The following is a 72089-nucleotide window of genomic DNA, read 5'->3' as shown; positions in this document are numbered from 1 at the left end:
TGAGAGTCTGCGCATCACTATACCTTGAGCAGCTACTCGGGATGCAACATCAAAAGTGTCGTAAGACCCCCTGGCCAGGAATTTGCGACACGCCTTCTGCTGCTTGACCACCTGGTGAAAAGGATCAGCAAGCTTGGGAGGAAGTGCTTCAACTAAACTAGACAGTTGCCTCACCGAGTTCCACAAGTGGATGCTCGTGTAGAGCTGGTAAGTTTGGATTTTGGCGGCGAGCATAGCGGCCTGATACGTTCTCCTCCCAAAAGAATCCAAGGTCCTAGACTCTCTGCCTGGGTGCACCGAGGCATAGTCTCTAGTACTCTTGGCTCTACTGAGAGCAGAGTCCACCACCATGGAATCGTGAGGAAGTTGGGCCTTCACCATTACAGGCTCTCCATGGACTCTGTACTGGGTCTCGAATTTTTGGGGGACAACTGGATTAGAAAGAGGGCACGACCAATTTCGCATAAGCACTTCCCTCAGTGTATTATGCAAGGGGGCCGCAGCAACCTCAGCAGGCAGAGAAGGATAATCCAAGACCTCGAGCATCTCGGCCTGTGGAAATTAAAAAGAGTAAGACCTTTCTTCCCAAGGACCGTCTTCCGTATCCTGGTACAATCAATGGTGCTCAGCCATCTAGACTATTGCAACGCACTCTATGCTGGCTGCAAAGAGCAAATAATCAAGAAACTTCAGACAGCCCAAAACACTGAAGCTAGACTCATATTCGGTAAATCAAAATATGAAAGTGCTAAACCCCTACAAGAAAAGCTGTACTGGCTCCTACTGAAAGAACGCATCACGTTCAAAACATGTACCCTAGTTCACAAAATCATTCACAGAGATGCCCCAGCCTACATGTCAGACCTGATTTTTATTTATTTATTTATTTATTTATTTATTGCATTTGTATCCCACATTTTCCCACCTCTTTGCGGGTTCAGTGTGGCTTACAATAAGATATGAATAATGGAAATACATTTGTTACAACTTGGTTATAGGTTACATTGTGCAAGTTTTGTGAAACCATCGAAGTATCATTAAGAATATGACAATGGGAGATCAACATTGAAACGTTGGAAAGAGACAATGGGAAGCTTAAAGGGCAGTGTTAAGACACAGAGATATATGGTGTACATATTCCTGTGAGCAGATGTATGAGTGATGTGGAATTACGGGGGATGAAGGTTAGAAGTGGATGTATGGAGCATTGATGATCAGTGAGTGTGGACTCTATGTGTTTTGGCTCTTGCCATAAATTGTTTCAAACAGATGAGTCTTCAGTAATTTGCGGAAGGAGGCTTGTTCGTGAGTCATTCTTAGGTTGCGCAGCAGTGTATTCCAAAGTTGCGTGCTCGTGTGAGAAAAGGTTGACGCGTGTAGCGTCTTGTGTTTCACGCCCTTGCAATTAGGGAAGTGGAGGTTGAGGTATGTTCTGGATGATCTTTTAGCATTTCTGGTTGGAAGGTCTATCAACTCGGACATATAGGCAGGGGCTTCACCATGAATGATCTTGTGGACTAGTGTACATACCTTGAAAGTGACGCGTTCCTTAAATGGAAGCCAGTGTAGTTGTTTTAGTAGTGGTGTTGCCCTTTCATATTTTGGTTTTCCGAAGATGAGTCTGGCTGCTGTGTTCTGGGCTGTTTGCAGTTTCCTCATCACTTGCTCTTTACAGCCTGTGTATATTGAGTTACAGTAATCCAGATGGCTTAGGACGAGGGATTGCACTAGGTTGCGGAAGACGAATCTTGGGAAGAATGGTTTAATCCTTTTCAATTTCCACATGCAGTGGAACATCTTCTTAGTTGTGTTATTTGCGTGAGTTTCGAGAGTTAGGTGGCGGTCAATAGTGACTCCAAGAATTTTTTTTTTTTTTTAGTTCCAATATTTTTATTGTGTTTTATAAATGATAACAAATGGCTAAAATAAAGCAATTAGCCAGCTTAACAACTTAACAGTAACAAGCATCAGCATACATGTTCAAGTTAGGGCAAGTCCGGGATTATTTCGATAACAGATCATAATCATAAGTCACAGGAGTAATACATAATTTCAATTCTGACAAAGGTTATTACGTAGTGAGTTTAGTAAAGGAGACCATATTTTGTTGTACTTAACAAGTGAGTTATGTTTTTCAGCTGCAGCATATTCATATTTAGCTAAAATACACACAGAATTCCACCATGATAAATAAGTTACTTTGTCAAGATCTTTCCAACAAAAGAAAAGTGTTCTAAGGGCTTGATGTAACATTAAATCCAGTAATTGTGCTTGATATTTGTCTATTGATGATTGTAACATTAGTGATCCACATATAACTATATTATATGATAAAACATCTTGAATATTCAAGGTGGAAGATATTGTGTCCCATACAGAATTCCAATATTCTTGAATATATGGGCAAGAATAGATGATATGTTTAAGATTTCCAACATCTTTTTCACAGGTCCAGCATTTATTCGCACTGTTTTTTGGTTTTATTGTGTTCAATTTGGCGAGTTTAGCAGGAGTCCATAGGGCTCTGTGTGCTAAGTAGAACATAGATTGTGAAATGGACGCTGATTTGGTGGTATGAGTAATTTTAAACCAAAATTTTTCCCAAGTTTTTTCATCTAGTTGGGCATTTAGATCGCATTCCCATGATTGCATGGTATTAGTAGGTTCTTTGAATTTAGCTAACTGTAGTATTTTGTACCATTTAGATGCGACTTTTTTGGAAGTCATAAAAGACTTGCAAAGTTGCCAACAAGAAGGGTAATCAGTAGTTAATTTTTTTATATTTACGGAGTTAGTTACACAGTGTTTGAGTTGAACCCATTTGTAGTATTGAGAACTTTTAAGACCATATTTTATACTTATTTGGGCAAAAGGTAGCCAAGAATTATCTTTTATAACATCATTGAGAGTCCATATACCAGCTTTTTTCCAAGTATTCCAATTTATGTAACAATTGTTAATTTTGAATTTTGGATTGTTCCAAATTGGGATGTACATAGTATGTGTTATGGGATGTGTGACAACTGAATCAAGTTCATTAAAAACAGTTCTAAGAGTTTTAAACAAAACATTAGAAGAAACATTAGTCTTTTGAGACCAAGGGAAGAAATGTGTGGGTGTGTCTGGTTGCTTTAGCATTTCAATCTGGAACCATGATGAGGTGTTGAGTTGTTCTTTATCATACATAAATGCTGAGTTTTGCTTTAGGAGAAAAGATATGTGATAATCATAGAAACTAGGAAAATTGACACCACCTTTTAGTGGACATGCCTTCAATTTTTTAACTGAAATTCTAGGTGTTTTATTATTCCATAAAAATTGTACCAATTTAGCTTCAACCTTCTTATATGTTGTTGGATTTAGTAACATAGGTAGCATGCTAAGAATGTAGTTAATTTTTGGCACTATCATCATTTTTATGGTTTCTAGTCTACCCCACCAATTAAGCCTTAATGGTGACCATTTTTGAGTTAGTAATTCAGTAATTTTAATTATATTTTCAGAGTTATATTTAATAGTGTCCTCAATAGTGGGGCCAAATAAAACTCCCAAATACTTAATTTGATTATCATTCCATTGAAAATTATATTGTTGAATAATATGTTTCAGATGAATACAATTTATGGGCAAAAGTTCCATTTTTGTGGTATTTAATTTATAACCGGATATTTTGGCATATTTAGATATTAAACACAGTATGTGAGGAATTGATGTAGGAGAGGTGAATAGTAGGACATCATCTGCATACGCGGCTAATTTAATGTTTTGTTGACCGATTTTAACGCCACTGATAAGGGGGTGTTGACGAATCGCTGTTAATAATGGTTCAAGGGCTAGATTAAATAATAATGGAGATAAGGGACAACCCTGTCTAGTGCCCCTTGTTGGTGTAAAAGGCTTAGAAATTACATCATTAATTTGAATAAATGTAGTTGGGGAGGTATACAGGACTTTAATTATATTGATTGATTGTGCAGATAAACCATACCATTGTAGTACTTTGAACAAATATGGCCATTCTACATGATCAAATGCTTTTTCAGCATCTAATCCTATTGCAACCAAAGGATCTGATGTTTCTTGACCATGCATTAGTATGTTAGAGAAGGTTCTTGTGTTATCTGAGGAGGATCTCCCATTCATAAAACCTGTTTGATCCGGATGTATGATTTTAGGTAGGAAAAGTTGTAATCTCTCGGCAACAATTTTGGCAAATATCTTGGCATCCAAGTTTATTAAAGATAATGGTCTATAGTTTTGCACAGAACTGGGATCTTTATTAGGTTTCAATAGCACAATAATATTGGCTTCAGTAAAAGTGCCTTTTATATTACCAGTTTCTATCATGTAATTGTAATAATTGTAATTGTTAGGTGGCGGTCAATAGTGACTCCAAGAATTTTTAGCGTTTCTGAGATTGGAAGGTTTTGGTTTGGTGTGCTTATCTCGTTGAATTCATTTGTATTGTATTGGGAGGTGAGTATCAGGCATTTGTTTTTTTCTGCATTTAGTTTCAGACGGAATGCATCTGCCCAGGTGTTCATGATGTATAGACTTTGATTGATTTCATTGAAGATTTCTTTGATGTCTTGTTTGAAGGGGATGTATATCGTCACATCATCGGTGTATATGTATGGGTTAAGGTTATGGTTTGATAGAAGTTTTGCTAGAGGGATCATCATAAGGTTGAAGATAGTTGGTGAGAGAGGTGATCCTTGTGGAACTCCACATTCAGGTGTCCATGCCTTGGACGTGGTTGAATTTGATGTGACTTGATACGAGCGCAATGTTAGGAACCCCTTGAACCAGTTCAGGACGTTTCCTCCAATGCCAAAGTATTCCAGTATGTGTAGTAAGATTCCGTGGTCGACCATGTCAAATGCGCTTGACATGTCAAATTGTAGGAGGAGTATATTGTTACCAGTTGCTATTATTTGTTTAAATTTAGTCATAAGGGTGACTAATACTGTTTCAGTGCTATGGTTCGACCGGAATCCTGATTGGGCATCGTGCAGTATTGAATGTTTGTTTAGATAGTTTGTGAGTTGTTTGGTTACCATTCCTTCGGTTATCTTGGTTATTAGTGGTATGGATGCTACTGGCCTGTAGTTGGTTATTTCGCTTGTGTTTTTCTTTGTATCTTTAGGAATTGGGGTGAGTAAGATTTTTCCTTTTTCTTTTGGGAAGAGTCCATTTTGTAGCATGTAGTTTATATGGATCGTTAGGTCTATTATGAATTGTTGAGGAGAAGATTTCATGAGGCTATTTGGGCATGTGTCTAGTTTGCAATTGGATTTGGCATATCTTTTGAGAGTCTTAGAGATGAGGTCTTCTGATATTGGTTCGAATTCAGTCCAGGTTCTGTCTGCTGGGTATGTTCCTTCTTCTGGATCTAGACAGTCCAGAAGAGTGGCGTATTCTATAGGAGTAGTGGGTATTTTGTGTCGTAGTAGTATAATTTTTTCCTTGAAGTACTTCGCGAGGTTGTCGACGTCTGGCATATCTTTGCCGTTGTTTGTAACTGGTGTGGTATCTAGCAATTTGTTCACAAGGTTAAAGAGTTTGTGTGTGTCTTTGTAGTTGGGTCCTATTATTGTTTTGTAATGTAGTCTTTTTGTCTGTTTTATGGTGTATTTGTATTTTCTCCGAAGTAGTTTCCAATCGTTTAGTGTTTGTTCGTCTTTCTTTTTGTTCCAAGCTCGTTCTAGTTTTCTGACTTGCGTTTTAAGTTTTTTCAGCTCTTCGGTGAACCATGGGTTTGCTTTTTTCCTGTGTGATGTTCTAGTTTGGATTGGGGCGATTTTGTCTAATGTTATTGTACATAGGTCGTCCCATTCTTGGAGGAATTGGATGGTGTCAGCGTTTGTTGTCCATTCGTTCTGGTAGATCTGTTGCCAGAATGTTGTGGGGTCTATTTTTCCTCTCGTTGTGTATGTTGTTCGCTCACGTTTATTGGTCGTGTTTAAATGTGTTTTTCGCCAGCAAAGAGTGACATTTGCTTTATGGTGGTCTGACCATAGTGTGGGTGTCCATCTTGTGTCAGTGAGTATGATAGTAGAGTCCGACTCGAATTTGTTCGTTATGATATCTAGTGTGTGTTCTTTTTTGTGGGTTGGTAGCATGTTAGGTGCTTGCAGTTCCCAGAGTTTTAGGAATTCTTTGAATTCTCGTGTGTTTGGTAAGGTGTCGTCTTCCATGTGTAGGTTGATGTCTCCTAGTATAAGGATGTTTGAGGCAGATACGCAGGAGTTCGAGATGAAATCCATGAGTTGTGTATGGGAGTCTTGCCATTTTCCTGGAGGCCTGTAGAATAGGATTGTGTTAAGGTGTCCTGTTAAGTTTGGATGGTTAATTCTTGTCGATGCAATTTCGAGTTGTGGGGAGGTAGATTCGCCCGTGACTGTGATGGTGAATTCGGGTTTATAAATTATAGCTATTCCACCTCCTCTTTTTTTTCCATTTCTTGTCCAGTGGGTGATTTTGTAATTTGGTGGGCACGTTTCTAAGATGGCGGGATCTGTGGGACTATGGAACCAGGTTTCTGTGATAAATAGGAGGTCTGGTTTGTCTGTGATGATCCAGTCTAGAATGTCTACTGAATTGCTTACTGCTGACCTAGCATTGATGTATCCTAGTTGGATTGAGTGATATGGTTCCATGGGATGGTTTGATGTATTTATTTTTATTAATTGTCTGTTTCTTCGGTGGTGGAGTTTGTTGCTGTTGTTGTTGTTTTCCTCGTTTTGTCGGTGGTGTTCATATCCGGAGATTATTCCTATTGGTTGGTTATTGTATCTTTGAGTTGGTGGATTGTTTAGGGTGTGCATTATGTGTATATGAGTGCAGTGTAATTTGTGGGTAATGGAGTTGTTGTTGTCTAGGTTGTAGGTTGAGTTTGTGCGTGAGAGTAAGGTGATACAGTGGATGATTAGGAGTGTCTTGCTGGTGTTCATATCTATGTGTAAGGCGCTTTGGTGGGTATTCAACTGGTGTGCATTCAAGCGGATTAAAGTTTACATTTGCATTTAAGCTTGGCAATTCAGCACGGACAAGGTCTGCATTTTCATTTGAACTTAGCTACAATTCAGGCAAGGTAATGCTTACATTTGCAATTAAGCTAGGCGATAATGTAATTTAAAGCTTGGCAACAATTCTATGCTAGGTAAGCGAGATAATAGTTACATTTGCTTTTTAGGTTGGTAACAATTTACTTAAAAGCTTGGCACCAATTCAGTGCTAGGCAAGTCTACATTTAATGCTTGGCAACAATTCAATGCTAGGCAAGCGAGTTGATGTGTACATTTACATTTGAGCTTGGCAACAATTTAAATTTAGATTTAAATTTAATTAAGTTCAAAGCTTGGCAATAGTTCAATGCTGGGCATGCCTACATTTGCATGTACATTTAAAGTAAGCAGAGCAAAGTAAGCAAAGTGAATAGTTAATTCAGCTGAAAGCAGTGCATGCATGCAATTAAGTTGAGCAAGCTTTTATTTATTTATTTATTTATATTGTTTAGTTACGGTAGTGTTCTTGTTGCTCTGTCTGTTCCCATCCAACGTTCGGCTCTGGTGGCTTGCTGGTCCCTGATCTTCGGTCTCTGTGGGCTGCCTGATGTTCCTCGGGTCCAGCGTTGCGTTTTCGCTAACCGCAAGGCTGCTCGATCATTGCGGCTCACCTCGGGTCCTTGGGAGGTCGCGTGGCTCCTCTCTCAGTCGGCCACAACCACAATCCTTCAGCCGGTTAGTGTGTTGGCTGCGGCTCGGTGCCTGGTCGGAAGGAGAGCTCGACTCGCTCTCAGCGATCTTCTGATCACGCTTCGTCCTGCTTCCCTGCTGGTCGTCAGCGCCGCGTGGCCCCAAGGCTGCTGGCTGATCAGCCCCTGCGCCCGTGTTGGACTTAGTAGGTCTGGTCCTGCGGTCCTGCGCCCGGCCTCATTTTCTCTCAGGAAGTCGTTCGGAGCCGCCAGACCAGCCACGGCCTATTTTGCTCTCTCCGACGTCGGTCGCTCTCTGGGTCGCGGTCCGGAAAACTGGGCCCGGCGTCTGCCTTCGGGTCGGGTCCCCCAAGTCAGTAAGTCTGGGCAATCCGGAGTGTGGACCTCGAACCAAGTGTTGTCCGGACTATTCCAGTCCGGTCTGGGGTATCTGCTGATGCCTGGACGACCTGGCGAGTTCGTTCGCTCTGGGTCTCGGTCATCAGCGGGCAGATGGGCCGCGTGGTGGTCAGCTTGTCCGAGATGGGGTCGCGGTCGGCTCCCAGCTCCAGATCGTTCACATTGGGCACCCGTGGGGTGTACGAGATGGCCCACTGCGGTCGGTATCGCTATGTGCGGGATTGGCAGCCGAACGGCCTTCGGTCACGGCTGCAGTGCTGCTGGGGTCTCTGGGGTCTTTGGAGCTTCAACTCCGTGACCCTCTAGTCAGCGGCCATCTTGTAGCGGTGCAATAGCGCCTCACCTCGACCTCGCTCTGTGTGAAAGTCTTACCTCCCAGGAACGCTAAAAAATCATCCTGCACATTCCTTAATCTTCACTTCCCCAACTGTAAAGGTCTAAAATACAAACTTATGCATGCATCAACCTTTTCCTACTTGAGCACACAATTCTGGAACGCACTGCCGCGCAACTTAAAAACGACCTATGAACTAACTAACTTCCGCAAACTACTGAAGACCCATCTCTTTAACAAGGCATACCACAAAGATCAACAAATATGAACTCTTACACATATATCCAAAATTGCCTTACGATATTTGCTTGTTATATACTACTATCATGCTTTATCATTATCATGTTACCCAAGATCCTTATGCAATAATAAATGTCTATTTTCTTATTTCCACTAATCATGATGTAATGTAAGCCACATTGAGCCTGCAAAGAGGTGGGAAAATGTGGGATACAAACACAATAAATAAATAAAATAAACCTCCATAGGGAATGGAATGTCCTTAGACATTTCCCTAACAAAAGATGAGAAAGAGAGACTCTCAGGAGGAGACATTCTACTCTCAATTGGCGGAGTAGGATCAGAGGGAACCCCACACGACTCTTCCTCCGAAAAGTATCTGAGGTCTTCCTCATCTTCCCACAAGCGCTCCTCATCGGTATCGGACTAGAGCTCCATAAGAGCAGCCCGAACCAAGCCTGTCTTGACGTCGAGGATCGACGACCTCGTGGGGGGTGTTGAGAAGTCGACCCCTGCCTGGACTCTGGCGAAGCTTCCTCCACCGATGTCGAGGGGGGAAAAAACCCGGGTGGCAGCCTACGCCAGTACCGCTTGACGGGGACCTCCTCACAGGCGATGGCCCAGATGCCACCTCAGCAGTCAGTACAGAAGGCGCAAGCACCCACGACACCGAGACCGACTGGCGAAGCAACCCTTCCAGAAGCTCCGGAAGAAGGGCCCTGATACGCTTGTTGAGAGCTTCCATCGGTAAAAGCTGGGGGGCCGGTGCAGGAGTCAGTTGCAGAGTCTGAAGGGGCTTGAGAGCCGGTACCAGGCTGCCAGATGACCGACACATTGGCACCTCCTGAATGGAGGGTAAGCGGTCCTCCCGGCGCTGACGCTTCTCAGGTGCCGACTGCCTCGGGTCCCCGGAGCTCTCGGTAACGTGCATAGAAGGAGAACGATGACGGTGCTTCTTAGCTTTCACTCAACGCCCGTCACCGAGACTCCTCGGTACCGAAGAGGAGGACGTGGAACCCTCACGCCTCCTCGGGGCCGGGTCCAACTCAGGTCGGTCCCGGGGGGCCTGCATAGCAGTAGGCCTCGAGATAGGTGGAGACCCACTCGATGCTTTGCTGCTCCCAGCTCGATGCAGTCTTTCGGCAGCCAATACCTGGACTCCCGATGTCGATGCTTCCCTTGACTTCGACGCCGATGCCGCCGACCTCGGTACTGATGTCGATGCCGACGTCGAAGGACTGGACCAATCTGAACAAAGTTTCTCACACTGAGCCTCTCAAGCCACTTGGGTCCGTTTTTTCATCAATTTACACAGCTTGCAAGCAGCTGGGAGATGGTCAGGCCCAAGACACTGGAGAGACCACGCGTGGGGGTCGGTACTGGAGATGGTCCGTTGGCACCGAGTACAACGCTTGAAGCCGCTGGGTGTCCTCGATGACATGGAGGGGAAAACAGCAGTCGCGAAATCAAAAGGCTCGATGGTGTCAACAAAAAATGGCACAAAAAAGGAAAAAACAGCCCAACCGAGCAGCCTAAAGGGCGGCCGCATCGAAAAAGAAGGAAACTTAAAAAGAGGGAGAAAAACTACGAAGTAGAGGAAAAACTACTTTATTTTTTTTTTTAATTTTGATGAAGCAAACAATTGAAAAAAGAAAAATATATAGAAGCAATAAACGCTAACTCTTGGGGTCTCCTGAGCCGAAAAAGAGAGCGGTGAAAAGACGTGTTTCTTCAGAGCGCGGATCAAGAAAAACTAAAGGAGACACATTCGCGTCGTGGGCGGGAACCTGCTCTCACATGCCTGGTGCGTCTTCACCCGCGTGATGTCGTGTTCTGGAAAGTTCTTATTTTTAATAAGTTCTGGGCTCCTGGGCCGTCGCGGATGACGACCCTCGGAAAAACTACAACTACAAGTTCACTCCTGTTTACTAAGCTGTGCTAGTGGCTGATGGTGCAGTAATGCCAACATAGCCCATTCACTTTGAATGGGCTGTGTCAGCATTGCCGTGTACTACTACTACTACTACTACTATTTAGCATTTATATAGCGCTACAAAGCGTACGCAGCGCTGCACAAACATAGAAGAAAGACAGACCCTGCTCAAAGAGCTTACAATCTAATAGACAAAAATAATAATAAAGCAAGCAAATCAATTAATGTGTAGAGGAAAGAGGTGAGGAGGGTAGGTAGAAGCGAGAGGTTACAAGTGGTTACAAGTCAAAAGCAATGTTAGAGGTGGGCTTTCAATCTGGATTTAAAGATGGTTAAGGATGGGGCAAGACGTAGGGGCTCAGGAAGTTTATTCCAGGCGTAGGGTGCAGCGAGACAGAAGGAGCGAAGTCTGGAGTTGGCAGTAGTGGAGAAGGGAACAGATAAGAAGGATTTATCCATGGATCGGAGTGCACGGGAAGGGGAGTAGGGAAGGACGAGTGTGGAGAGATACTGGGGAGCAGCAGTGAATACATTTATAGGTTAGTAGAAGAAGTTTAAACAGGATGCGAAAACGGATAGGGAGCCAGTGAAGCGACCTGAGGAGAAGGGTAGTATGAGTAAAGCAACCCTGGCGGAAGACGAGATGGGCAGCAGAGTTTTGAACCGACTGGAGAGGGGAGAGGTGACTAAGTGGAAGGCCAGCAAGAAGCAGATTGCAGTAGTCTAAACGAGAGGTGACAAAGGTGTGGATGAGGGTTCTGGTAGAGTGTTCAGAAAGAAAGGGGCGGATTTTACGGATGTTGTAAAGAAAGAAACGACAGGTCTTGGCAATCTGCTGGATATGAGTAGAGGAGAGAGAGGAGTCAAAGATGACCCCAAGGTTACAAGCTGAAGAGACAGGGAGAATGAGAGAGCCATCAACAGAAATAGAAAACGAGGTGGGGAGGTGGGTTTGGGGGGAAAAATGAGAAGCTCAGTTTTGGTCATGTTTAATTTCAGGTGGCGTTGAGACATCCAGACAGCAATGCCAGACAAGCACGCTGATACTTTGGTGTAGCAGCTGCTAGTCCGGCTTAGTAAAGGGGGGGGGGAGTTCTTATGTGTCTATCCAACTTATTTTCAAAAGTGATCGCCGGCCATTTCCCGACACAAATTGGGAGATGGCCGGCGATTTCGGAAAAGCGGCGAAATCGGTATAATGGAAAGCGGCATTTTTGACAGCATCGCCGCTTTCCCGTCGCTTCGCCGGCGAAAGTTCAAGGGGGCATGTCGGTAGATTAGCGAAGGCGGGACATGGGCGGGCATGGGCGTGGCTACCAGATGGCCGGCTTTCGCCGATAATGGGGAAAAAAAAGCGGCGTTAAGCAGTATTTCACCAACTTTACTTGGTCCTTTTATTTTCACGACCAAGCCTCAAAAAGGTGCCCCAACTGACCAAATGACCACTGGAGGGAATCAGGGATGACCTCCCCATACTCCCCCAGTGGTCACCAACCCCCTTCCAAACTAAAAAAATAAAACTAAAAACCTTTTTTGCCAGCCTGTATGGCAGCCTCAAATGCTGTACCCACCTCCATGACAGCAGAATGTGTTGTATCCTCCGACAGCCTTTCCCTGGTTGCGATGTGGCTCTCGGGTGAGTGTGACACCTTTTCTGTTAGGTGCCCTGCAGAGTCACATTACCAATGCATTGTGTTGGGTGTAGGGTACTGGGCTGTACTCCCATGGTGCTTTTCCCCCCTGCCAACCAGGTCAGAGTGTGCCCTGTTTTGTTTCCTGTTGTAGTCCATGCGGTAGTGGCCATTTTCGTAAGCCAGTTTTAGTTCCCTTTCCTGTGTTACCCACGTTAGAGTACGTAGTTCTTACCTTGCATGGTGCTGAAAGAGGGCATTGTACACCATTGTGCCAGCTCTGACCTACTGCTAATCTTAGTACCAGGGGACTCTTTGCCAGTGGGGCACAACCTCTGATCTGCAGTTAACTGTGAGTAAACGTGCTTATTTCAAGAAATGACTTTTTCAGAGAGATTAGACTTCAGGTGTGAACTGGTGTGCCAAAGTTATACAGCAGCAATAAGTCCTAGAGACTGTATGCAGGTCCCTGGAGCAAATTTAGTGGGTGCAGTACATTTGTGAGTACTGGGTTTGGGGGGGGGGGTTGGGGGGCTCAGCTCCAAAAGTAAGGGAGCTATGCACGCGGGAGCTTTTCTGAAGTCCACCGCAGTGACCCCTAGGGTGGCTGGTTGGTGTCCTGGCATGTCAGGGGGGCCAGTGCACTAAAAATTCTGGCTCCTCCCACGGCCAAATGCCTTGAATTTGGCCGGGGTTTGAGATGGCCGACATAACTTTCCATTATCGCTAAAAAATGAAGCCGGCCATCTCAAACCCCAGCCAAATCCAAGGCATTTGGCTGGCCGGAACCGTACTGTTGAAACAAAAGATGGCCGGCCATCTTTTTTGAAAATACGGGTCTGGCCAGCTGTTTGCGGCGCCGCCAAAATACATCGCCGGTCATGTATTTCGCCGGCACCGTTCGATTATGCCCCTCATATGTGTCTATATAGCATCTCCTTTGTTTTTATTATTATTATTGACTGATGTTTTTGAATATAGTGTTTTGATGTATGTTTATGTATTTCTCTGATGAAAGATAATTTTATATACATGTTTTATTACTTTAAAAACAATTAATAAAAAATGATAAGAATTTTTAAAAAAAAGCACAGTCATAATGAACCTGAAAAGAACAGAAAGAAAAAATCAGATAAAACGTTCTATTTAAGTCTGTTTCCTGAGTACCTTTGCTTTTTTTTACCAGCCAAATTTCTCTCTTCGCTTCTTTGAGTTTTATCTGGTATTCTTTATTGTGCTTCTTTTTTTACATTCTTCCATATTTCATGAATACCAGCTCTTTTGACTTTATTTTTTTCAGCCATTTGTTTGGAGAACCCTCAGTTTCCTTTTCTTCTTCCTTTTATAGGCCTGATAATCAGCCAGTGAGGTGACCAGGTTACAATAAGTTAAATGACAGTAAAGGCAATTAACTTAACTCTTATATCCAGCACTATTAATTGTATAGGTAGTGGCACTGAAGATACGTATTGGGTGGTACCACAGTGGCACTGTCCATTTAGTTTAGTCCTGTTATCCATCAGACCTGATTACCTGAGAGCTTGCCCCTTCTGTAGGGCAGCAGGAATGTCAGACTAAGAGTCTCCACAGGATCATCTTCAGGCACCTCTCCTGGGTTGATCATTAAGCTCCGCCTTCTATGATATCACATTCATTCGTTAAGGATAAGGAGAGAGTGTCTACATCATTGGGACCATGCACTGGAAAAGGAGTGGACAAAGAAAGGTTCTGTTCTGTGGACTTTGTGAGGATTTCAGGAGGGTCTGGATGGAATTCAGGATGACTCTCTTTTGAGGGATACATTATTGAGGTAAATCTATACCTTATATCATAGAGAGTGGTCAGAATCCTGTTGTGTTGGGTCAAGGCAGATATGGAGGGGCATAATCGAACGAAAACGTCTATCTCCGTGGGCGTTTATCTCCGAGAACGGGTCCGTGAAGGGGCGGACCGAACCGTATTTTCTCAAAAAAATAGACGTCCATGTTTTATTCGACAATGTGTGAGCTGGGCGTTTTTGTTTTTCAGCGATAATGGAAAATGAAAGCGCCCAGCTCAAAAACGAATAAATCCAAGGCATTTGTTCGTGGGAGGGGCCAGGAGTCGTAGTGTACTGGTCCCACTCACATGCCAGGACACCAACCGGGCACCCTAGGGGGCACTTTTACAAAAACAAATAAAAAAGGTAAAAGAGCTCCCAGGTGCATAGCACCCTTCCCTTGTGTGTTGAGCCTCTCAAATGCCCCTCAAAACCCACTGCCCACAAGTCTACACCATTACTATAGCCCTAAGGGGTGAAGGGGGCACCTAAATGTGGGTACAGTGGGTTTGGGGGGGTTGGACGACTAAGCATTAAGCAGCACAATTGTAACAGGTGGGGGGGGGGGGGGGGGGATGGGCCTGGGTCCACCTGCCTGAAGTTCACTGCACCCCCTAACAACTGCTCCAGGGACCTGCATACTGCTGCCAGGGAGGTGGGTATGACATTTGAGGGTGAAAATAAAAAGTTGTGAAACATCATTTTTTGTGGTGGGAGGGGGTTAGTGACCACTGGGGGAGTCAGGGGAGGTCATCCCCGATTCCTTCCGGTGGTCATCTGGTCATTTAGGGCACTTTTTGGAGCCTTATTCGTGAAAAAACAGGGTCCAGGAAAAGTGCCCTAAATTCTCGCTAAAAACGCATACTTTTGTTCCATTATCGGCGAAAGACACCCATCTCTCTTCAGCCGATAACCACGCCCCAGGTCCACCTTCGCCACACCTCTGACATGCCCCCATCAACTTTGTCCGCATCCGCGACGGAGTGCAGTTGAAAACGTCCAAAATCGGCTTTCGATTATACCGATTTATTCGTTTTTTGGAGATAAACGTCTATCTCCCGATTTGGGTCGCAATATAGGCGTTTTTCTCGTTCGATTATAAGCTGGATGGTCACATAAGAACAAATAGAGTATTAGTGTCTATAATGACAGCCCCAAGAGAAAATCCAAAAAGAGAGAAAGACTTGAGGCTGATTCTTGTAAACAATTGATTAGGTAGGAATGATAATGATAATGTATGCTCTTGTTTGTTTACATCAACCCCGTTTTATGTGCATTATTTATTTATTTATTATCTCATTTGTATCCCACAGTTTCCCAACAGTGTCAGGCTCAATGTGGCTTACAATGCACCACAGAGGCAGAAAACCTACAAGAGATAATGGGGAAGAGTAGGAATGGACAGAAGGTGAAGGGAAACTTTGAGAGAAGAGGGGAGGGGTGTGTGTCCAAATGTCTCTAGATCAATGCGCTTCCAGCAGTGCAGACACAGGAAGAGGCCGTGGGATAAGCACTTCTGAACAACATGGTCTTCAGAGATTTCCTGAAAGTTAGATGATCTGTGATGGTTTTTATGGACCTCGGCAAAGAATTCCAAAACTGAGTGCTAATGAAAGAGAAGGAGGCAGCATACGTGGACTTGTACTTGATGCCGTTGCAGTTTGGATAATGAAGGGTAAGATATGAATGGCAGAGTCGGAACGTATTCCGAAGCGGTAGGATGATGAGATCTATCATATAGCCAGGTACTTCACCATATAGGATTTGGTGAACTAGAGAGCAGAGTTTAAAGGTGATACGATGTTTGACAGGGAGCCAATGTAGTGTCTTTCAGAGGGGCGTGGCACTCTCAAACTTGGACTTTCCACAAACCAATCTGGCCGCTATATTTTGGGCCGTCTGCAGTTTCTTAATTAGTTGCTGTTTACATCCAGTATACACTCCGTTACAGTAATCCAGATGGCACAGTACGACGGACTGTATGAGGTTGCGAAAGACCTCTCGGGGGAAAAATGGTTTTATTCTTTTTAGTTTCCACAGCAAGAAGAACATCTTCTTTGTGGTGGCGTTAATGTGTTGTTCGAGTGAAAGTGAGCGGTCAAGGGTAACTCCTAAAAGTTTGAGGCTACCCAGTACGGGAAGGCGTAAGGTGGGGGTAATTAATGTAGGAGGTCTGTACTTGTTGTGCTGAGATGATAATAGTAGGCAATGTGTTTTGTCAGCATTCAGCTTGAATTTGAAAGAAGATGCCCAAAAGTACATCGTATTTAAACAGCGGTTAACTTCTCTAGAGATCTCGGACAAGTCATTTTTGAAGGGAATATAAATAGTAACATCATCAGCATAAATATGCGGGTTAAGTCCTAAGTTACTTAAGGTCTTGGCCAGTGGAATCATCATAATATTGAAGAGAGTTGGCGATAGCGGAGAGCCTTGAGGGACTCCACAATTTGCTTTCCACGACTGCGATAAATCTGAATTGGCGATTGGTCATGGGAGGGGCCAGGATTTGTAGTGCACTGGTCCCCCTCACGTGCCAGGACACCAACCGGGCACCCTAGGGGGCACTACAGTGGACTTCAGAAATTGCTCCAAGGTGCATAGCTCCCTTACCTTGGTTGCTGAGCCCCCCAAAACCCATTCCCCACAAGTACACACCACTACTATAGCACTAAGGGGTGAAGGGGGACACCTACATGTGGGTACAGTGGGTTTCGGATGGGTTTTGAAGGGCTCACATTTACCACCACAAGTGTAACAGGTAGGGGGGTGGGGATAGGCCTGGGTCTGCCTACCTGAAGTGCACTGCACCCACTAAAACTGCTCCAGGGACCTGCATACTTCTGCGATGGACTGGAGTATGACATTTGAGGCTGGCATAGAGGCTGGCAAAAAAAGTTTTTAAAGTTGTTTTTTTTTGGTGGGAGGGGGTTACTGACCACTGGGGGAGTCAGGGGAGGTCATCACCGATTCCCTCTGGTGGTCATCTGGTCAGTTCGGGCACTTTTGGGGGACTTGGACCAAAAAAGGGACCAAATAAAGCGGACCAAATTCTCACCAGGGATGCCTTTCTTTTTTCCATTATTGGCTGAGGACGCCCATCTCTCCTCGGCCGATAAACACGCCCCCGTCCCGCCTTCGCTACGCCTCTGACACGCCCCGGTGAACTTTGTTCATCCCCACGACGGACTGCAGTTGGGGGAGGCCAAAATCATCTTTCAATTATACCGATTTGGCCACCCGCTGGAGAAATACGCCCAACTCCCCTAGATGGGCGCCCTTCTCCTTTCGAAAATGAGCTGGTTAGTGTACTTAAATGTAACTCACATTGACATGAGCTAAATCCAAATCCAAAATCTAGTATTAGGTATATTGTGAAGTAATACAAAACCTTAAAGTCACACAGGACCTATAAAGCAAATCTACAGTACCATCATAGCACTTACTTACAAGAGTCACACAAAAAAGGCCTATCAAGGAAAAGATAACACTGTAAACAAATCATTGGACACAAGAACACTAATATACCTACTTCACAAACTGCATTACTACAGATGGTACACAGACATTCAATGCTATCAGAATAACTGGCCTCTTTCACACAGACAGACCCTCACCAAGCATGGGACAGGTAAACTAACTAAAGATAGAAATATGTAGAAAAAAGTTAAACTAAAGCCCCAAGAAGCTGGAATCTGCACACAGTATAACGCCAGAGAACTAGAAACAGTAATGAATTTCCTTCTCTATGGTGCAAAACAGCAGATGTAAACTTAAAAATGAACATTTTCCACTCATGAAATTACAAATTAATACAAATTACAAATTAAACTAAAAGGGAAAATAAGATAGTACCTTTTTAATGGACTAATTTATTATATTTTTTGATTCGCTTTCAGAGGCCAAAAAACCAGATCAGGATAGTTTACTTACCTGAGGAATTAAGATTTTGGCCTCTGAAAGTTAGTCAAAAATATATTTAATTCAATAAAAAAGTATCACTTTATTTTCTGCTTTTTGCTTTATTTTTATTAATTAATTTTAATATAAACTAACATTCTGCATTATTTCACCCTAAATTTTAAAATAAAATTATTTTTCTACCTTTGTTGTCTGGCCATTTAATATTTCTAATTGTAGGTCGCAGTCTCTGGCCACTGTTTTCCCATCTTCTCATAACTCATTCCAGGGTTTCCTAATTGTCATTTTCTCTCTCTTTGTGTTTTCTGCATCTCTTCCACTACATCCATCTCTGACATTAATATTTTCCATTCAACTTTCTTCTGTTTTGCTGTGCCTCTGTCCACTCAGATTTAATTCAGTTTTTAACCTGTATCTACCTACTGCTTTTCATCTCTTTCCCTCACTCAGGCCTTCCCCTTTTGCTTCTCTAATTCCCCAATCTGTCACCAGCTCTTCCCTCTCCCCTCCAGCCATAGAACATCTCCTGTCTGTGGGTCTCTTTTGTTTCCTGCCATCCATACTGCATCTCCACTCTCTTTTTTTTTTCCTTTTCTCCAGTCCTGTGGCATCTTCTATCTCTCTTCTCCTGTCATGTGTCATCTCCTCCCACCTCAGCCATGTAGCCTCTCCTCTCCCATCCCTCCAACCAATAACTCCTCCCCTCCCTAGCCATGAAGCATCTCCTCTCTCCTCCTTCATCCAGAATCTTCTGTTTCCGTTTATCTTCCTTCTCTCTCTGCTCCCTGTCCCTGCCCCAACCCCAACACCAGCCATGCAGCATCTATTTTTTCTCTCCCCCCTCCTGGTCATCTAGGATCTCCTCTGTATCTCTCTCTTTTGCCCCCAGTGAACATGAACATTGCACCTCTGTTTCTCTCATCCTCTACCATGTACCATTGCCTCTCTTTCTTCCTCCAACTCAAAATTGTCCCTCTGTCCCTCTCAGTGCCCACTGCTTCTTTCTCTTTCTTCCCTAAATAACATCACTCTTCTATGTCTCATCCTCCAGCATCCACTATTGCCCCATTTTTTTTCTCCGCCCATCCATCCAGCATTGCCTATCTACTGTATCCCCCTTCAATAGTCCAGTCTCTCTCTTTCCCCCATCCCTCACTATGCAGCATTGACCAGTCTCTCATCTCCTTACACCATGATCACTCCATCTCTTTCTCTCCCTCTTCCAAATTACCCCACGATCGCTCCATCTTTTTCTCCCTCTCCCCAACTGCATGACTTGTTCACACCTCCTCTGGGCTGCTGCCTGCCTAAATCTATGGCAGCAACACCAAATAGGAACTGCCAGGTAAGAGCAAACAAAAAAATCCATGTGTGGGGCCAGAGCCCTGTGCATGCTGCTGCCAATCTCTCTCCTCCTCCCTTCCTGAAACAGTTGCATCAAAAAGAGGGAAGATGAGGAGGAAGGAGACACAGGTGCACCCAGGGCTCTGGCCCTCCACACGGGTTCACTTCATTTATGCTCACCTAGTCAGCAGACAGCGGCAGGGAATGGAAGGGAAAAGAAGCTGGTGGTTGCTACTTAGTGTTGCTGCCACAGACTTGGGCAGGAGAGCAAGTGGAGCAGGGAGGGTAAACTGGCGGTTGGGGCTGGGGAGGCTTTGCCTCCCCAAGCCTCTTATACGTGGCAACTGTTCTCTCCTCTCTCCTCCTGTAAATCTCCTGAGACACTGTTAGAATATGGGAATGGAGGGACAGATGGGGGAGAGACTTTACCTTTCTCATGGCTTCTTTTCTTCAAGAGGTAAATAATCACAACCAGTGAAACAAACAGGATTGGAAGGATGGCGAGACAGATCATCCAACAGAAGACAGGCTGGGAAAATATGCCTGAAAAAGAAATGAAACCAGGTGATATGAACTTTAAATAGAATATCACAATCCGTATTTGAGAATTCCTAATCTGAAAATGGAACCATACCAGAGGAATCAAATAAAGAAATGTTCACCTGGGAGAGACAGAAGAGATGGTAATAACCTTCTCTGCATCCGATTCTAGGAGGTGCTGCCAGTTTCATGATATTAGAGCTCAATCATATGAACACTCTATGTTACTGAAGCTTATTTTTTTGACTATGACTGACCTGCTATAGAAATTGATGATTCTCTCTCTTGGTTGATTACAGTGTTTCTAATATGACAGGTAATCTTGCCATACTGATTTGTTCTCATAAGTAGGGAAGTTTTGACGTTGAACAGACCATTCTGCCTTTGTAATTCTGTTTCAGATGTTGGTGTCAGATTCTGTCCAACTTCTTGTTTCCAGGTCACTTCAGGCTCTAGATACCATCCTGCAGATTTACACAGGATTGTAGGTGTCCCTGGCTGTTGAGGTTTCCTTTTTTTTTTTTTTTTCAATATATTTGTTATAGACAATTTCTTGGGTTAATGTTCAGGGCAAATTAAGCAGTATTGGCTACATATTATATTTTTGATTTTATAGTATACTACTTACAATGTTAACACAATATGTAATACAACATTTTAATAGACAGCGTTAGGTAAAAGCAAAAATGGAACATATAGATAGGTAAGAGAGTAAGAGGAGTTAGAAAATAAGGTGACATTTAAAGAAAGTTGCACATGAGGTCAGAGAGATAATTAAATGTTATCTGAACTACGGTAGGAGTGGATAAATGCATATGAACATAAAGATGAGATAAGAGTACATATCCAGTATTTTTTTATTTATTTTTATTTATTTGTTACATTTGTACCCCACATTTTCCCACCTATTTGCAGGCTCAATGAGGCTTACATAGTACCGTAATGGTGTTTGCCAATTCGGTTGATAACAAATACAGGTGATATTGTGGTCGAAAGAGGTATGTGTGTATTAAGCACCATGAGGATTGAAAGTAGTGAAGATTGTATATTGTCCAGTACTGTCATTGGTTAGGATGTGTTACTGGGTGTGGGGATTTACGGTGGATCGGTGGGGTAAGCCTTTTTGAAGAGGTTGGTTTTTAATGATTTCCTGAAGTTTAGATGGTCATGGATTGTTTTCACAGCTTTTGGAAGTCCATTCCATAGTTTTTTTTAGTTACATTTGTACCCCGCGCTTTCCCACTCATGGCAGGCTCAATGCGGCTTACATATACAGGTACTTATTTGTACCTGGGGCAATGGAGGGTTAAGTGACTTGCCCAGAGTCAACAAGGAGCTGTGCCTGAAGTGGGAATCGAACTCAGTTCCTCAGTTCCCCAGGAGCAGAGTCCACCACCCTAACCACTAGGCCACTCCTCCCATAGTTGTGTGCTTATGTAGGAGAAGCAGGATGCGTAAGTTGTTTTGTACTTAAGTCCTTTGCAATTTGGGTAATGTAGGTTTAGGTATGATCGTGCTGATCCGAATCTGTTTCTGGTTGGTAGATCTATGAGGTCTGTCATATATCCTGGGACTACTCCGTAGATAATTTTGTGGACCAAAGTGCAGATTTTGAAGATGATTCTTTCTTTGATTGGGAGCCAATGCAGCTTTCCTCGGAGAGGTTAGCACTGTCGAATCGTGTTTTACCAAATATCAGCCTGGCTGCTGTGTTTTGGGCGGTGTGGAGTTTTTTTGTGAGTTGTTCTTTGCATCCCGCATAGATTCCATTGCAGTAATCTGTATGGCTTAGGACCATTGATTGTACTAGGTTTCGGAAAATTTCTCTCGGGAAGAAATGTTTTAATCGTTTAAGTTTCCACATTGAATAGAACATTTTCTTTATTATGGAGTTTACTTGGCTCTCAAGGGTAAGGTTGCAGTCGATTGTGACTCAGAGTATTTTTAGGCTCTCTGAGATAGGGAGGGTTTGTCCTGGGGTGTTTATGGTTGTGGGTTTGTATTTGTTATATTGAGATGAGAGGATGAGGTAGTGTGTTTTTTCGGTGTTCAGTTTCAGTTGGAATAAGTTTGCCCTGGAGTCCAAGATGTTCAGGCCATCATTGATTTCATTGGTTATTTCTGTTGTCATGTCTGAAGTGAATGTAGATTGTAACGTCATCTGCATATATGAACGGGTTGAGGCCTCAATTGGATAGGGATCATCATTATGTTAAAGAGTATTGGTGATAATGGTAATCCTTGAGGTACTCCGCAGACTGCTTTCCATGGTGGTGATATGTTTGAGTTTGATTTTACTTGGTATAGGGCTCATTTTCAAAGCACTTAGCCTTCCAAAGTTCCATAGAAACTTATGGAACTTTGGAAGGCTAAGTGCTTTGAAAATATGCCTCATAGTAACATAGTAGATGACGGCAGAAAAAGACCCGCACGGTCCATCCAGTCTGCCCAACAAGATAAACTCACATGTGTATACCTTACCTTGATTTGTACCTGTCTTTTTCAGGGCACAGACCAAATAAGTCTGCCCAGCAGTATTCCCCGCCTCCCATCACCGGCTCTGGTACAGACCGTATAAGTCTGCCCTTGATTTGTACCTGTCTTTTTCAGGGCACAGACCGTATAAGTCTGCCCTTGATTTGTACCTTACCTTGATTTGTACCTGCCTTTTTCAGGGCACAGACCGTATAAGTCTGCCCAGCAGTATTCCCCGCCTCCCAACCACCAGACCCGCCTCCCATCACCGGCTCTGGTACAGACCGTATAAGTCTGCCATCCACTATCCTCGCCTCCCAACCACCAACCCCTCTTCCCCCCACCTGCTCCTCCACCCAATTTTGGCTAAGCTTCTGAGGATCTATTCCTTCTGCACAGGATTCCTTTATGTATATCCCACGCATGTTTGAATTCCGTTACCGTTTTCATCTCCACCACCTCCCTTGGGAGGGCATTCCAAGCATCCACCACCCTCTCTGTGAAAAAATACTTCCTGACATCTTTCCTAAGTCTGCCCCCCTTCAATCTCATTTCATGTCCTCTCGTTCTACCGCCTTCCCATCTCCGGAAAAGATTCGTTTGCGGATTAATACCTTTCAAATATTTGAATGTCTGTATCATATCACCCCTGTTCCTCCTTTCCTCCAGGCTATACATGTTCAGGTCGGCAAGTCTCTCTTCATACGTCTTGGAACGCATATCCCATACCATTCTCGTAGCTTTTCTTTGCACCGCTTCCATTTTTTTAACATCCTTCGCAAGGTACGGCCTCCAAAACTGAACACAATACTCCAGGTGGGGCCTTCTGGAGGTTAGAAAACCCTTGATCCAATTAAGTACATTTCCAACAATCCCAAAGTGGCCAAGGAGTTTTAATAGTATATTGTGATTTACCATGTCGAATACACTCGACATGCAGTGGTGTCGCGAGGGCAGCTGACACTCGGGGCGGGTCGCCGCTGTGCACCCCCCCGGGGTGCAGCGCGACGCACCCTCCCCCCTCCGTAGCGCAACCCCCCCGCCCGCGAGAACATACCTGGAAGGCGGTGAGGGGCGGGCGGGAGGACCAATCCACCGAGTGCACGCCGCTGGGGGGTGTCGGTGCCTTGCTGGTTCCTTGCTCTTTCTGCCCCGGAACAGGAAGTAACCTGTTCCGGGGCAGAGAGAGCAAGGAACCAGCGAGGTGCCGACACCCCCCAGCGGCGTGCACCCGGGGCGGACCGCCCCACCGCCCCCCCTTCCTACGCCACTGTCGACATGTGTCCCGTTTTGGTCTGTACGGTCGGATCTCGTGAGCCCTTGGGTCCCCGGTGGAGCGCTGGAGTCAGCAGTAGACCCCGGCCCTCCGAAGGACAGCCGAACAACCCCTAGTCTTCACCTGCGGCGACCACCTTTCCCCGGGAGTTGAGCCCCCATGTGCTGGCGCCCAACAGGACTTCCGGAACCATGGGATTGGCGGACTGTGGGCCGCAGATGATGCGGAGGCTTGGAGGACTGGGCAAGCGGCCGGCAAGGCAGAGTCAAGATACCAGCAGAGGTCAGGGCTGGCAGCAGGAAAGCAGAGTCAGGATACCAACAGAGATCAGGGCAGGCAGCAGGCAAAGCAGAGTCAGGATACCAGCAGAGGTCAGGGCAGGCAGCAGGCAAAGCAGAGTCAGGATACGAGCAGAGATCAGGGCAGGCAGCAGGCAAAGCAGAGTCAGGATTCCAGTAGAGGTCAGGGCAGGCTGCAGGCAAGCAGAGTCAGGATACTAGCAGAGGTCAAGTCAGGTCAGGCAGGAACGAAGTCAGGAAACACACTCGGAAGCTATCCTCGCTATATAGTAGAAGCTGAAGCACTGTCAGTGAGGAACACTGCTCCTTAAATAGCCCTCCCCATCAGGGAACTAAGAATCAACTGGTAGACGCACGAAGAAGCAGGACCCCCAGGATAGCGTCATCGGGGAAGAGGCTTCGGGATAGGTCCGCCGGCGGGCGAAGGTGGAGTCGTGCTGCAGCCGGCCAACCCGGTACCGCCAGGTATGGTCCAGATTCCTGGGCTCCGCATTCGGAAGAGAAGCCTGCCAGCAGTACTGGCGCCATCTTCCCCAGCCTCGTCTGGCAGGGAAATGGCCAGTGAACAGAAGCGGAGGCAGCACCGGCCACCCAGTGGCGCAGAACGAGAGCTCCAGAAGCCTGTGCTACTGCTCCCGGGAGCGGACCAGGCGGGAGCGGCGCTGCTCCAGTGTGGGACGCGACAGTATCCTCCCCGGAAGCCCCCCTCTTCTCCTCGATCTGGGCTTCGAAGGATGCTGGGAGTGGAATTCTTGTACCAACTCTGGAGCATGTATGTTGGTAGCTGGTTCCCACGAATTTTCCTCAGGACCGAAATGTTTCCAAGACAACAGGTAGAATAGCCTCCCCTTCTGCCACTTGGAATCCACAATCTCCTCTACCTCATACTCCGGGTCGGGTTCTGACTCCGGGATGTCCCGTCCTCTCTCCGGGGGATGCCACTTGGTCCTCAGAAATGGCTTTAACAACGAGACATGGAAAGCATTATGAACCCATAGGGTCCTTGGCAGGTGCAGGCGATAGGTAACAGCGCCTATTCGAGACTGGACAGTGAAGGGCCCAATGAACCGTAGTGCAAACTTTCGCGAAGGCAACTGGAGCCTTAAGTACTTCGTGTTGAGCCATACCTTCTGACCCGGCTGGAAGACCGGGGCCGTGCGGCATTGCTGGTCAGCAAAATGCTTGTACCTGGCGGCAGCTTGGTGGAGATGCTGCTGGACCTTCTTCCAGGTCTCCCGAATCTCTGCCAGGGTATGCTGGAGCTGGGGAATCGTGGAATTCGCAGGGACCAGCAGAGGGAGTCGCAGATGTCATCCATACACTATGAGGAAGGGTGACATCTTAGAGGCGGAGTGCAGACTATTGTTGTAGGCGAACTCCGCCCAGGGGAGCAGTAGAGACCAGTTGTCCTGTTGGTCATCGGTGAAGGCTCGTAGGAAGGCTTTAAGGGTTTGAATGATCCTCTCCACCATTCCGTTGGTCTGCGGGTGGTAGGCAGAGGAAAAATGGGTAGCTATTCCGAGGGCGGAACACAATGCCCTCCAGAACCTTGAGGTGAATTGTGACCCCCGGTCACTAACGATGCGAACTGGTAGCCCATGGAGACAGAAGATGTGTTGTATGAAATGGAAAGCCAGGGTTGCCGCTGATGGTAATGCCTTCACAGGAACAAAATGTGCAATTCGTGAAAACCGGTCTACCATCACCCAGATCACGGTATGTCCTTGAGAGCGCGGAAGGTCTGAGATGAAGTCCATCGAGAGCTCCTCCCAAGGATACGCAGGCACCGGCAATGGTTGTAGCTTACCCCACGGCCTTCCAGCAGCAGATTTGACCCGGGCGCAGGTGGGACACGAAGAGACAAAGTGGAACACATCCTGGGCCATCTGAGGCCACTGATACTGACAAGAGATCAGGTGCAAAGTCTTATGGAAGCCAAAATGCCCGCAAAGGCTACTACTATTTAGCATTTCTATAGCCCCAGTGCACCATCCGCCGCCGAGCACGCAGAGGTACAAATGTTGTCAAGTTGGTGGCTGCTGCAGGAATACGAGACACACAGGCGGGATTCAACATTGGATGGGGTTCCTCAGGATCCTCAGGGGTTTCAAAAGCCCGGGAGAGAGCATCCGCTTGAATGTTCTTCTCTGCTGGATGGAACACCAGCCGGAAATGGAACTGGGCGAAGAACAATGACCAATGGGCTTGGTGGGGATTCAGCCTCTTGGCATCCTGCAAGTACAACAAGTTTTTGTGATCAGTGATGACGGTAAACATGTGTTCCGCGCCCTCCAGCAAATACCTCAATTCCTGGAGCGCAAGTTTCAAGGCCAGAAGCTCTCGGTCCCCCACTGTATAATTCCGTTCCGCGGGGGTAAACTTCCTGGAGAAGAAGAAGCAAGGGAATCACTTACCGGTGGAGGCGACCTGTGAGAAGATGGCCCCTGCTCCCAGCGAGGAAGCATCCTCCTCCACGAAGAATGGTTTGCTGGTGTCGGGACTGCGGAGAATGGGAGCTGAGACAAATGCCCTCTTCAGGGTGGTAAAAGCCTCATGAGCTTCGGCTGGCCAATTTCGGGCATCAGCAGCTTTCCTGGTCAGCGCTGTCAAGGGCGCGGTGACCTGAGAGTAGTGTAGGATGAATTGACGATAATTTGCAAACCCCAGGAATTGCTGTAGCGCCTTGAGACCCTGGGGGTTCGGGCCAGTCCTAGATGGCCTGTAGTTTATCAGGATCCATCTGAAACCCCTCCGATGAAATGATGTACCCGAGAAAGGGTATAACCCGCTGATGGAAGGCGCATTTACTCAGTTTGGCTAATAGCCAGTGTTGTCTCAACCGGTGGAGCACCGTACGGATGTGGGTCACGTGCTCCTGGGGTGAGGTGGAGAAAATCAAGATGTCATCCAGGTAGACAATCACTGATGAGTATAACAGGTCCTGGAACACAAAGTTAATGAAATCTTGGAAAACCGAGGGGGCATTACACAGTCCAAAAGGCATCACCAAATACTCGAAATGCCCCTCGTGCGTGTTAAACGCGGTTTTCTACTCGTCCCCCTGGCGGATGCGGATCAAATTGTATGCTCCCCGCAGGTCTAGCTTGGTGAAGATTCTGGCCCCCTGGAGTCTATCAAAGAGTTCAGGGATCAGTGGCAGGGGGTACCGATTCTTCACTGTGATTGCGTTCAGACCTCAGTAGTCAATACATGGCCTGAGAGAACCGTCCTTCTTGCCTACAAAGAAGAATCCCGCTCCGGTGGGAGATGAGGACAGCCGAATGAACCCCTTCTGTAGGTTCTCCTGAATGTAGGCTTTCCTCCTGGTAGAGTGTGTACAGTCTGCCTCTAGGGGCATCTTGTCAGGGAGCAAGTTGATGGCACAATCAAAAGGCCGATGAGGAGGCAGGGTATCTGCTTCCACTGGGTTGAACACATCAGGAAAGTCCTGGTATTCCTGAGGTAATGCGGCTTTATATGGCTGAGGAGCCCTGAGGAGGGTCATAAGGATTAGGCGACGGGGGTCAGCATTTTCAGGCAAGCCGTAGATCAGCAATCACCCCAGCTACTAATCGTCCCGTGCACCCAGTCGATGATGGGAGAGTGAAGTCGCAACCAGGGGAGTCCTAGGACGAGTGGGTGAATGGACTGAGGTAAAATCAGTAGATGAATAATGGTGGCGTGATCTGAGTGATGGGCTGCGGAAGGACCGTGCCTTGGATAGACGTTACCTGTAGGAGAGGTTGGCATGGCCCCATCGGCTGTCCCAACTGCTTAAGGAGTTTGGCACTAATAAAATTTCCCCCCGCTCCGGAGTCCAACGAGGCCCTAGTGTGCACAACAACATCCTGCCACCGGAGGGTAACTGGAACGGTGATCAGATTATCGGGGAGGGGTGCGGAGTAACCCAAGACCATCCCCCTCACAGGGCCTTGGTGCCAGCGTTTCCCGGCCGAGTGGAGCAGGTCTGGATGAAGTGCCCAGCCTTTCCGCAATACAGGCATAACTTATCGCGTCGCCGGCGGGCCCTCTCCACCTCAGTCAGCTGTTGCTGCCCAATTACCATGGGTTCCTCAGAGGCTCTTGCCTGGGTGATGATAGCCGGCCTTGGGGATGGGGTTCTCCTGGCCCAGAAGCCGGATCTTGGAGGCGTCCGCTGCGCGGCCCGCTCCCGGGCTCTTTCCTGGAAGCGGGTATCCACACGGATGCACAGGGCGATCAAGGCGTCCAATGAGGCCGGAAGATCTCGTCCCGCAAGTTCGTCCTTGATCCGCCCCTGTAGACCCTGCCAGAAGATTGCAGAGAGGGCTTGCTGGTTCCAACGAACCTCGGTGGCCAGGGTTTGAAACCGGACTACATAAGTTCCCACAGACCCATCCCCTTGCTGAATCCACAGCAATTTGGCCGTGTTAGAGGATGGCCTCCCTGGAACATCAAATACCAGGCGGAACTGGCGAAGAAACTCTCCCAAATTGGAGAGGAGAGGATCTCCTTGTTCACACAGAGGCGATGCCCATGCCAAGGCAGGGCCTGTGAATAATGAGATAATATATGCAACCTTCACCCTCTCCGAGGGAAAGGCCCAGGGTTGCATATCAAAGTACATGAGACATTGATTTAAGAACCCCCGGCAACTCGCAAGGGTGCCATCGAACCGGGCAGGCTCGGGGAACTGGGGTCCTGAAAAGGCTCCCGCAGGCCTAGGGGCTGCGGGGGCAGGCTGGCGTTGGGCTTGGAACGTCGCCAGCTGGGAGCAGAAATCTCGAAGCACCCCTGACAGGTTATTTAACTGTTCTTGTTGCTGCTGAAGTACCTGCGCCAGATCCATCATCTCGGGCTGCTTCGGCGAGCTCATGGCTTCAGCTTACTGTCCCGTTTTGGTCTGTACGGTCAGATCTCGTGAGCCCTTGGGTCCCCGGTGGAGCGTTGGAGTCAGCGGTAGACCCCGGCCCTCCAAAGGACAGCCGAACAACCCCTAGTCTTCACCTGCGGCGACCACCTTTCCCCGGGAGTTGAGCCCCCAGGTGCTGGCGCCCAACAGGACTTCCGGAACCATGGGATTGGCGGACTGTGGGCCGCAGATGATGCGGAGGCTTGGAGGACTGGGCAAGCGGCCGGCAAGGCAGAGTCAAGATACCAGCAGAGGTCAGGGCTGGCAGCAGGTAAGCAGAGTCAGGATACTAGCAGAGATCAGGGCAGGCAGCAGGCAAAGCAGAGTCAGGATACCAGCAGAGGTCAGAGCAGGCAGCAGGCAAAGCAGAGTCAGGATACGAGCAGAGATCAGGGCAGGCAGCAGGCAAAGCAGAGTCAGGATACCAGTAGAGGTCAGGGCAGGCAGCAGGCAAGCAGAGTCAGGATACCAGCAAAGGTCAAGTCAGGTCAGGCAGGAACGAAGTCAGGAAACACACTCGGAAGCTATCCTTGCTACAAAGTAGAAGCTGAAGCAATGCCAGTGAGGAACGCCGCTCCTTATATAGCTCTCCCCATCAGGGAACTAAGAATCAGCTGGTAGACGCACGAAGACACAGGACCCCCAGGATAGCGTCATCGGGGAAGAGGCTTCGGGATAGGTCCGCCGGCGGGCGAAGGTGGAGTCGCGCTGCAGCTGGCCAACCCGGTACCGCCAGGTATGGTCCAGATTCCCGGGCTCCACACTCGGAAGAGAAGCCTGCCAGGAGCACTGGCGCCATCTTCCCCAGCCCCATCTGGCAGGGAAATGGCCGGCGAACAGAAGCAGAGGCAGCACCGGCCACCCAGCAGCGCGGAACGAGAGCTCCAGAGGCCTGCGCTACTGTTCCCGGGAGAGGACCAGGCGGGAGCGGCGCTGCTTCGGTGAGGGACGCGACAACATGTCGAATTGGAGGAGAAGTATGCTTTTACCTGTTGCTATTTCTTGCTTGAATTTTGCCAGGAGAGTGACTAGGACAGTTTCAGTCCTATGGTGAGGGCGGAATCCTGATTGTGAGTTATGTAGTATTGAGAACTTGTCCATGTATTCCGTAAGCTGTTTGGTCACCAAGCTTTCCATCAGTTTGACTACTAGTGGGATAAACACAACTGGGCGGTAGTTGGCGAGGTCGTTTGTGTTTTCTTAGTGTCTTTTGGTATTGGGGTGAGTAGGATGTTACCATTTTCCTCGGGGAAGAGATCTTGTCGTAGCATGAAGTTTAGGTGGGATGTGAGGTCTGCTATGAAGCGGCCAGGGGCAGATTTAAGTAGATGACTGGGATATATATCTAGTTTGCAGTGGGTGCTGGCAAACCTATGTGTTGCTTGTGTGACTGATTCAGTGGTGAGGAGGGTAAATGTTGACCAGATACGGTCAGCTGGGTATCCATCAGGGATTAGGTCCAGGTTGTTGAAGAAGATTTCGATGTCGGTGTTATGCTGAGGAAGTGTGTTGCATAATTTTTCGTTGAAGTAATTCGCAAGTTTGTCTGCAGGTGGGATGTCTGTGTTGGTTGCGGTGATAGGGGTGGTGTCTAGTAACTTATTTACAAGTTGGAATAGTTTCTTCAGATCTTTATAATCCGGTCCTATTTTAATTTTGTAGTAGGATCTTTTGGTTTGTCTTATTGCATATTTGTATTTTCTATGTATTTGTTTCCATGCATTGAGTGTGAGTTCATCTTTTGTTTTTTTCCATGCTCGTTCAAGTTTCCTGGATTGTGTTTTGAGTTTTTTTAAATTTGTCATTGAACCATGGTATCGAGTTTTGTCTTCTAGATATTCTTGTCTTTAGGGGTGCTATTTCGTTTAGTATGTTTCTGCATCTATCTTCCCAGTGATTGAGATAATGTATGGAATCCGTTTGTGTTGTCCATTCGTTGTCGTATATCAGTTGCCAGAATATGTGTGGGTCTATTTGCCCTCTCGTAGTGTAAGTTGTGTGTTCTGGTATATGGTTTAATCCCTTCTTCCACCAGCCTAGGGATAGGTTCAGTTTGTAGTGGTCGGTCCAAGGTGTTTCTGTCCATTTGATGTCGGTTATTAATAGGTTATGATCTGTGGACAATTTGTGTGATAAGAGGTTCAGTGGGTGTCCCTTGGTGTGGGTAGCTTGCATGTGAGGCCATTTGAGATCCCAGGATTGAAGGAAGTCTTTGCATTCACGTGCATTGATGGAGTTGGGGTCTTCTAGCTGAAGGTTTATGTCACCTAGTATTAGTGTAATAGAGTTGTTTACACAAGTGTTTTAGATTAAGTCCATGAAGATAGGCTGGCTTTTGTTCCAGTTACCGGGCGGTCTATAAAACAGGACGCAGTTCAGATGATCGATCAGGGATTTGATATGGATTCTGAATGAAGCAATTTCTAGTTGGGGTGTTATGGATTCGGCAGTAGTTTCAGTGATGAATTGGGTTTGGTGAATTAGTGCTATGCCTCCGCCTCTCATTTCCAATCTGGTTCGGTGAGTAATTTTGTAGCCTGGAGAGCATAGTTCAAGGATTATGGGGTCCTTTTGATCATGGATCCATGTTTCATTGATGAAGATAAGATCAAGGTTTTCTGAGCTGATCCAGTCTGATATTGTTGTTGTTTTGTTAACTACAGACCTAGCATTGATGAAGCCCACTTGGATATTTTGGTATGGGGCTATTAGGTTTGATGATATGTGGATTTTTTTAGTTGTCGTTCCTTGGGAGGTATGTGTTTGTTGTGATCTTTCCTTCCGTTTTGCTGGTGTTGTCCGTATTTAGATAGTCTTCCTTTATTTTGGTGGGTGTCAATTTGGTGGTGGAGTATTTGATCAGTCTTTGGTGATTTTGTAGGATGGGTATAATTTTATTTTCTGTAAGTAGGGTGGATAGTGTTAGGTGGGTCAGTGAAAGGGAGTAGATTAGGATTGTATTCATTTTGGTGTCTGCTTGGGATAGTTAGGTTACTTACAGTCAGATGATTGGGGGGTGATGTCCTAGGCACAGAGCTCTGTAGTTCTGGTTACCGTTCTGAAGTAGATGTTCAAAGGTATTGCCCCACAGCACAGGGGGTCAGAGGTTCTGAGAGCTGTTTTAATGGTTGGGTTGGTGATCTGAGGAGGGATGGTGAGTTGTAGCTTCGGATCTGTGTTAGTGGTGGTTGAGCTGGGTGGTAGAAGCTGGGAGAAGAGAATGGCTTTGGGCTGCGCCGCCGTGTTCCAGGTCTCGTGGATCCAGGTCTCGGGCTCGTCCGTCGCGCTGCTCTGCTTCACCGTGCTGCATCCACGGCCCGGGCCAACCCGGGTCATGCGGTGGGTCCGATCAGGTCCTTGGCTGCCTTTGCGACCTCGTTGGGAGGGCTTTTCGTGCCTCCATGGCTCCTTTCTTCAGGGCGGCTCAACGGCTTTTCATATGTTGTGTTGCTGTTTCAAATGTTGTAAAGACAGGCACTTTCCCATAATGCCTTTTTATGCTTAGAGCAGAGGCCAAAGGTGATTTTACAAAATCATAAGGAAATCTCCTACAGTTAATAAGGGATGACAGTGCAAGCTTGCTAGCTCTCCAGGCAGCCATAGTGAGTCTGAGAAGCAACTTCCCATAGTGATCTATATATTTAAAGCACCTGTCAAAAGTGAGCTTACCATGCAAACAAAAAAAAAATTACTAAACAGACTTGGAAAAATCCACAATTCCAGGAATAACATGTATAAAAGTCCAAACAAAAAAACAGCACCACGGGCCTTTAAAATGGAACAAAGTTCTTTAATGAATGAGCCTTGACCCGACACGGGCCGTGTTTCGGTGACTAGCACCTGCGTCAGGGGTCTACATAGAATACAAAACATAGAAATAATATATTTTTAAAAATTGTTAACATATAATGAATAAAACCAAGAATTAAAAATAATATCAAGAATTAAAAATAATATTTAGACTCATCAAGTATACATATATAAGCCTATATAAATACCTAAAGCATTTAATATTTTAACATTGCATTTAATAATTTAACATTCTCATATATTATTATATAGTAATTTGAAAATAAATGGATAATTAATCAAAACAAAAAAGGTAATGGTAACTCACCACAGTGATGACGTGGAAAACTTGGGGAATAACTCGAATATTTTCATCTACAATATTCCTTACTTTTGGACAAAAATTTTTCATATATTAATATATGTTTAAAATGCTTATTTTAATTATTAATAATATATTTTATAGAAAGGCCATATTATATAATACTGGCTATAACTGAATTTAAAAATAATTTTTTAAAAACATTTTAAAATATACAACAAATTTCAAACATTACACTGATAATATCATGAGCCTTCAAAAACATTCAAATCAGCACAGAATAAATAAATATATACATCTTCAAATATAAAAGCCAAAAATATAATATCTAGTGGCATTACTTGATCTTAATTTTGAAAAAACAGCATTTTGTCACTATATGTGCATATATATATACATATATACATATGCACATACATATATATGTATCTGTGCATATGTATATATACATATTATAGCATTAACAGGGCTTCTATTATCTTTTGGAGCTCTGGGTATATTTATTTGATTATCTGCCAATTGCAATTAATTATGTAAACTTTATTTGTAACTGCTATAATGGTATTTTAGGTAATGACAAAATACCTTAAAAATTTGCATTTATTTTGTTATCTGCCAGTCACAATTAATTATACAAATGGCATCTTGAATAGTGGCAAAGGATTAACAGGGCTTTAATTCACATATATATGTTTCTCACATCAGCATTCATCTAATAAAATGTCTTCAATATATCTTTTTAAAACATAGCAAAGATGATTTTCATAAACAATAAAATACTGACTTTCATTTTAACTCAAGTGTCAAAAGAAAAAAATCTGTATACCTCAAACTGTATTGCCAAACAGAAGGGTTTCAATGAGTATAACAAACCATAATGCCACAGACATTACCAAAAAGATTGTGCAATTGATAAAAGTTGTTAAATCATAAGGCAGCAAATACTATAGTGCCTAACTTAGAAACTTCCTACAATTTATTGTCATGACAAAAATACCATTATAGCAGTTACAAATAAAGTTTACATAATTAATTGCAATTGGCAGATAATCAAATAAATATACCCAGAGCTCCAAAAGATAATAGAAGCCCTGTTAATGCTTGTAGATGAAAATATTCGAGTTATTCCCCAAGTTTTCCACGTCATCACTGTGGTGAGTTACCATTACCTTTTTTGTTTTGATTAATTATCCATTTATTTTCAAATTACTATATAATAATATATGAGAATGTTAAATTATTAAATGCAATGTTAAAATATTAAATGCTTTAGGTATTTATATAGGCTTATATATGTATACTTGATGAGTCTAAATATTATTTTTAATTCTTGATATTATTTTTAATTCTTGGTTTTATTCATTATATGTTAACAATTTTTAAAAATATATTATTTCTATGTTTTGTATTCTATGTAGACCCCTGACGCAGGTGCTAGTCACCGAAACACGGCCCGTGTCGGGTCAAGGCTCATTCATTAAAGAACTTTGTTCCATTTTAAAGGCCCGTGGTGCTGTTTTTTTGTTTGGACTTTAGTTTGTACTTTGTTCCCTCTCTTTTGTTATACCCAAGGAATAACATGTATAGAATGTTTGTTCGTTTGGGAAGCTTGCCAGGTGCCCTTGGCCTGGATTGGCCGCTGTCGTGGACAGGATGCTGGGCTCGATGGACCCTTGGTCTTTTCCCAGTGTGGCATTACTTATAATCTATTCAGGAAAGACTAAGGGAGGACGAGTGATCTTAAAAGTGTGTTAAAGGATTATTAAAGATACGATTAAAGCAACAGAATTGCATGTTTTATGGGGTAAGGAAGAAACACTGTGCGTTAATCTGGAAAGGGGATGGAAAAATCGATCTATATTATTGTGATACGTAATCCTTCTTCACAGGTAGAGAAAGTGGGCAGAGATTTAATTGAAGATATTCACATGGAGCTATGAAAGGGGAAGTACTACTAATTGGTGATTTCAATATGCCAGAAATTGATTGTGACAACCACATTGCACGGTCATGTAGAAGTAAGGAGATCCTGGATTAGTGCTTTTGAATGGGGACAATGTTTCTGATTTTATAGTGGGTGATGTAGAAATAGCTGGTTAGAACGGAATGAGCTGAGTATGCAAAATGACACATAAACATGTGTATGCAAGGGGGGAAGCAGATGTGGAGCAGGTGAGTGGAAAAGCAAAATTCATGTAGTGATCATGAGCAAAGCCAACATATGACAATGGAGAAAAACTATAAACAAGAGTCTGGAAGGCCGGTTGGTGGAAGTTATGTTAACTGGGACATGATAGCATAAAGTTATGTGATATAGTAACAGAGTAAAGTGATATGGGCACATACACACAGTTAGATTAACGTATAAAAGGAATGGTTTATTACTACTGAAACAGACATTTTGCTAGCACTGCATAGTGCTTTTGCTCCAGGTTGGTAATTCCTTCACAGGAACAAGAAAGGAAAATGACTTTTTGTATGTATGTACTACTTATGAATTGTAATTGGCAAAGCAGCAGTTAGATGTGTATTTTCCTATTTGTAATAAATAAGCTTCTATGATAAATTTATGCTTGGCTAATGGTGTATCTCTTCCTATGTTCTTTAATCCAAATTATTTTATCCAGGGAATAAATGTCTTGAAGTTTAGCCTTGCATCTTGCAGCCTGTCTGATAAGGAGTCATAGGTATAAGGTTTAACACAGCCAAGGAATTTTCCTCAAAGCAAGGAGAACTTCTCTAAGGCTGAAGTGTAGTTCCCTCCCAAGGGGTTGGGATTACTGTGATCATCTGGCATCCAGTTGTGTAACATTTGGACCAACCTGAACTATTTTGGGATACTGCAAAAGCAGTGTTGCGGGGGATATCATCTCCTACATTACTGCTTGGAAGAAAAAGTTGGCTGCCAGTATAGTTCACTTGGAGGCAGTGGTGTGCTGGAGCCGGCTCGCACCAGCTCGCAAGAGCCGGTTGTTAAATTTTCTTCCGATTTGCGAGCCGGTTGTTAAAACGCGCGAGCCAGCTCTGGCTCTCCTCCCTCCCTCCGGATCCGGTCCCTCACCGACTCCTTGTCCTTCGAATTCTTTGGGGCAGGCAGTCTTGCCTGCCCGCTGCCAGCGCTGACTCTCCCCCGCTGCCGGTTTGCGCTTTAAAAATGGCCGCCGAGACTTCCAGAGGTGGCCTCGCGAGACTTCTGCTGAAGTCTCGGCGGCCATTTTGAAGCACAATCCGGCAGCGGGGGAAGAGTCAGCGCTGGCAGCGGGCAGGCAAGACTGCCTGCCCCGAAGAATTCGAAGGACAAGGAGTCGGTGAGGGACCAGATCTGAAGGGAGGGAGGAGAATTCGCTGAACAACTCGGGAGGGGGTGGCAGGGGAAAGAAGGGAGTCGCTGGGCATGGGTGGATGGAGTGGAGAGAAAGGTCACTGGGTATGGGTGCATGCAGGCCAGGGGAGAGGAGGGACACTGCTGGATATGGGTGGATGGAGGGCAGGGGAAAGGAGGGTCACTGGGTATGGGTGCATGCAGGCCAGGGCAGGGGAGAGGAGGTTCACTGGGTATGGGTGCATGCAGGGCAGGGGAGAGGAGGGTCGCTGGGTATGGGTGCATGCAGGGCAGGGGGAGAGAAGGGTCGCTGGACATGGGTGGATGGAGGGCAGGGGGAGAGAAGGGTCGCTGGACATGGGTGGATGGCGGGCAGGGGAGAGGAGGGGAGAGAAGAAATGCTGAACATGGATAGAGGGGAGGGAAGAGTGAGAAAGGAGATGAGATGAGGGAAAAGGAAGAGAGGAGAAAAACTGCACATGGATGAAGAAAATAGTCAGAAGCTGAGGACCAGAAATGAAGAAGAAAGGAGGAAAGGAAAGAAATAAATGGAAAGGAAGCCCTGGAAATGGAGTTAAGAGGACAGTTAGCAGCAGAATTGGATACTGGGCCAGCATGATCAGAAAAACAGTCACCAGACAATAAAGGTAGAATAAAATCATTTTATTTTCATTATAGTGTTTGGAATATGTTCACTTTGAGAATCAGGTGCTCAACATTAAAAGTTTATATTTATTTACTTATTTATGGCATTTTATCACACATTAAACATGAATTAGATTGGAACCTGGGATCATTTAATTTTTTTTCCTGGCGTAACGCACTGCCGCCCCCCCCCCCCCCCACCAGGCTCACTCCCCGGCTATAGCCAGCTCTGCAATTTGGAGGGGGCGCAGAGGGGGACCGGAGAGAGAGCCTGTTGTTAAACATTTACCAGCACACCACTGCTTGGAGGGTTAGTTGTGACAAGTGAAATGGGCTTATATATGAACAAAATCTCGGGAGACCAAAGACACCCTAGGATCTACCCAGATATCATTGAACTCTCTAAATCCATGAGCAAACCACCTGTAGTTTGATCTACCAGAAATATAAATTTTACAAATATGGGAATCGGGCGGGTAGGCACTTGGCGAGAGTAATTAAATGCTGGGGTGGATCTCGAGCAGAACATGCCTTGAAGAATGCTTCAGGTATGCTAATCATGCATAGCAATAAGTTCACAGATATATTTCGCACACACTTTGAAACCCTCTATGCTGATGTTGAGCAAACTCTGGGAGAAATGTCTCAGGGCTTAGATCACACCAGGGTATCACGACCCCCGCAAGCAAAGTAATTTCAGGAACCAAGCAAATCTCTTAAGACTAGGGCTGCCCCTGGGATGGATGCCATACAGGGACAAATCTTGGGTCTTCTTGGGTGGGGACATTTCCATTGACTTGGGAGGAGCAGGTTCTAAAATATCAGGGGGTGAATCTGCTATCTGATCTCTCTGACTTGTATTCCATGAATGTTCAGAGTCTTTTGGAAGATTTTCAGAAAGATTTTGACAAAGTTCCTCATGAGAGACTCCTGAGAAAATTAGAGTCATGGAATAGGTGGCAATGTTCTAGTGTGGATTTGGAATTGCTTATTGGACAGAAAACAGAAGTAATTTCTCTTAATGGAGGAGAGTGAATAGGGACTGCCACAGGGATCAGTACTGGGACCGGTGCTATTTAACATATTTATAAATTATATGGAAATCGGAATGACAAATGAGGTGATTAAATTTGCAGATGACAGAAAACTATTATAGGTTGTTAAAACACATGCAGATTGTGAAAAATTGCAGGAAAACCTTAGGAAATTGGAAGACTGGGCATCGAAATGGCAGATGAAATTTACAAATGCAAAGTGATGTACATTGGAAAGAATAATCTGAATCATAGTTACATGATGCTAGGGTCCACCTTGGGAGTTAGCACCTGGCTCTGCCCTGATGACTCTGCTTCAGTCGCAGCCCTCTGCCATGGCGGTTATCTTTTTTTACATACTCCTCGCCCTGCTGGTCGCGGGGGCGGTGTTGGACTTCTTCTCTCTCCCTCCTCCAGATTTCAACCCCTTCTTCCACCTCAATCTCACTGTTTTTCCTCCTTTGAAGTCCACTCTATATCCGCCTTTTCTCTCCTCTGCCTCTTCGAATAGCGGTCATTTATCGTCCCCCTGATAAGTCCCTTTCATCCTTTCTCAGTGACTTTGATGCCTGGCTTGCATTCTTCCATGATCCTTCCTCCCCCTCTCTCATCCTTGGTGACTTTAATATTCCTGCTAATGATCCTTCCAACTCTTATATTTCCAAGTTACTCACTTTAACATCCTCCTTTAATCTCCAACTATGCTCCACCTCCCCCACTCATCAAAATGGTCACTGTCTTGATCTCATCTTCTCCTCCAACTGTTCACCCTCTAGTTTCCTTGCCTCTGATCTTCCCCTCTCTGATCACCATCTTATAACTTTCACACTTAAATCTCCTCCCTCCCAGTCCCGTCCTATCTTATCTAATTTATCTAGGAATCTTCACGATATTGACCCTTCATCTCTATCCTCCCATGTTTCAAACCTCCTCTCTACTGTGGCACCATCCACGTCTGTCAACGAGGCTATTTCTTCTTACAACAATACTCTATCCTCTGCCTTAGACACTCTTGCACCTTTGATGACCCGCCCTATAAGGCATACAAAACCCCAACCTTGGCTGACTTCTAATATCCGTTACCTACGTTCCTGTACCCGCTCCGCCGAACGCCTCTGGCGGAAATCTCGGGCCCTTGCTGATTTCTTACACTTTAAGTTCATGCTGACCTCCTTCAAATCTGCTCTTTTACGCGCCAAACAGGATTATTATATCTAACTGACCAACTCTCTTGGCTCTAACCCTCGACTTCTCTTCAGCACATTGAACTCTCTCCTCAAGGTGCCCCCTCCCCCAACTCCCCCTTCATTATCTCCTCAGACCCTTGCTGAATTCTTTCACGACAAGGTTCAAAAGATAAACCTTGAATTCTCTACCTCGCCACCTCTCCCTCCACTAGTCCGTTCCCCTCTCTCTCCTTCCCCTCATTCCTTTTCCTCCTTTCCTGAAGTTACTATAGAGGAAACTACACTTCTCCTTTCTTCCTCAAAATGTACCACCTGTTCCTCTGATCCCATTCCCACCCACCTTCTTAATGCCATCTCACCTGCTCTTATTCCTTTTATCTGTCACATTCTAAACCTCTCACTTTCCACTGTGACTGTCCCTACTGCCTTTAAACATGCTGTGGTCACACCTCTCCTTAAGAAGCCGTCACTCGACCCTACTTGTCCCTCTAATTACCGACCCATCTCCCTCCTCCCTTTTCTCTCCAAATTACTTGAGCGTGCTGTTCACTGCCGCTGCCTTGATTTTCTCTTCTCACATGCTATTCTTGACCCACTACAATCTGGTTTTCGCCCTCTCCACTCAACCGAAACTGTGCTTACTAAAGTCTCCAATGACCTATTACTGGCCAAATCCAGAGGTCTCTATTCCATCCTCATTCTTCTTGATCTTTCCACTGCTTTTGACACTGTCGATCACAGCATACTCCTCGATACCCTGTCCTCACTTGGATTCCAGGGCTCTGTCCTTTCCTGGTTCTCATCCCATGGCTTTTCCTACCATCTCTATGCTGATGACTCCCAAATCTACCTTTCTACCCCTGATATCTCACCTTGCATCCAAACCAAAGTTTCAGCGTGCTTGTCTGACATTGCTGTCTGGATGTCTCAACGCCACCTGAAATTAAACATGACCAAAACCGAGCTTCTCATTTTTCCCCCCAAACCCACCTCCCCACTCCCCTCATTTTCTATTTCTGTTGATGGCTCTCTTATTCTCCCTGTCTCCTCAGCTCGAAACCTTGGGGTCACCTTTGACTCTTCTCTCTCCTTCTCTGCTCATATCCAGCAGATCACCAAGACCTGTTGTTTCTTTCTTTACAACATCCGTAAAATCCGCCCCTTTCTTTCCGAGTACTCTACCAAAACCCTCATCCACACCCTTATCACCTCTCGTTTAGACTACTGCAATCTGCTTCTTGCTGGCCTCCCACTTAGTCACCTCTCCCCTCTCCAATTGGTTCAAAACTCTGCTGCCCGTCTCGTCTTCCGCCAGGGTCGCTTTACTCATACTACCCCTCTCCTCAAGTTGCTTCACTGGCTCCCTATCCGTTTTCGCATCCTGTTCAAACTTCTTCTCTAACCTATAAATGTACTCACTCTGCTGCTCCCCAGTATCTCTCCACACTCGTCCTTCCCTACACCCCTTCCCGTGCACTCCGCTCCATGGATAAATCCTTCTTATCTGTTCCCTTCTTCACTACTGCCAACTCCAGACTTCGCGCCTTCTGTCTCGCTGCACACTACGCCTGGAATAAACTTCCTGAGCCCCTACGTCTTGCCCCATCCTTGGCCACCTTTAAATCTAGACTGAAAGCCCACCTCTTTAACATTGCTTTTGACTCGTAACCACTTGCCTCCACCTACCCTCCTCTCCTCCTTCCTGTACACATTAATTGATTGATTTGCTTACTTTATTTTTTGTCTATTAGATTGTAAGCTCTTTGAGCAGGGACTGTCTTTCTTCTATGTTTGTGCAGCGCTGCGTACGCCTTGTAGCGCTATAGAAATGCTAAATAGTAGTAGTAGTAGCACCCAAGAAAAATATCTAGGTGTCGTTGTAGATAATACACTGAAATCTTCTGTTCAGTGTGTGGTGGCAGAGGCCAAAAATACCCCCAGGATGCTACGAATTATTAGGAAAGGGATAGTAAATAAGACTGAAAATACTATCATGCCTCTGTATCGCTCCATGGCGACCTCACCTTGAGTATTGTGTTCAATTCTGGTTGCAGTACCTCAAAAAAGATATAGTGGAATTAGAAAAGGTTCAAAGAAGAGTGACCAAAATGATACAGGGGATGGAACTCCTCTCATATGAGGAAAGGCTAAGGAGGTTAGGGCTCTTCAGCTTGGCAAAGAGACGGATGAGGGGAGATATGATTGAGAGTTGCAAAATCCAGAGTGGTGTAGAATGAGTAGAAGTGAATCGATTTTTTACTCATTTCAAAATTACAAAGACTAGGGACACTCATATGAAGTTTGTGACAAGGCTACATCCCCGAGGTATAGAGTGAAGCAGCAAAACCATGAACTACATATCCCAGAATGCATTTCCAGTCCTAGCAGTGAGATCCCAGGGGATAGGCAAGCTGGCCATATACCGTCTCTGACCACAAGAGGGAGGGTGAATGAAGGAGCCAGTTCCCCAGGACCCGCAATCAGTATCATGCTGCCCACCTGTACTAGGGAGGGGTGGGCTGAGAAGCAGGAGGAGGATTGGATGGAAGAGGGAATTAATCAGCCTGAGCAGGGGAAGAAAGCAGAACGGAATGGGAGCTTGAGAGCTGAGGAAGGTAGCCCCTGAAGGTTTGGAAACCTACATGGTTTTGGAATTTATTTTGGTTTAAAGCCTGTTTTTCTTTTGGGAGACCTGTTTGCTTTGGGGAAACCATGAATGGTGGGGGAATTACTAACCTGTTTTGAAACCTGATTATTTTGAGAACCTCTGAAGTTGGAAGGCTTGTTTATGAAGGAGGGCTGCCTGGTGGGAAGAGGGGTTCAGTTCAGGAGGAGAGAAGCAGTTGCAGGCTGAAAATCCTTGGGCAAGAGAGGTCCCTAAAGTACTGAAGCAGGCTGAAATACCTTGGGTGGGAGGAAGTCCCAAAAGTATTGAACCTCCTGAAAGTAAAGGCTGCTGGGTGATTAAGTGTTTGTCTTGAGGGGAAATCCTGCTTGTGGGACAAGTACTATTTGTTTGCTACTGACTGGGACAAAAAAGCAGGGATTTCCAAAGGACTATTGCATTCCCCTCAGGGAAGGGGGCAAAGTCTTTGTGTAATTGGCTGATGTACTAAGCAAGGCAGAACAGCCCTGCCTGAGAAGCAAGTCTAGGGTTACCATATGGCTCCAGAAAAAGGAGGACGGATTGAGCCAGCCGGGTTTTACTTCCATTGCTTTCAATGGAAGTAATTGAGCCAGCCGGGTTTTACTTCCATTGCTTTCAAAGCAATGGAAGTAAAACCCGGCTGGCTCAATCCGTCCTCCTTTTTCTGGAGCCATATGGTAACCCTAAGCAAGTCTCTACTCTGGACTGGAGTGAAATTTTGTTTATGAATCTGGAAAATAAAGGAATGTTTTGAAGTATTTACTGGTGGCAGTTTTGTGAAGTTCTGGCTATTCATGGGAGGCAGCTTCTTCCCCCATACTGGAGCAGCAGGCCCGTTTACAAGTTACATGGAAATATTTTTAAAACAAATAGGAGGAAATATTTTCCCCCTCAATGAAAAAGTTAAGCTCTGGAACTTTTTGCCGGAGGATGTAGTAACAACAGTTAGCGTATCTGGGTTTAAAAAAGATTTGGACAAGTTCCTGGAGGTTTCTATTGAGACAGACATGGGGAAGCTACTAGTTGCCCTGGGATTGGTTGCATGGAATGCTGCCACTATTTGGATTTCTGCCAGGTATTTGTAACCTGGCTTGGCCACTGTTGGAAACAGGTTACTGGGCTAGATGGACCATTGGTCTCACCCAGTATGGCTATATTTATGTTCTAACTACAGATGTGAGCCACTTACCTTCTATCGGGTGTATCTTTCTATTCAATATGATGCTAGGGCCAAAGTGGCTTTGAATGGACAATGAGGTGGAGGAGTGGAGCTGTATGTGAAAAACTATATCAGAGCGGCTGAAATGAGGGAAACCTGTGGAAAGGAAGAAGCTATATGGAATGTCCTGGAAAGAGAAGATGGAACCTGTAGCCACATGGATGTTATCTACAGACCTCTGGCACAAATGAAGAAGCTGGACAAGGATCTGATAGAAGATATTCAAAAGTTTGGTATGAAAGGGGAGGTGCTACTACTACTACTTATTTCTATAACGCTACTAGACGTACGCAGCGCTGTGTTAGGAGATTTCAACTTGCCTGATGTAGAATGGAACATCCTGTCATCAGAATCGGAAAGAAGTAGAGAGATTATGGATACCTGTCAAAGTGCCTTGCTCAGACAAATGGTGACGGAACCCACAAGAGAAGGGTTGATGCTGGATCTAGTGCTCACAAATGAAAGAAGGGTTTCCAGTGCCTATGTGGATGCCCACCTATTTAATAGTGATCATCATATGATATGGTTTGATATAAATGCAGATGTACAAAACTCAAAGTACTGGATTTCAGACGTACTGATTTTGGTAAAATGGAGGAATACCTAAAGAAGAAATTGATGGCATGGGTGGGCGTGGGTAAAGTGGAAGTGCAGTGGTCGAAGCTGAAAACTGCTATAAATATGGCAACTGATCTGTACACAAGGAAAGTAAACAAAAAACAAGAGAAAAGGAAGCCTATATGGTTATCCAAACAAGTGGCTGAAAAAATAAGGGGCAAGAAATACAGAAGAATGCAACAAAAGGATCACAGACAAGATTTTTGGATTAAACTCAAAGAAGCAAAGAGGGAAATATGGCTACCGAAAGCAGGGGCATAAGAAAAATGGCTAAAGATGTCAATAGAGGTGACAAGACCTTTTTCATATATATTGGGGAAAAGATAGAAAAGGAATTAATAGACTGAAACATGCTGAGAATGGCTATGTGGAGAGTGATGAGGATAAAGCGAAAATGATAAATACTTCTCATCGGTGTTCACGGAAGAAAATCCTGCAGAAGGTTTGCAGTTGTCTGGCGATGAATTATCTGGGAATGGAGAGGATATTGTACCATTCACGAAAGAAAGTGTTTATAAACAGTTTAAGAAACTGAAAGTGGACAGATTTATGGGGCCGGATAGGATACATCCCAGGATATTGAGGTCAGAGAAGTCCTGGCGGGACCTCTTAAGGATTTATTTAATAGATCTTTAGAGACGGGAGCAGTTCCTTGGGACTGGAGATGAGCTGATGTGGTTCCTCTTCACAAAAGCAGAGACGGAAAAAGTGGGAAACTACAGGTTGGTAAGCTTCAAGTCAGTGGTAGGAAAAAATAATGGAGTCACTGTTGAAGGAAAGGATACTTAACTTCCTGGAAGCCAACAGGTTACAGGATCCGAGAACATAGCTTCACCAATGGAAAATTCTGCCATTTTTAGATTGTAAGCTCTTTAGAGCAGGGACTGTCTCTCTGTGTCAGGTGTTCAGCGCTGCGTGCATCTGGTAGCGCTATACAAATGTTAATAATAATATTGACTTCTTCGACTGGGTGGCCAAAGAATTGGATGAAGGATGCGCTCTAGATGTAATTTACTTGGATTTCAGCAAAGCTGTTGATATGGTCCCTCACAGAAGACTCATGAATAAGCTGAGAGAGCTAAACTTAGGATCCAAAGTAGTGAACTGGATTGGAAACTGGTTGACCGACAGGCAGCAGAGGGTGGTGGTAAATGGAATCTGCTCCGATGAAAAGAAGGTGAGTAGTAGAGTGTCTCAGGGGTTGGTGCTGGGGCCAATTCCATTTAATATATTTTTGAGCAACATTACTGAAGGATTTGAAGAAAAAGTTTGACTTTTTGTAGATAACACGAAGATAGCCAATAGAGTGGATGGAGTAGAAACCATGAGAAGGGATCTCCAAACGTTAGAAGAATGGTCAAGGGTCTGGCAGTTAAAATTTAATTTGAAAATCCAACTAATCTTTAATACACATGGTAATACTCTGAGTGAGCAGATATCTATTCACACACTCTAATTATATAACAAGATATCTTGTGTGAACTGTAGTTAAAATTTAATGCCTAGCTGTCTGTTCGTCTGTCCAATTTAGATTGTAAGCTCTGTTGACCAGGGACTGTTTTTTTCATGTTCATTTGTACAGCGCTGCGTAAATCTAGTAATGCTATAGAAATGTTTAATAGTAGTAGTAGTAGTAGTGATGCACTTGAGGCGCAGAAAATCAAAACAGATACCAGGTAGGAGGGAAGAGATTGGTAAGCTTGGCTCAGGAGAGGGACCTTGGAATGATGGTTGTGAAACAGTGCGATAAGGCGGTGGCCATCGCCAGAAGGATGCCAGCCTACAGAGGGGTGTTGATGCCCCTCTACAAATCATTCGTGAGGCTCCACTTGGAGTATTGTGTTCAGTTTTGGAGGCCGTATCTTACTAAGGATATAAAAAGATTTGAAGTGGTTCAAAGAAAAATGACGAAAATGGTATGGAATATACGTTGCAAGACTTACGAGGAGAGACTTACGGACCTGAACATGTATACCCTGGTGGAAAGGAGACATTCAGATATTTGAAAGGTATTAATCCGCAAACAAACCTTTTCCAGAGACTGCAAAGCACTAGAACTAGAGGACATGAATTGAGGTTGAAAGGGGGCAGACTCAGGAATAATGTCCGGAAATATTTTTTAATGGAGAGGGTGGTACATACTTGGAATGCCCTCCCGTGGGAAGTGATGGAGATAAGAACTGCAATGGAATTCAAGAATGCGTGGATAAACACAAAGGAATCCTGTTTAGAAGGAATGGATCCAAAAAAACTTAGCGGAGATTAGGAAGCAACATCAGTAATTGGGAAGCAAAGCTAGTACTGGGCAAACTTTTACAGTCTGTGCTCTGATCATGGCTGGACAAATTCTGCTTCAGTAGTTGGAGAACAAGGACAGTGCTGGGCACAGTTCTATGGTCTATACCCTGAAAATGGCAAGGACAAAGCAAGACCAGGTATACATATGAAGTATCACATACCATATAGATGGAGTTTATCTTGTTGGGCAGACTGGATGGACCATACAGGTATCTTCTGTCACTGACTGTGTTACTATGGAGCACTGTGCCATGTTCCACGCACTGATTGTATGGTTACCTATGGGGGGAACAGGGGGAACAGGGGTGCTGGGGATGAATTGTGTCTTCAATTTGTTGCCTGATCTATTGTTTGCATGTTTATCTGTCTATATAAAACGCACCTCCAATGTTCTAATGAAGCCTCCACAAGTCCCAACGTTCTAAATCGATGGTGGTGTAGATCAAAATTCGCCCATGAGTGTTTGCCCTGCCCTCGCGTCAAACATGATGACATCGAGGGCGGAGCAATGGCACTCAACCAATCGCATCACTACGCCCTCGACATCATCACGTTTGACGCAAGGGCGGGCCAGACATCGATCTACACCACTACACAAATGTTGGAACTTTCGGAGGCTTCAAAAGAACGCTGGAGGTGCGTTTTAAATAGAGAGAAGAGAGATGAGGAAAACCGATAGGTGGCTGAAGGGGGGGCAGGGGAGAGAGCACACACACTATCTGTCTCACAGACACACTCTCTCTCTGTCACACACACACACTCGCACGGTGCTGCAAACCACACAGAGGGGGGGAGAGGCAGGGAGACCTGAAACCACAGGAGGGGGGAAGGGGAGGGGGTCCTCAGACCTCAGAGGGGGGAGGGGGTCCAGAGACCACAGAGGAAGGGGGAGGTATCTCTGTCACACACACACTCTCTCTGTCACACACACAGTCAGTGTCTTTCTCTCTCTCTTACAGTCTCTCACACTATGTCTCATACTGAATCACATTCAATCTCTATGTGTCACACAGTCGGTCTCACACCAGGGGCGTAGCTACGGGTGGGCCTGGATGGGCCCAGGCCCACCCAGTTTAGCCTCAGGCCTGCCCACTCACCCAGAAGCAGATCCTTAGCCTCTCCCACCCCTGCCACAGCGCTTCATTTAATGCTGTCGGCGCTGCTGTTGCACAGTCTCCCACCCCCGTGGCAGCGCTTACACTTTGCTATGGCGCTGCCTGACAGCAACGCTACAGATGCGGCACCGACGTCCTGCTCCAGTGCCTTCCCTCTGCCGTGCTGATGTAACTTCCTGTTTAGGGAGGCGGGATGCCTGAAGGAAACAGAAGGGTGCTGGACTTGCCAGGGGCAGAGGGTTGGAGGGAAGGGAGAGAGGTTTTGGATTTGCAGAGAGGAGGTTGGAGGGAAGGGGAGAGGTTTTGGATTTGCAGAGGGGAGGTTGGAAGGAAGAGGAGAGGTTTTGGATTTGCAGAGGGGAGGTTGGAGGGAAGGGGAGAGGTTTTGGATTTGCAGAGGGGAGGTTGGAAGGAAGGGGAGAGGTTTTGGATTTGCAGAGGGGAGGCTGGAAGGAAGGGGAGAGGTTTTGGATTTACAGAGGGGAGGTTGGAAGGAAGGGGAGAGGTTTTGGATTTGCAGAGGGGAGATTGGAGGGAAGGGGAGAGGTGCAGGGAGAAAGAGCCAGATGCATAAGGGGAAGGAAAGAGAGGAAGAGAAGCTGGTTGTGGGGTGGGATCAGAGAGGAGAGGGACACATTGGTGTGGAGGAGGGAGAAAGGGGACATAGGGAAGTATACAGATACAGAAGGGAGATGATGGGCATTAGGTGGGAGCATGGGGACAGGGACACAAATGTGAGATGCTGTATGGGGATGGCACATGGGCACAGAGGGGTAATGCCTGAAAAGGGACGGGGGGGACGGGGATATGGAATAGAGATAAAATGCTGGACACTGGAGAGGGGGGTATATGGACACGGTGGGGGGAGAGATACCAGACAAGGGGGAGAATAGGGATATGCTGGGCATGGGGTGCATAGGTGCACAGAGGAATGATGATGGATGAAGGGATATGAACACAGGGGAGATACTGGACAAGGAAATATAGGAAAACAGAGATGGGAGATGGATGATGGACATGGAGAAAGAAGAAATGTCAAATAGGAGACCCTGGCAAGTGAGTTAAGAGAAGACAGAGGGTAGCAGAAACCAGAGACTGGGACCAATATGATTTGAGAAAAAATGACCAGACAACAAAAAGGTATAAAAAATTATTTTATTTTCAATGTTGTGAATATAATATGTTGGATTTGGAATGTACATCTTGCCAAAGTTGATGGTAAACATGGCTGGGGTCCAGGAAAGGAATCTAGGAAAGGACGCCAAAGTCCATTACCAGGCTGCGCCTTCAGCTTCCAGCAAGCAGGCTTTCTCTGGCCAAGGAACAAAGCACAATTGCCCTAGTTGCAACCCCTAACACCATCCCTGGCATGTGCCATCTTTATATTTTGCACAGGAGCAAATGCCTTTCTTTCTTGTTTCTCTGCTGTTGTACTACATGCAAGGTCTAGTTTCTTGGGGTTTCCATTTAATTTCTATTTCTAGAGTTTGTGGTCACTTATTCTGTATTTGGCATTTGTGTCTTGTGTGTTTGACTGAGGTATTCTGTTAGTGTGAAGTTTCCATGTAGCATTCTGTAGTAATTTGGCTTGTTCAGCTTTCCTGATAAATGTATTTATATTTTAGGGCCCTACTATAATATCTAAGGCACTTCTTTTTCATAGTTAGGATCTTTGTTTTTGGAAGTTAGTGCTGGCATGGTAGATTTGCTCTAGGTTCTGAGTGACTTTTGTTTTATAGATTTTTGTAAAGTCAATTTATAATATGTCTGTAATTGAGATTACACTAGAAAACAAAATTTCTTTGTATGATGAGTTTTTGGAGAATTGTCCTTGCTGTGCTCTGTATCCATTATTGGTGGAGGGCCAGGAGGTTCTCTGGATGCAGAATGTGTTTGGCTTCAATACCATATATGTGTTGGAGGACTATGGCTCAATGGGGCTGAATAGTGTAGTCTATTGTACTTCCCTTATCTCTCAATTGGCCTGCACTGAAGCCTGCACTGCAACCCTCATTGAAGTTATGGGGAGTGGGGTAGGGAGAGAGCATGGGTGCATCAGGTTGCTGTTTTTTCTCTTTCAAAAAAGTTGGCAACTCTAGTGCCCACCCATCCAACCTGTTGGCCCACCCAAAAATTGCCTTCTGGCTACACCACTGTCTCACACACTCGCTCAAATACACTCTCTTGGACTCACAGAGAGTCTGTGTATTGCACACATAGAGGGGCATAATCAAACGCGAACGCCTATCTCCATGGGTGTCTATGTCTGAAAACGGGTACGTGGAGAGGCGGGACAGACCGTATTTTCGAAAAAATGGACGTTTTTGAGCTGGGCGTTTGATTTTTTTTAGCGATAATGGAAACTAAAAATGCCCAGCTCAAAAACGTCCTAATCCGAGTCATTTGGTCGTGGGAGGGGCCACGATTCGTAGTACACTCGCCCCCCTGACATGCCAGGACACCAACTGGGCACCCTAGAGGTCAGTGCGGTGGACTTCAGACAACGATCCCACATGCATAGCTCCCTTACCACGGGTGCTGAGCACCCAACCCCCTCCCCCAAAACCCACTACCCACAAATGTACAACACTACCATAGCTCTTAGGGGTGAAGGGGGCACCTACATGTGGGTACAGTGGGTTTTGGAGATCTCCCATTTACCAGTACAAGTGTTACAGGTAGGGGGGGGTGGGCCTGGGTCCACCTGGCTGAAGTGCACTGCGGTACCCACTAAAAGTGCCCCAGGGACCTGCATACATGCAGGCCTCTAGGACTTGTTGCTGCTGTATAACCTTGGCACACCAGTTCATACCTGAAGACTAATCTCTTCGAAAACGTCCTTTATTCGAATAAGCACGTTTACTCACAGTTAACTGCAGATCCGAGGTTGTGCCCAACTGGCAAAGAGTCTCCCTGGTACTGAGATATGCAGTAGATCAGAGCTGGCAGAATGCTGTACAATGCCCTCTTTCAGCAACATTCAAGGTAAGAACTAAGTTCTGTAACATGGCTAACACATGAAAGGGAGCTAAAACTGTCTTACAAAAATGGCCACTACCTCATGGACTACCGGAAACAAACCAGGGCACACTCTGACCCAGTGAGCAGGGGGAAAAGCACCATGGGAGTAGAGCCTACCAACTACCAACATCGTGAGCGTTTAACACAAGCTAGTGGAATCACGGAGCCCAATACCCTACACCCACCACAATGTATTGCTGATGTGACTCTGCAGTGGGCATAACAGAAAAGGTGTCACACTCACCCGAGAGCCACATCAGAACCAGGGAAAGGCTGTCAGAGGATAGAACACATTCTGCTGTCATGGAGGTGGGTACGGCATTTGAGGCTGGCATAGAGGCTGGCAAAAAAGTTTTTTAATGGTTTTTTTTGGTGGGAGGGGGTTAGTGACCACTGGGGGAGTCAGAGGAGGTGATCCCCGATTCCCTCTGGTGGACATCTGGTCAGTTTGGGCACTTTTTGGGGGCTTGTTCGTGGAAAAACAGGGTCCAAAAAAGTGACCCAAAATCGCGCTGAAACTGCCTTTTTTTTCCGATTATCGGCCGAAGTGTCCATCTCTCCTCAGCCGATAACCACGCCCCAGTCCCGCCTTCACCACGCCTCCGACATGCCCCCATCAACTTTGTTCGTTCCCGCAACGGAGTGCAGTTGAAGACGACCAAAATCGGCTTTCAATTATACCGATTTGGTCGCCCACGGGAGAAAGACGCCCATCTCCCGATTTGGGTCGAAATATGGGCGTCTTTCTCTTTCGAAAATAAGCTGGACAGTGTATCTGTGTGCAACACACTCTCTCTCACAGTCACTGTGTCTCACATACAGACTCGCACACACTCTCTGCCTCACATACACACACTCTCTGTCTCACAGACACACTCTCTCTCTGTCACACACACATACACACTCGCACATTTACTCTCTCTCTCACTCACATAGTCACTCTCACACACACTCTCTCAAGCAAACACACTCCCAGGAAAACCTTGCTAGCGCCCGTTTCATGTGTCTCAGAAACGGGCCTTATTTACTAGTATACTTATAAAAATGATTTAAACAAAACATGGCATCTAGGCAGGGAAAGCACATGATCGATGTATATATTCTTTGATGGAGTTTTTTGTATTTTGGAAGGTATTTTATATTTGTTATATATGTTAGCTTGTTATCTGCTTTAATCTTTATTTATTTTAATTATTAATAAGTAAACAATTTATAATACCTCTCCATCGCTCCATGGTGTGGTTACACCTCGACTATTGCATGCAATTCTGATTGCTACATGTCAAAATAGATATAGTGGGATTAGAAAATGTACAGAAAAGGGTGACCAAAATGATAAAAGGGAGGAAACAATATCCTAAGAGGAAAGACTAAAGAGGTTAGGGTCCTTTCGCTGGGCTGCTTTGCATTTAGCGTGCGCTAAATCTATTAGTAAAAGGAGCCCTGTGAATGCTCAAAGTATCTACACCCCAACTTCAGTCGCTTTGGGAAGTTCTTAATAGCCTTGTTTATTGGTCCCTGATGCAGGCTGCCCAAGATCATCTGCCGACACCCAGCCCATGATCAGTGGCGTAGCTAGCCAGGGGAGCGGCTGCTCCCCCAAATGGAGTTCTTCTGGCACCAGCACCTATTTTTTTCATTGTGCAGCACTGAAAATGTGCGCCGGCGGAAGTCCGCTCTCGCTCCCCCCTGCACCGTCAACCTGGCTACGCTTCTGCCCATGATTGCCATTAATCTTTTAAAGAAATTATCTGTAAGTCATCATATTATCAAATACAAATCACTCAAATTCAAATTATTTACAAAAGTCTCATCAATGTGATATCATTAACTGTAAGCTAGTTCCCCATTTTCTTTTTTTCAAATAATGGTAGTTTTACAGTGCAAACATTTTTGAATGTGTGAAAATCGCTAGCAGGCTTATTTTCGAAAGAGAAGAACACCCATCTTTTGACACAAATCGCAAGATGGGCGTCCTTCCCACAGGGTCACCCAAATCAGTATAATGAAAAGCCGATTTTGGGCGTCCCCAACTGCTTTCTGTCACGGGGACGACTAAAGTTCCCAGGGGCGTGTCAGAGGCGTAGCGAAGGCAGGTCTTGGGCATACCTAACACATGGGTGTCCTCGACCCATAATGGAAAAAAAAGGGTGTCCCTGACGAACACTTGGACGACTTTACCTGGTTCTTTTTTTCTTACGACCAAGCCTCAAAAAGATGGCCGAACGGACCAGATGACCACCGGAGGGAATCGGGGATGACCTCCCCTTACTCCCCCAGTGGTCATTAACCCCCTCCCACCCTCCAAAAAAAATTTAAAAAATATTTTTTGCCAGCCTCTATGCCAGTTTCAAATATCATACCCAGCTCCATGACAGCAGTATGCAGGTCCCTAGAGCAGTTTTAGTGGGTACTGCAGTGCACTTCAGGCAGGCAGACCCAGATCCATCCCCCCCTATCTGTTACACTTGTGGTGGTAAATGTGAGCCCTTCAAAACCCACCATAAACCCACTGTAACCTCATCTAGGTGCCCCCCTTCACCCCTTAGAGCTATGGTAGTGGTGTACAGTTAGGGGTAGTGGGTTTTGGGGGGGCTCAACACACAAGGTAAGGGAGCTATGTACCTGGGAGCTTTTTCTGAAGTTCACTGCAGTGCCCCCTAGGGTGACTGGTTGGTGTCCTGGCATGTCAGGGGGACCAGTGCACTACGAATGCTGGCTCCTCCCACGACCAAAGGGCTTGCATTTGGTTGTCCCTGAGATGGGCGTACTCAGTTTCCATTATCGCCAAAAATCAGAAGCAACCAACTCTAAGGACAACCATCTCTAGGGACGACCTAAATGTCAAGATTTGGGCATCCCCACCAGTATTATCGAAACGAAAGATGGACACCCATCTTGTTTCGATAATACAGGTTTCCCCGCCCCTTCGCCGGGACGTCCTGCGAGGATGTCCTCAGGAAAACTTAGGCACCCCTTTCGATTTTGCCTCTCCACGTGGTCATGCTAAAAAGTATGTAGCTTCACCGTGTTTAAAGATAATCTCATTCCACTCAGCACAGCACATAAATGTAAATAGTAACAGCATATCAAGCTGCAAAATTTCACACTGAAATTCCAAGTGGTTGCTGAGAAAACAGCAACGAATTTTAGAGGGTTACTGTTTTTTGCTTCATCCTGTAGATGTAGAAGGGAAAGTCTGAAAGAACTCACAAGTGGAAGATTTTTATTTATGTATTATTAGGGAAAAAAGGGAATTGGGACTTGATATACTGCCTTTCTGTGGTTTTTGCAACTACAAAAGTGGAGTGGCCTAGTGGTTAGAGTGGTGGACTTTGGTCCTGGGGAACTGGGTTCGATTCCCACTGCAGGCACAGGCAGCTCCTTGTGACTCTGGGCAAGTCACTTAACCCTCCATTGCCCCAGGTACAAATAAGTACCTGTATATAATATGTAAGCTGCATTGAACCTACTATGAGTGGGAAAGCGCAGGGTACAAATGTAACAAATAATATATTCAAAGCAGTTTACATATATTCAGGTACTTATTTTGTACCAGGGGCAATGGAGGGTTAAGTGACTTGCCCAGAGTCACAAGGAGCTGCAGTGGGAATTGAACTCAGTTCCCCAGAACCAAAGTCCACTGCACTAACCTAGGCTACTCCTCCACTAGGATTTATTTACTGCCTTTTTGGAGGAATTCACTCATATATTTTATCACTTCATATACAATTTTGTTTTTACTATTAGAAATAACAGGTTTATTTTCTTTTTCTTAACTCCATGACTCAGTTGTGTGCAGAGGATAACAGAGAGGGGGTCTGCACAATATACCCATATTTAAAAAGTGGGCCACTGATTTTCAAAGCCTCTGTACCCAGTTAAATAAGGAAAATTATCCACCCTCAACTCAGTTAAAATTATGTGTGCTCTCCTCAAATTCCAAGGTTGTATCCTGGGACATGTTCAGATTGCAGACGGTTATTTTCCCACAAAATGTACCTCCAAGAAACAGAGGGTGAGTGACTGAACATACAATCTACTTCAGCACTATTCAGAGAAGCACACATATACCAAAAAGTCATATGTGAAAAGAAGCCACTGTTTTGCACCAGAAAATACTTTCTTAAATTTTCCTGATATCAAAAACCCAGAAAATGTTGGAGTGACTCTCACCTGCACTTACAATCTGGAAGTGAAGACAAGTCAACAGAAGGATAAAGCCACGATGAGAAAAGAGAGCTCTTCTCCAAGAAGTTTCATGAAAATCCATCTCTAGGACCTCTGAAAATAATACAATCATATTACCAACAATACAGTGAAATTAAGCTACACTGATATCAAGAGAAGTTGAGGCTCAGGGACAGAATGTTCCAGCATGACATCTCCAATTGTGTGTGCATGTATGTGTATGTGTGTGTGTGTGGGGGGGGGGTATCTCAATCCTGGAATAGAGCAGGGTTTACTGATATAGTGTTATAGAGAACGAATGGGAGAGCTGCTGCAACTGCCAGTCTTGATCTAGGCCTGTGCCTGAGATCACCCCACAGGTGCAGCAATACTTCTTCTGTAAGTCTGTAGCATGGGGCCTTTCAGCAATTGTGCATTGACAGAACTTGTGATGCCCTCTGCCTTGCATAGGTTTTCATAGTGACAGGAAGCTTGTGCCAGAAAAGGTGGGGCATTTCAGGGCTTGCTAGTGCACAAGTGCTGGAAGAGTCCACGCTGGAAATTACTACTACTACTACTACTTAACATTTCTAAAGCGCTACTAGGGTTACGCAGCGCTGTACAATTTAACATGGAAGGACAGTCCCTGGTCAAAGAGCTTACAATCTAAAAGACGGGTGTACAACCTAAAGACAAGTGTACGATCTAAAAGACAGGTGTAAATCTAAAGACAAGTGTACAGTCAAAAGACAAGTGTAGAGTCAATTACTTAGTGTAGTGTAGTGTAAATTACTTAGAGAAGAAGCAATGTTCCAGCTGTGGGGCTAAATAAAGTACAGCGGTGGATGTAAGAGGGCACATAAGAGAAGGGAGGAGCCAGGCAAGGGTAATGCAGGAGGGGAAGACACCATTTCTAGTGATTCCAGGAGGGACCATTCTCCCCCCCCCCCCCCCCCCCCCTCCACTTTTGCTTATAGATGCCCATAACAGAAATCCAACCATATATCTTCAGTACCAGAATGGTGTGGTCAAATGCTTTGCTCTGGGCACACCTGGTTTTATAAAATGAGGTTTATGTTAGATTTGATGATGGAAATTTACTTTTGAAAAATTTTGTGAAAATGATAACACAGTCCTGCAGCACCATCATCCTATATTTAGAGGCAGGTGCCCTGTAGGGCTACAGGTACACGTATCTTGCCGATATATTTCTGAAGGTTCTTTGGAGAGAAGACCATCTCTTCACCCTGCACATGGTCTCATATCCCATACTCAGTACACACTCCATCACTAAGTGGCAAAACTGCCCTCACTCCCCTTCTGTAACTCTACTGAGAAGTTCGGGGGAGGGTAGTGAGGTTTACCAGAACAATTGGAAGTGTTCGGGGAGTTTATTCTACCTCGTGTTCAGTCTTCTAAGAATAGTCTCTCTGCAGTCTCAGGAAGTTCAGATCCCACAAGATATGTTGAATCTCCGACTCCTCTCCTTCATAATCAAGAAGTTCTGAAATGTAAAACAGGAAACATGTTAGTAAACATTTAGATGGACAAATTAACAAAACATTATGAATACAAGGATGTCAGACAGTGTTTTTCCTAAGTTTTACAGTACAAATATAAATTTTATCACCTTAAACCTGCTTCTTTTCCTTCTCTGTCTGAAAGTGAAAGTAAACGTTTGTGGTTTGTACTTTAACCTTGCTGTAAACTTATGCAGGTGTGGCTCTATAATCAGACCAACTGACACAGAAGTCTCAGGTAGCAGCTTTCAAGGAGTGGCAAATAATAGCAAAATAGAATTTGAATCAACCACAGCAGAAGAGCCTGCTCTCAGGCCAGCCTGCTGCCCTGTAGGTATTTATCCCTCAGCTGACTCAGAGTGTGCCCTTCCAGTCAGTCATCTCTCCTTCCACCTCCCTGACCCAGGGCCGTAGAGAGACTGGGCCAGGCCCCGGGGCCCCACCCCTGCCCTCCCAAGGTCATCGTCATCGCCGCCCCCCTCTGTCCACCACCAGACGGGCCCCCCTGAATTCAAATCATAGCACCTCATCTCGACCTTGCTCCGTGTGAAAGAAGGGCAGCAGCGGCAGTCTGCAGATCGCCTCCCTTTGGGCCTTCCCTCCCTGTGTCCCGCCCTCATCTGACATAACTTGCGCGAGGGCGGGACACAGGGAGGGAAGGCCCGAAGGGAGGCGATCTGCAGACTGCTGCTGCTGTGCTTCTTCCACACGGAGCGAGGTCGAGGTGAGGCGCTATGATTTGAATTTAGGGGGGGCCCAGCCTGGTGGTGGATGGAGGGTGGAGGATGGAGGGAGGTGGGTGGAGAGGACTGCGGCATCTGGTCCCCCTTGGAGGCCTGGGCCCGGAGAATTTTGTCCCCCCTGCCCCCCCTCTTGGCGGCCCTGGGCATCTCTCTTTCCATCCCTCCCCAACCTGGTGTGGCATCTTTCCTCCCACCCTCCTTAATCTACTTTCTCTTGCTCTCCTGCTGTCTAAAGATTGCTGCATCCTGACTCCCACCCTCTCCAATGTAACTTCCTGTTTCCTTAGATGCAAGATGCAGAGAGTGAAGACTCCAGGGCTAGCAGTAGGCAGCAACTGAATTGCTGCCATCATCCCAAGACATCAACTGCTGGTAGACTAGAGAGGAGGGAGAGGGAAGGAGAGATGCCGGACCATGGGCAGAGAGAGGAGAGAGAGATTCTGGTCAACAGGAGGGACAAATGTGTTAGATTTGGGAGGGGGAGAGATGCTGGATAATATGAGGCAGGGAGGGACTGATATTGTACTTGTAGACATAGGAGCCAACTTTCCAAAATGATTGGGGTGCTAAATTTTTTTTTTTTTTTTTACAGGTGGTTCATTCCCCTCCCATGGTACCTTAACATCACCCCCCATACCTTAACATCCTGTCTGCTGCAGTCTTCACCTGGGCAGTGGCAGTTCCACTCATAGGCTGCCTGCAACCTGCACCAGGACTTCTTCCCTGAATAGTCCCGCTCCTCAGTCCCCCTGTACTGTGCAAATATAAGGAGATGCAAATTTCAAAAACGGACATATTTCAATCACTATACTATAGGTTAACAAATACAAATAAAACAAAAAATGGAAAATATGATATAATTTTATTGGACTAAATACATTTTCAATTAGCTTTCAGAGGCCAAAACCTCTTTCCTCAGGTCAGGACAGTATACTGCTGTTACAGTATTCTGTTCTGACACGAGAAAGGAGGGTTTGGTCTCCAAATATTAGTCAAAAATGTATTAAAATTAGTCCAATAAAGATATCACCTTACTTCCATTTTCTGTATTCATTAACACAGCTACCACACTACTTTATCCTAAACTAAAAATAAAATTCATTTTTTCCTACCTTTGTGGTCTGGCTGTTTACTGTTTCTAATTGTGTTGGTCCCAGTCAGGGCTGGTCTTAGGCCGAGGCGACCGAGGCGGCCGCATAGGGCCTCGTGCTTAAGGGGGCCCCGCGCGGCGCACCTCAACTCTGCCTCCGCTCCATCCCGCTCCCGCACCAGCGCTCACAGTCCCATAGGCACCCCAGCCAAGCTGTGTGACCTGCTCCGCCTGCCTCCTCCTCATGTAGCCCTGATACGCCAAAAGAAAATTGTATTTTCTGCCGTCGCTGCCGCCTACCCCCCGCTGAGCCCACCCTCAGCTCCCAGACAGCCCTCCATCCTTTCCGTTCCTGTCGGGGCTGCCCAGCATTTAAACTTTTTTATTTTAAGTTGCAGCGACGGCTCACCTCCAGCCTTTCATTTGCCGCTCAATGTGCCGCCTTCCTCTGATGAGGTATTTCCTGTTTCTGCGAGGGCGGGACACTGAGTGAGAAGGGAAAAGCTGGAGGTGAGACATCGCTGCAACTTAAAAAGGTTTAAACGCTGGGCGGCCACGGCAGGAATGGAGTGGAGAGGAGGGCTGTTGGGGAGCTGAGGGTGGACAGGTGGGGCTGGGTAGCACCTCAAACTCGGGGGCTGGGACAAGTCGACATGGATGGCAGGGGAGGACAATAGGAGGCAAAGGAGAATCAGACATGGATGGGCGGGGAGGGCAGGGAAGAGAGGAGAGTTGCTGGACATGGATGGATGGAGGGGAGGGAAGACTGAAAGGAGATGCACATGGATGGAGGAGAGGGAAGAGAGGAGAAATCTGGACATAGATGGAGTGGAGGATAGGGAAGAGAGGAGAAATGTTTGGCAGGAATGGAGGGAAGGAAACACAAAGGAAGGAGATGCACATGGATGGAGGGGAAGGGAGAGAGGAGAAATGCTGGACATGGATGTAGGGAACGGGAGGAAAGTAGATGCACATGGATGGAGGGGAGAGAGGAGAAATGCTGGATATGGATGGAGGGGAAATTGCTGAATTTAAGGGCTGGATCGGAACACTTTGATGGCAGATGCTGAAACTGGAGAAAGGATAGGGACAGGGCTACAGATGGTAGACAGGACACATAAGGACACAGGAGGATGGTGGACATGGTGAGAGAAAAAATATCAAATGGAAAGAGGACATTGCATAAAACAGAAGACACTGGGACCAAAGCTAATAGAAAAACTAAATGATCAGACAACAAAAGTAGAAAAAAGTATTTTATTCAGAATTTATTAATTGGAATATGTCAGCTTTTGGAAATGTGCATCTGTGATATTTTGCATGTAAGTTTCAATTTTTCTAGTATTGCTGCATGCTGAGTCTGACTTCTTGAGGTAACTTTCCAGTTCAGTATTTTGCCTTCATATCTGTTGTGTCATGTGTTTTTCATGTGTGATCAAGGTGCAGTATTCTGCTAGCGTGTAGTATTTGCAGCCCTTTTTGTTTTTGTTTTCACTAGGTTGTGTACTGGTGTTTTAGAGCCCGGTTTGATGGGTTACAGAGTAATAGGGGAATTTGAAAGTACTGGATCTTTTCTTAATTAATATTTTCCTTTATTCTCCTTTGTTATGAGAATTGGAATTATTAATTGTAGTGGACTTGAACTAAATAATTTCTGGGGAGGGGGGTTTCATGATAGCATTGTGCTTATTATTTCAATCAGTTTTTCTGTACAAGTTTAGCTTCATTTGTCTTTATTTGAAATTTCATAAAATATTTTCTAAAAATTGAATAATCTTATCAATGGGGTGGAGCTAGGGTGGGGGCGGGGCTAGGATGGGGCCCCACCAAATTGGTCTGCACAGGGCCCCACACTTGCTAAGACCAGCCCTGGTCCCAGTCTCTTGTTTCTTCTTTCCTCGATCTTAACTATCCCCCCTTTCCTTCCAGCATCTGCCCCCTCTCTTCCTCCTTTCCATCCAGCGTCTACCCCCTCTCTCTCCCTTTTCCATCCAGCGTCTGCCCCTCTCTTCCCCCTTTCCATGCAGCATCTATTTTCTCCATCCATGTGTTGATTTTCTCCTCTTTTCCCTTTCCCTCATCTCCGTCAGTATGCATCTTCTTCCTCTTTCTTCCCTCCCCTCCATCCATATGCATCTCCTTCCTCTCTCTTCCCTCTCCTCCATCCATGTCCAGCATTTTTCCTCTCTCTCCGCCCCTCCATCCATGTTCAACTCACTTCTACTACTACTACTACTACTACTTATCACTTCTATAGCGCTACAAGGCATACACAGCGCTGTACACTACACACAAAAAGACAGTCCCTGCTCAAAGAGCTTACAATCTAGATAAGACAGGAGACAGACAGAACAATTAAGGGTAAGGGAATAAAGAGGTGAGGATAAAAGGACAGGGCAAGTGAGCAGTGGTTAGTAGTGGTTCCTCTCCATTCTCTCATCTATTGCCCTGCTAATCCTCCCATCCCATGGTGGGGTAAGTCTAGTGACACCTCCAGCAAAGAGGTGTAATAATTATGCAGTATGCTTCAGTCGCAGTAAAAAAAAGACTTGAATGAATGTGTATAGGAGCCCAATGAAAGAGGCTTGAAGAGGCTAAGCCTTCCCAGCCCTATTAAATCAGCATCTTCCTTCTCCTCTCCCCCCTTCTGCCACTTCCACCGCTGCTGCTTAAAACAGAAAAGAGGCACAGGGCTGCTCTGTGTCGCCCACTGCTGGTCCGGTAGGACATAGAGTCTCTAAGGGGATAAGACCAGCAGTGTAGCACATAGAAACAAGAGCCCCACACTCAGTGGTGAATGTGGCGGAGAGGGGGATAGAAGATGCTGAATTAGAGTGAGTTTGGAAGAACAGAAGATGGACTGTAGAGGATGAGGAATACAGAGAATGCTGACATGGGGGGGGGGGGTAGAGTGGAACAGGAGATGCTGGATAAGGGGACACAGGAAGAGAAGGGTGAGAGGGGAGATAGTAAGGCTCATGGGTGGAGAAAGGAAGGCTAGGGTGATGCTGGATGCAGAGGAGTGAACATGGTGATGGAAAGATGCTACAAACGAAGGGTAAATAAGGTGGGGAGTAAGACACAGGGACGATGCTGAATCAGGAGGATGTAGAGAGACAGAGGAATAAAGCAGGACGGGGGGGGAATATGAAGACAGAGGGGCTAGGCTGGATGGAGGAATGAGAGAGAGAAGATATTACATAGTAACATAGTAGATGACGGCGGAAAAGACTTCCTCTCTCTTCCCTTCCCTCCATCCATGTCCAGCTCCTCTCGCCCCTCCATCCATATGCATCTCATCCTCTGTCTTCCCTCCCCTCCATCCATGTCCAGCATTTCTCCTCTCCCCTCCATGTGCATCTACTTCCTCCATCCATGTGCATCTCCTTCCTGTCTTCTCTCTCCTCCACACATGTCCAGCATTTCTCCTGCCCTCCCCTCCATGTACAGCAACTCTCCTCTCTCCCCTGCCATCCCCTCCATCCATCCATGTCCAACAACTCTCCTCTCCCTGCCCTCTCCTCCATCCGTATCCAGCAATTCTCCTCTCTCTCCCCTGCCCTCCCCTCCATGTCCAGCGATTTCTTCTCTCTCCCCTCCCCTCCCATCCATGTCCAGCGATTTCTTCTCTCTCCCCTGCCCTCCCCTCCATTGATCCATGTCCAGCAAGTCTCCTCTCTCCCCTGCCCTCTCCTTCATTCATATCCAGCAATTCTCTTCTCTCCCCTGCACTCCCCTCCATGTCCAGCGATTTCTCTCTCCCCTCTCATCCAATTCCAGTGATTTCTCCTCTCTCCCCTGCCCTCGCCTATCGCCATCCATCCATGTCCAACAAGTCTCATCTGTCCCCTGCCCTCCCCTCCGTGTCCAGTAACTCGCCCCAAACATCACCTGCCTCTTTTCAGCCCCCCCCCCCAAGTTCCAGTCCCAACCTCAGCCCGACCTCTTCTCCCACAACAGTCCTCCATCCTCGTCTTCCTGCCACCCAGAATTTAAAACTCATTTTACCTCGGGTCCCGGCAGCAGTGAAAGGCGAGCAGGCTCGCCTTCAGCCTTCCCTTCTCTCTCAGCTCTGGTCCCACCCTCATTTCCTGTTTCCGCAAGGGCAGGACCAGAGCTGAGAGAGAAGGGAAGACTGAAGCTGAGCCTGCTCGCCTTTCACTGCCACCATGATCTGAGGTAAAATGAGTTTTAAATTCTGGGCAGCAGGAAGGTGAGGACAGAGGACTGTTGAGGGAGAAGAGGGCGGGCAGGTCAGTCTTGGGTTGGAACCAGAAATTCTGACGGCTCGTTCTGGTTGGGTGATGGCGGGCTAGAAAATATTGGGGGTGCTCGAGCACCCACAGCACCCACGGAGTCGGCGCCTATGCTTGTAGAGAGAAAGGAGAGATGTTGGACTGGGAGTCAAAGAGAGGTAAGGAGATTTGTTGGTGGATGGGGTTGAAGGGCAGAAGGGAGGGAGGGAGGGAGGGAGAAATATTGGAGATGGAGAGGCAGAAAGAAGGAAGAAATGGTGGGGGATGGGGTGGACAGAAGGGAGAGAGAATGTTGGGATGATGGAAACAAGGGGCAGAATGAAGGGAGGGAGGGAGAAGTGTTGGAGAGTGGGGGTGGAAGGTAGGGAGAGATGTCAGCATTGGCTAGATGCTGAGTGTGGAGTGGAAAAGTCAGAAAGCTGTTAGGCTTCAAGGATGGCAGGAGAAGGAGAAAGAGAGGGATGAGATGCTAGGAATGATGGAGCAATGCAAGAGAGGCTATGGGAGGGTTGTCTTTTAAAAAGCAGAGGATCTGAAGTTGATGGTGTCTTTGTTGGCAGATGAGCAAGGAGTGCTCTACTTATCACTCCATGAACATTGCCTTTCTTGATTTGTTATTTTAATGACCTCTGATGTAGGCTGTAGCTGAAACTTGGCTAAGTCGGGTTCTTCTTCAATAAAATTGGATGCATGATTTCTCTGATGGTTTCTTACTAGACTACCCCTGCTGGTGCTGCTCCTGCTACTTTTGTCAGTGGAAATTGGGTCACACAGGCTATGCACTGGGCCTTTTAGATACTTTTGGCCTCACATCTGTTTTGTTTTTCTTTTTTGAGGTGCCCATGTTTACACTGCTTTGTCTCTGAATCCCCCTGACACAGCTAGAGACCTTCACCCACCCCCTTATCAGTTAGTACTAAGGAGAGAAACAAGCTCTTTTTCTGTGTAAGTACACATATTACTCTGGCCAGGCTCTGTTCAAATGTGCATGTTCTGATTGGTCATCCTGGTCTAGTCCTGCCCCATCTGGGCTGGGTCAGAGCAAGAATATAACTGCACTATGCACTGGTATTTTTTAGGGAGAAATCCTTTGGAGCATTTTTATTTCTTTTCTTTGGCTTTTTGTTCTGATATTCCATCTCTTTGCACTGTGGAGATATAGCTAAGTCTATGCAGGCAGGCCCTTCATTACCCCCTCTCCGTGCATGGGAGGTTAGAGACTGCAATGAATACTGTCAACCTGAAACCACTTCGAAGCTATGTGAGCTGATTATTCTGCTGGCATCACATTAAAGGCATCTATTATATCCTATTTTCTGGGTGACTGTGAGTCTGTAGTCTATGCACATAGTAAGGGTGGACCAAATAACCCTCCAGCAGCCAAAAGATGAACCCGACTTGGGATGAAATTCAAATCAGTTTAACAAGGTGAAAACAAAACAGAAATAAAAGAAAGCAAATAAGACATAAATAGTTTAAACAAATACATCTACTATAATAAAACTCACCCTCAACGTTCTGAAGACAACATTCTGAAGTCACTCAGTCACTCCCTGAAGGGTTCATGGATTCATGGTGGTGAAGCCACAACACTGACCATGTCTCTCTGCCCCGCCCTCGCATGACGGACCAATCAGAAAAAACACCCTCAACATTCTGAAACACAAAGGACCATCACAACACCGTTCCCAGGCAACACTAGGCAACGTAAGACGGACCAATCAGAGGAAACTACGTGACAATAAGGGAGGAGCATTCCCCAGCAGAATGGCTCATTATCTGTGCAGCACGGAGAGCACAGAACCACCGCTGGAACGAGAGAAGAATATTCCTGCTGTGGGTATGTGCAAAAATAGACCGGGGGGGGGGGGGGGGGAGAAATTTTTAAATGCCTAATGCCAGTACTGAAGAGTGCCAGAGGGCCTATAGCACAGACTATATTTGGGATCGCTTGACATGGAGTCAGAGGAGCCGGAAATCAACGTGCCCGTCACCATCTGGGACGTGGGCGAACAGGACAAGCTGCAGCCCAGCTGGAAGGATTACCCGCGACCCAGTCAGCAGCAAACAGCGACCAAGGACAGCACAGCACATCCCCCAACCCCCAAGCAAAAAACAAAACAAAACAAAAAAAGGCACATATCAACAACCTGCACACACACCGCACCCTCACACACTCACACACACACACACAAATAACTCTGTGACACTTACACACACACACAAAAAAACCCACATGCTAGCGCCCGTTTCATTGGTTTCGGAAACGGGCCTTTTTTACTAGTCTTGTGATAATATCCCAGGGTCCTGGGTCCCTTGAGCCCTTCTATCTCTTGGTCAACACTCCCAGCCTTGTAGTTTACATGAGTTCAGGTCAAGGCCACAAAGTGAAACACTCCTGGTTTTCTTCCTTTATTCCAGCCCAGCAGTTTTAACACTAGTGTAACACACAAAAGGAAAACAGCAAACTGATAGTGTCCAAACCCAAAAGACTTCTCCAAGTCTTTGTCCCCTTTACTTGCTCACCAGGAGCGTCCAGTCCCACTTCAAAGGTGCTCAACAAGTTTCTTTCTGCAGTCTGCTCCCTTCACTATTGAGGGCTGGCAGCACCCCGCTCCAAGAAGCTTCTTTCTGTGGCTTCCCACAACTGCCTTATGCAGTATCTGGAAATCCTTTAGCAGGCTTCCTATTCAGTTCACCACCCTCTGCTTCACAGCCAGAGTTAGGGTTACCTTCCTCCCTACACTTCATAACCTCCGGATGGGAGAGAGCAACACCTTCGTCTTCCCAGGTGCTCTCTTTCCTCTCTGACCTTCTACCTCAAGCCTGCCTATTTTCAGCTGGGGTCTGGGGATGAGACAGGGGCGTAGCTACATGGGGCCAAGGGGGCCTGGGCCCTTATAGATTTGGCCCTGGACCCCCCTGCCGACGACCCTCTCGACCCCCCCTCCCGCCGCCAACGCGCCACCGCCTACCTTTGCTGGCTGGGGACCCCAACCTCCGCCAGCCGATGTCCTCTTCCTTCCTTCCTTCCTTCCTTCCTTCTGTTTCTGAGTCTGACGTCCTGCACGTTGTACGTACAACGTGTTGACTCAGAAACAGAACGAAGGAAGGAAGGGAGGACCTCGGCTGGCGGGGGTTGGGGTCCCCCGCCAGCAAAGGTAGGCGGCGGTGGCGGGTTGGTGGCAGGAGGGGGGTCTGTATGAACCAAAAATGTCTGCACCACGAGGTCGCCGATTTTCCTCCACTCTCCGCCAGCCGCCCGAGTTGGGGCCCCACCTCCACCCTGAACTAGGACGCTGACTCCACCAGGCCCCGACTCTCCAAGAGCGCCCAACAGCAGCCCTCCGATTCCGCTACCCTACGCTGCTCTCAAGCTCCTCCGCTGCGGCCTACCCTCTCACCAGTCCGTTGCTCCCTATGATCGCTGTATCCACCCGTCTGCCGCAGCGGCTTCTCTTTTCTAAAAGCGCCAGACCGCCACTCCCGCCACACGCCATCAAGGGCACACTCACTTGATCTCTCCGCTGCTCTAATTCTTCACCTCCGTATCTTCTCCTGCCCTCCAATGTCTCAGCCCTTAATCCCTGGCGATCTCAGTCCTCGCACTAGGCAGGCTCGGGTATCCTCCCATTATTTGGGTGCAGTGTCTCGGAGGGACTCGGGACACGACCTTCTACTAATCCGCCATCTTGGATCTCCCCCCTGTTTTCTATCTTTTAGCCAGTTTTTAATCCACAATATGACACTCCGGCTTATTTTTGAAAGAAAAGGACACCCATCTTTTGACACAAATCGAGAGATGGGCGTCCTTCTCTCAGGGTCGCCCAAATCGGCATAATCGAAAGCCGATTTTGGGCGCCGTCAACTGCTTTCCGTCGTGGGGACGACCAAAGTTCACGGGGGCGTATCGGAAGCGTAGCGAAGGTGGGACTGGAGCGTGCTTAACACATGGGCGTCCTCGGCCGGTAATGGAAAAAAGAAGGGCGTTCCTGACGAGCACTTGACTGACTTTACTTGGTCTATTTTTTCTTGTGACCAAGCCTCAAAAAGGTGCCCAAACTGACCAGATGACCACCGGAGGGAATCGGGGATGACCTCCCCTTACTCCCCCAGTGATCACTAACCCCCTCCCACCCTAAAATAAACTTTAAAAATATTTTTTGCCAGCCTCTATGCCAGCCTCAAATGTCATACCCAGCTCCCTGACAGCAGTATGCAGGTCCCCGGATCAGTTTTAGTGGGTGGAGTGCACTTCAGGCAGGTGGACCCTGGCCCATCCCCCCCCCCCCACCTGTTACACTTGTGGTGGTAAATGTGAGCCCTACAAAACACACCAGAAACCCACTGTACCCACATCTAGGTGCCCCCCCTTCACCCCTATGGCTATGGTAGTGTTGTACAGTTGTGGGGAATGGGTTTTGGGGGGCTCAGCACCCAAGGTAAGGGAGTTATGCACCTGGAAGCAATTTATGAAGTCCACTGCAGTGCCCCCTAGGGTGCCCGGTTGGTGTCTTGGCATGTGAGGGGGACCAGTGCACTACGAATGCTGGCTCCTCCCAAAACCAAAGGGCTTGGATTTGGTCGTTTCTGAGATGGGCGTCCTTGGTTTCCATTATCGCCGAAAACCGGGGACGACTGTCTCTAAGGACAACCATCTCTAAGGTCGACCTAAATGTTGAGATTTGGGCGTTCCCGACTGTATTATCGAAACGAAAGATGGATGCCCATCTTGTTTCTATAGTATGGGTTTCCCTGCCCCTTCGCCAGATCGTCCTGTGAGGACGTCCTCAGGAAAACTTGGGCGCCCCGTTCGATTATGCCCCTCACTACCTCCTATCCCATGACTCTCTAATTTGCTTTGGAGTCTTTCATGAGGTACTTTTTCAAATGCCTTTTGAAAATCCAGATACACAATATGACCCACTCACCTTTATCCAGTTGTTTGTTCATCCCTTCAAAGAAATGTAATAGATTGGTGAAGCAAGATTTGCCTTCACTAAACTGATGTTGGATTTGTCTCATTAATCCATGTTTTTTAATATGCTCTACAGTTTTGTTCTTTATAATAGTCTCTGCCATTTTGCCTGTCACAGACGTCAGGCTCACCGGTCTATAATTTCCAAAATCTCCTCTGGAACCTTTTTAAAAAATTGACGTTAAATTGGCCACCCTCCAATCTTCCGAAACCATGCTCGATTTTAAGGATAAATTACATATTACTAACAATAGTTCCGCAAGTTCATTTTTCAGTTCTATCAGTAGTCGGGGATGAATACCATCCAGTCCAGGAGATTTGCTACTCTTCAGTTTGTCAAATTGACAAATTACATTCCCCAGGTTTATAGAGATTTTATTCAGTTTCTCTGACTCATCAGCTTTGATTACCATTTCTGGTACTGGTAACTCTATCAAATCTTCCACAGTGCTATGGCTGTCTTCCCTGAGTGCCCCTCTTATCCCTCGATCATCTAGCGGTCCAACCGATTCTTTTGCTGGCTTCATGCTTTTAATATACCTAAAAAATTTTTACTATATGTTTTTACCAACACAATCGTTTTTTCAAAGTTTCTCTTTGCCTTCCTTAGGAGTAGCCTAGTGGTTAGTGCAGCAGACTCTGATCCTGAGGAACTGGGTTTGATTTCCACTGCAGCTCCTTGTTACTCGGGGTAAGTCACTTAATCCTCCTTTGTCCCAGGTACAAATAAGTACCTGTATATAATATGTAAACCGCTTTGAATGTAGTTGGAAAAACCACAGAAAGGCAGTATGTAAGTCCCATTCCCCTTCCCCTTTCCCATTCAACTTGCCATGCCTTATGCTGTTTTTTTATTATTTTCACCCACCCTCCCCTAGGACAACTCTTCATTTATAGTCAGTTATTTTAATTAGGGTAAAAAGCAAGGAGTGCTCTTACAGAGTTTTAAATACATTTCATTACCATCTAAGAAGGAAACACTAAATAAATCACACAATATACTATCTTGCTTATAATCAAAAGAGAAAAACGCCTATATTGCGACCCAAATCGAGAGATGGGCGTCTTTCTCCCGTGGGCGCCCAAATCGGTATAATCGAAAGCCGATTATGGGCGTTTCCAAATGCAATCCGTCACGGAAACGGGTAAAGTTGACTGGGGGCTTGTTGGAGGCGTGGTGAAGGCGGAACTGGGGTATGGTTATCGGTCGAGGAAAGATGGGCGTCTTTAGCTGATAATTGAAAAAAAGGCGTTTTTACCGCGATTTTGGGTCACTTTTTTTTTTACCCTTTTTTCACGAACAAGTCCCCAAAAAGTGCCCCAACTGCCCAGATGACCACTGGAGGGAATCGGGGATGACCTCCCAGGACTCCCCCAATGGTCACTAACCCCCTCCCACCAAAAAAACCCACTTTAAAAACTTTTTTCCCAGCCTGTATGCCAGCCTCAAATGCCGTACCCACCTCCATGACAGCAGAATGTGTTCTATCCTCTGACTGCCTTTCCCTGGTTCTGATTTGGCTCTTGGGTGAGTGTGACACCTTTCTGTTATGCGCACTGCAGTCACATCAGCAATGCATTGTGGTGAGTGTAGGGTATTGGGCTCCGTAATTCCACTAGCTTGTGGCAAATGCTCATGATGTTAGTAGTTGGTAGGCTGTACTCCCATGGTGCTTTTCCCCCTGCTAACTGGGTCAGAGGGTGTCCATGAGGTAGTGGCCATTTTTGTAAGCCAGTTTTAGATCCCTTTCATGTGTTAGCGTCGTTACAGAACTTATTTCTTACCTTGAATGTGGCTGAAAGAGGGCATTGTACAGCATTCTGCCAGCTCTGACCTACTGCTAATCTCAGTACCAGGGAGACTCTTTGCCAGTGGGGCACAACCTGTGATCTGCAGTTAACTGTGAGTAAGCGTGCTTATTCCAATAAAGGATGTTTTCGGAAAGATTAGTCTTCAGGTGTCAACTGGTGTGCCAAGGTTATACAGCAGCAACAACTCCTAGAGGCCTGCGTGTATGCAGGTCCCTGGAGCACTTTTAGTGGGTACCGCAGTGCATTTAAGGCAGGCGGACCCAGGCCCATCCCCCCCTACCTGTAACCAGGGGCGTATCTGAACTGCGGCGGTAGGGGGGGCCAGGGCCAGAGAGGGGGGGCACATTATAGCCCCCCCCCCCCCCGCCGCCGCCGCCGCCGCCGCCGCCATTGCCGATCCCCCTCCCCCCAGCCGCTGCCATTGCTAACCCTCCCCCTCCGTTGCTCGCCTACCTTCGCTGGCGGGGGACCCCAACCCCCGCCAGCCGAGGTCCGCGTCCTCCTGCCGCTGCCGGCTGCCTTTGGTCCTTTCATTCTTCCATTGAAGCTGGCGCCGACGAAAAAGTTTCTTTTGAATCTGACGTCGCTGCACGTTGCACGTTGTACGTGCAGGACGTCAGACTCAGAAACAATTTCTGAGTCTGACGTCCTGCACGTACAACGTGCAGCGACGTCAGACTCAAAAGAAACTTTCGTCGGCGCCAGCTTCAATGGAAGAATTAAAGGACCAAAGGCAGCCGGCAGCGGCAGGAGGACGCGGACCTCGGCTGGCGGGGGTTGGGGTCCCCCGCCAGCGAAGGTAGGCGAGCAACGGAGGGGGAGGGTTGGCAGCGGTAGGGGGGTCCAGGGCGAAATCTGCGGGGGCCCAGGCCCCTGAGGCCCCACGCAGATACGCCCCTGCCTGTAACAGTTGTGCTGGTAAATGGGAGGTCTCCAAAACCCACTGTACCCACATGTGGGTGCCCCCTTCACCCCTAAGAGCTATGGTAGTGTTGTACATTTGTGGGTAGTGGATTTTGGGGGAGGGGGTTGGGTACTCAACACCCGTGGTAAGGGAACTATGCATGTGGGAGCTGTTTCTGAAGTCCACCGCACTGACCTCTAGGGTGCCCAGTTGGTGTCCTGGAATATCATGGGGTCAGTGTACTATGAATTCTGGCCCCTCCCATGACCAAATGGCTCGGATTAGGACGTTTTAGAGTGGGGCATTTTTAGTTTCCATTATTGCTTAAAAAAAACAAACACCCAGCTGAAAAACGTCCATTTTTTCGAAAATACGGTCTGTCCCATCTCTTCATGTACCCGTTTTCAGACATAGACGCCCATGGAGATAGGCGTTCGTGTTCGATTATGCCCCTCTATATAAACCAAAAGACACTTTTATATTAGGCTAATATCCTTAATACTGTAGCAAGTTTTAAATTATTGAAAAACTCAAAAACACTAAGATGGAGTCAGCAGTCCAGCAGCGAGAGGGGTGCTATCTAGTCTTTTGCATTCAGTGTCACATTTATGATTATCTCCCAGTTGGTGAGATGTCATATGTGTGTGCCCGATGCAAAGAGCTCCTAGCTCTTAGAGAACGTGTCCGTTCTCTTGAGGCTAGAGTAGCAGACTTGGTGGAGCTGAGGGAGACAGAGAGGTACATAGAGGAGACCTACAGGCAGTGATGTGCTGGAGCCGGCTCTGTCCGGCTCGCAAGAGCCGCTTGTTCAATTTTGACAGCTCTTTCGAGCCGGTTGTTGTTGGGGGCGAGCCGGCTCCATTAGGGGAGGTAAGCATGGCAGGAGGGCGCCATCACAGGCCATGCTTACCTCCCCTGCCGCTCCGAAACATGGTAAACGATGTCCTTCGCCCCCACCCTCCCGCTGCTGCTCCCATCTGACTTTTTAAATTACCTCCGTCGAAACCGCTATTTAAAGCCCTGCTGCGTGCAGGCCATCTCTCCAGGCTTCCCCTGCTTGCTTCAGTGACGTTCGCGCCCATAGTCCCGCCTTCTGACGTCATTTCCTTTTTCCGCGAAGGCGGGACTAAGGGCACGAACATCACCGAAGCAAGCAGGGGAAGCCTGGAGAGACGGCCTGCACGCAGCAGGGCTTTAAATAGCGGTTTCGACGGAGGTAATTTAAAAAGTCAGATGGGAGTGGGAGGGGAGGGTGGGGGCGAAGGACATCGTTCGCTGGACATGTTTGGGAGCGGGAGGGAAGGGCAGGGGGGGAGGAGAATCACTGGGTATGGATGGGGAGAGGGGGGGCAGGGGAGAGATTTGCTGGGCATGGATGGGGAGAGGGGGGGCAGGGGAGAGACTTGCTGGGCATGGATGGGGAGAGGGGGGCAGGGGAGAGACTTGCTAGGCATGGATGGGGAGAAGGGGGCAGGGGAGAGATTTGCTGGGCATGGATGGGGAAAGGGGGGCAGGGGAGAGACTTGCTGGGCATGCATGGGGAAAAGGGGACAGAGGAGAGATTTGCTGGGCATGGATGGGGAGAGGGGGCAGGGGAGAGACTTGCTGGGCATGGATAGGGAGAGACTTGCTGGGCATGGATGGAGAGAGGGGGGCAGGGGAGAGACTTGCTGGGCATGGATGGGGAGAGGGGGAAGGGGAGAGACTTGCTGGGCATGGATGGGTAGAGGGGGGCAGAGGAGAGAGGAGAGTTTCAGGACATGGATGGAGGGGAGAGCAAGAGAAATTCTGGACATGGATAGAGGGGAGGGAAGGGAGAGAGAAGAAATGCTGGACATGGAGGGAAGATAGAGGAAGGAGATTAGATGAGGGAAAAGGAATTGAGGCGAGAAACTGCACATGGATGGAGAAAATAGGAAGAAGCTAGATCCACTGGACAGTCAAGTCTGCGGAGGACCAGAAATGAAGAAGAAAGGAGGAAAGAAAAGAAATAAATGGAAAGGAAGCCCTGGAAATGGAGTCAACGGAACAGATAGAGAGCAGCAGAATCAGATACTGGACCAGCATGATCAGAGAAACAAAGTCACCAGACAACAAAGGTAGAAAAAAATAATTTTATTTTCATTATAGTGTTTGGAATATGTCCACTTTGAGAAATCAGGTGCTGAACGTTAAAAGTTTATATTTATTTACTTATTTATTGCATTTTATCCCATATTAAACATGAATTAGATTGGAACCTGGGATCATTTAATTTTTTTTCCTGGAGAGAGTAATGCATTGCCCCCTCCCCCCGGCTATGGCCAGCTCTGCAATTTTGGGGGGCGCCGAGGTGGACGGGGGGGGGGGGGGGGGGCGCCGAGGTGGACGGGGGGGGGGGGGGGGGGGGGGCGCCGAGGTGGACGGGGGGGGGGGGGGGGGGGGGCGCCGAGGTAGACCGGGGAGAGAGCCTGTTGTTAAAAATTTACCAGCACACCACTGCCTACAGGGATGTTGTAGAGAAGTCCCACCTCCAGTCTGGTAGCCCTTGTGCTACCCTGGAGGAGGGAGGTCTCCTAGAAGGAGAGCATCACCCTGGTG

At 46.4% G+C, this 72089-nt stretch overlaps 1 long non-coding RNA gene across 1 annotated transcript; it reads right to left on the bottom strand.

The window, feature by feature from the left end:
- Window positions 1-19794: 19794 nt before the first annotated feature.
- Window positions 19795-55881, bottom strand: LOC115466356. The gene is made up of 4 exons (XR_003941538.1): window positions 55837-55881; window positions 55607-55710; window positions 54213-54320; window positions 19795-19881 (listed from the first exon to the last, which is right to left on the bottom strand). It is a non-coding gene; the product is annotated as an uncharacterized LOC115466356 (long non-coding RNA).
- Between the last annotated feature and the right edge of the window lie 16208 nt (window positions 55882-72089).

Source organism: Microcaecilia unicolor, chromosome 3 (assembly GCF_901765095.1).
Source record: "Microcaecilia unicolor chromosome 3, aMicUni1.1, whole genome shotgun sequence".
Classification (NCBI taxonomy): Eukaryota; Metazoa; Chordata; class Amphibia; order Gymnophiona; family Siphonopidae; genus Microcaecilia; species Microcaecilia unicolor.
This window is presented reverse-complemented; position numbering and strand designations above follow the sequence as displayed.